Source organism: Anoplolepis gracilipes, chromosome 1 (genome assembly GCF_047496725.1).
Source record: "Anoplolepis gracilipes chromosome 1, ASM4749672v1, whole genome shotgun sequence".
Lineage (NCBI taxonomy): Eukaryota > Metazoa > Arthropoda > Insecta > Hymenoptera > Formicidae > Anoplolepis > Anoplolepis gracilipes.
In genome coordinates this window covers 17,300,655-17,361,602 of record NC_132970.1, presented here as the reverse complement: position 1 = coordinate 17,361,602, position 60,948 = coordinate 17,300,655, and the positions used below count along the sequence as shown (strand labels likewise).

The window sequence follows — 60,948 nt, the reverse complement described above, 5'->3', positions numbered from 1 at the left end:
TTCAGAGTCTGAGAGGATTAACGTTCGATAACCCGGAGATAATACCGATCTTCCGCGGATACTATATTTCTCCAGACGTCCCAACGTCCTCCTTTGTTTGTCTCTTGAACTTGACGTCGACGGACTTACGCGAATACGTTTGCTAAAATTGTCTCGCGATTAGGAGGGTTAAATTGACTTATAGATGTATGAACATCGGGAATAATATTGACAATCTGAGCGGAAAGATGGCGATTTTTCATTTTAATATATTTTTATTATTTCTTTAATTACATCTTTTATAAAGATTACGTTCAACATGTTAAGTAGATGATATTAAAACACAAAATTATTACAACCAATTGTAATAAAATATAAAATGCTACTTATCATCGACATTTATATTTAATACTTGTTTTCTGACATTATCGTAAAAGTATCCGAAGTAACTATACGAGCAGACGCAAGTGGCATTTTGCTCTCAAACTTCTGTCGAAGGCACATTTGTTGATTGATTATATCCTTTCCATTTGGCTTGAAATTTCCATTCGATGCGGTTAAAGTACCCGTGTTCTCCGATTTCGTAATTGCCTTTGTACTTTCCGGCTGGTTTATCGTTATACGTGCGTTCGACTATAATAATAGTTAAAATTATATAAAAGTGGAAGGAAGAACAATGAAAAAAACAAATATTAAATTGTAATTTATAAAATGGAGTAAAAAATAATAAAAACGATAATTAAAACAAACATAAAAAATATACATATAACATACTGTTTCTAATCCACTGGCGCTTGATCGTGATGTTAAACTCGCTAGTGACTTGGAAGTTGAGCTCGTCAAAAGTTGACGATCCTCAATGTCAGCGTAACTTTGATACGACGGTCTTGTTCGTCTCGGAGTAACAGGTAAAACTCTTCTTCTTTGTTTCGGTAGCTTGCCACGTGCCTGAAAATTTACATTTAATTTCTTTTGCAACATTTCCGTCTGACATCTGGAAATCAAACTCAATAACTGTGATTTACATGTGAGATTTAAAATAATTTGCAAAGAAATTGATAAACGAGGCTTGTTACAGCGCGAGCACCTGTGTATGCGAATAGAACATGGAAAAGTTGCTGACAATGACCGGAACTGGAAGAGCGATAGTAAGGACACCCGCGAGGGCGCACAATCCGCCGATGAACATTCCGGGGAAAGTTTTCGGCGTCATATCACCGTAGCCTACGGTGGTCATGGTGACTAAGGCCCACCACAAGCCTCGAGGTATGCTGGCAAAATCGTTGTTGGGATTTTCCTGAAAAGCGTTAGAATCTGAAATGAAAAATCGCGGCAGGATTGAAATCTTGGGAATTTTTTTATCTTCTATATATAAATTATTAAACTCGACTTCTCTCTCTGATTTTCCCAGATCCTGTTTTCAAAACATCAGTCTGGTGGAATCACAGATTTCTTTAAACTCCATTTAATATTTCTCTGCAGCCAATGCATGTTTACACGCTATCCGCATAAAAAGTCGATACTAAATCGGGTTGCGCAATATATTTTTAACCGAGAATTACACTTTCAGGAGATTCTATCGTAAAAGCTTTCCAGATCTTAGCCAGAACCGCGCTCAAAACTGTGCTCATATAAAACATTTACTTTTCCAACCCTCGTGAAACTAGAAGCTACGAATAAACCTGCAGACGTTCGGCATAGAAGATGAGACTGGCAAAGAGCACGATTCCCAACACAAGAAAGAAGACTAACAAAGCCAGCTCTCTGGCGGATGCTTTAAAGGTGTGGATAAGTATTCTAAGTCCTGGGGAATGCCTCGTCAACTTGAATAGTCGTAGAACCCGTGCTATCGACAGGAGCTCCAGGTAAAGGTTCGGCTCAGCCAGGAACTCGGTGTAGAAGCTCATCGTCGCCACTAGATCGATCGCATTGACCGGCGAGACGGCAAAACGCCTCAGGCTCGGGCTTACCTGCAATTAAGTTACAGTAACATCATCCTAGTGTGTCCGCTACGTTGCCTATCATCGTGGACGGAGATAACTTCGGTTTATCGAGTAGGAAATCAACACTGAGGCGGAATATCGACACACGATTCGGGTGAAATAAAAGTGGAACGTTTAGCAAGATGTATCTATAATAACAGCGATTTTGAAGAAAATATATAAAAGATCATACGAGGCAGCGGAGTGCTATTTCTATGGTGAACCAAGCGTTGCAAGCGTGTTCCAGATAAAAAAAAAACACTTGATGGGGATCAGCGATTAGGTTGTTCCAATGATCGTCCAGTAATTCTTCGTGCCTGTTCTTCGGTGCGTGACTCTTCAAGCAGAAACATAGAACCGACAGACAGATGAAGACTACGGACGCGCAGGCTACGCACTTGGCTATCGATGACGAGCACGGTTCGTCAAAAAGAAGCCAAACTCGAAATCGTAATCTCTGCCACTTCGTTAAGGTGCCCTCGTGAAACTTTTCCTCGAAACCGAAAGCTCGTGCGATTTCTTCGTCGTCGAGCTTCTCGCCCTCGATATCGAGCTTATCGAGGATTGCCAAGGTGGCTTGCGTGTCCCGGTGAATGCTATACGTGCTCCAACAGCAGGGTTCTACCTACAAAAAGTCAACTTAATTAAGGAACTATTAAATTACTTCGCGAGAGCGATGTAATCGATTTATGCGAATCAGTTATACCAAAGTCGTAGGTCACATAAAGCACGAGCTTAAAAACATGATTAAATAAGATGTACAAAAAGTATTTTGTTTCAACAATTTCTATATAATTTGATATTTATAACAGCAAATGAATCTGATAAGAAACAATGGCGTTTCCTTACCAACTTATTTAATTTATCAAATCTTTTAAGTTTATATATACAAAAGAGACATACAAGTTTCATTTAAAAGTTTTATTAAAGAAATATCAACAGAGTACATTCTTTATTATTTTACCTTCGTTAAACTTTTTTTGTTTAACTCTTTTGAGAAACTGATGCTAATTACTTGTTATTTAAAAAAAGGAAGGAAAAAAATTTTAATTAATTTGTTGCTTGCATTGCGTGAAATATTCTTGGCTCTTAATGAATATATTCTGCATTTTTATTATTATCCTGTGCATTCCGCTTCAACACGTTCATGTGTCTAGATAACAAACAATGTACCAACCTGGTTCGAGTCGAGACCCCAAAACTGTAATTCCTCCTCGAAGAGCGGACCACATACGTCCGTAGGATAATGAAGCTTTCCCGTGCGATAATAATTGAGCACCTGCGCGAAAACGTCCGGATGTCTGTCGTAAAAGTATTCATTCAGTACCGGGTCATAATTCACTAACGCCTCCGTCAATCGTGACAATCTGGTTGCCGGGATTTTCTTCAACGTCGCTTTATACGTCTCGTGTCGAACGCCACCCACATTCAATGTCACCCGATCGTTCCATTTACCGTCCTTCATTCTTCTCGCCCTTTCTTTTCTCGTAAAAATATGCGAAAGAGAATATATTTGTTACATAAGAAAAATTTCAAGCGACTGTTGGACGTTCGCATATCGTGGGATATTGACTTTCTCTCTCATATTTTCTGGTAATAAATAGAGAAATAATTAATAACAAAAATAATATTCATATAGATAAATTTTATTTTTACTCACTTTATCCGTGAATATTTTTGTAAAATAATTTTGACGAAAGAGAAAATCTCACGCAGTCATGCGTCAACCAAGCTCGCTCGATGACTATTCGACAGCGCGCGAAATCAAGGTTTTGGTAAAAAGGAATAACCTACGCCGCACATACTGGCTTTCCCGTTCTATAAATTCGCTCGTGTTTATTTGCGTGGCACGCCACACACATTCGAAACGCCATTTGTTCAGTTAGAGTACAAAGTCACGCGATAGACGGTTTATTACTTCGTCGAAATTCTGTTAAAGCAATAAAAAAAAAAAAAAAAACAAATGATGCGGGTCTCGTCTATTTCTTTGCGCGATTAAAAAACAGTTAATATTTCGTTAAGCGCATGATGACAGTTTTTTATAGCTGTTGACGAGACACATATTTCTAGGCTGAACGTCAATTAGAACGCGTTTGTATTATATATATTTATAATTCATCATATATGCGTGTCGAACCATGCTTTTATATCAATATAATTCATATAGAAAAAGGGGACACCGGATGTTTCTGAAACATTTAAACATTTTTTTAGAAATTTTTCCAGTTGGTACTGAATTACAGCTCATATATGATTTGCGAAAATATAATATCGTAACATTATTTACGTTTCTGAAACATTTCTGACCGATATTACGAGCAATGATATCATCGACCATTTCAACACTGTTATATGTATCTTATATGACTAATGTAACTGAATATTACAGAATACCACAAATACATTATCGGTAAAATCAGATTCTTATAATTTCTTACTCGTTAATGTAAAATGTCATGTGTCGTATCATTGTTACATCGAAGATATATATATTCCTTATGGAATTCGTTCTATATTCCATATAAAATTAGTTTATATAGAATTGATCATAAAATTGGTAATTAAATAAATAAAATAAATTATATGTATTTGATTGATAAAATTCGAGATTTATACAGATTTAATTTATATAGAAGTTTTGACTTTTTCAAATAAAGTTCCAATTTCAAATAATCTGTTTAATATTCTGAATTTCTTATTAGGATTATCAGAAATTACATGTTTTTAGATCTTATGTTTTAATACTCGTCCTTTGTAGAGGATTTATATCTATTTCATTCTAACTTGAATACAAGTTAGTTAAATCTGGTTTCATCGCAAAGCAGCAAGTAAAAGAACACGTGTATAACAATATTATATTGCAATAATATTTTGTTACATTACTTTGAAATGGTGCAAAATAATACGTATAATATATTACAAATTTTACATCCTGTAGGTAACTTGCATTATGATTTATTATTTCCACGTTATATTATTGCAACGAATAATGTTTATTGGGTACATGATTCAAAAAACGATATGCGTAATCTTTTTGGAACTGATAATCTGAAGCAAATTTATTTTTTTTTTTTTTTTTTGTTATAATAATGATGATCGAAAATTGTAGTAACATGTTTTGATCTTGTAATAATAACAGTTCAAGGAAATAGATTTTTTTAATTTTGGCATGTGTGTACAATTGTATAATTATAAATCACGTCAATAATTGTAATTATAATTTTTGTTAATTTTTTATGCAATTGCCAAATCATTTTTCTAATCTTATATTCATCCAGGCAAAATGCAATTTGTAAATAACATATATTTATTTTTTACAATTTTAAATTAATAATTTGACTTTTATAAACTAACTTTTATTTTAATAAGTAATACGTAAACATGGAATCAAAAAGTATATTAATAATTAATATCCCATCATGATAGGAATTTGTCGATATCTATGAGATCTGTATCGACATTATATTCCGAGAGATACACATTTGTCATTCATGCGACCTCTCTGCATTAACTGATGAACTACGTATACAGGATACTTCAAAAAGATTTATGTAATCAATTTATAGATATAAATGTAAAATGTATGATAAAATAAAATATCAAAATGGAATAATACATAAAAATAATGATACAACAAACTTTAACGAAATTTAATACACTTTCGAGTAACATGAAACTAATATCGAAAACAGTACCATTTTAATTAGATAGATACTCGTATAAGATTTATCAATTAAGGGAATAATGTTTCATTAAAATTAATATAATGTTCAGATATAAAAGCATATTGTAGAAAATAAAAAGAAACTACAAATTTTACTTTAATTTAACAAAGAAAAATTTCAAAAGTATTAGCTCGACCAAAGACAAGATTATGAGACTGAAACTCAAACTATTTGATTAAAACCTCTGTCGACAAAAATACTTTAGCTTCTCGCGCGTAGTTTGAACGTTACAGGGTAGTTCGGTTCCCGCAACAAAGAGGGTGACGACGAAACGGCACGCAGGAGCTCCATCTGGCTCGACATGGCTGCACGCTTTTGCACTCTCTCTCTCTCTCTCTCTCTCTCTCTCTCTCTCTCTCTCTCTCTCTCTCTCTCTCTCTCCCTTTCTCTCTTTCTCCCTCTCTCCCTTTCTATCTCTCTTTACGCTCCCGTAGGCGTAATTCTGCGCGCATGCACATTTACCGCGAAACGTGGGCGTCGCAGCTTTAAGGACGGCACCCGTCTATGACGTCATATTTGTTTCATTTTACGCCGTGCCAACATGCGTCCGGCTTGTCTTTTCAATATTGCAACTGTGTCATCTCGTTTATCTCTCTCCCTCTACCCTTACCGAGCCGCCAGCTTTTCTCTCCCCCCCCTTCTCCTTCTCCACCTCATTCTCTCAAGCGCTGCGACGTGCCAGTTATACCAGTATGTTTAACATGTTTTTTATCTTCCTTCTCAGCTAATGCCATTGTCCCGTATACGCACACGTGCTCGCAGCGGAACAATTCTCCCGTTCATTTCCTGATTTATCTTTGATTCGCGACAATCTTATTACAGACCGATCCGGCTGTAATTATTTATCGCTAGAACGTTTTAACATTAAGAGATTTTTTTCAACGAGTATAGATGACTCAGGCAATTAGGGAGTATAAATATTGGATAGCATAAAATAAATAAATGAAAAAAAGAATAAACATGATTGATCGAACCGGTTCCTGTCAAGCAGAACCATCTCTGTTCTAACGCATGGGGAGAAAATGCTTCTCCCCCCTTTGAAACAATCCATCAGTTATTAAGGGAGAGGAATCAAGAGATGAGTTCCTCTGAAATTTTTCTATAGAAACGGCGATCGCGCGTGTCGGCAATTAGTCCAGGTCAGAGTTCACCGCGCGATTCGAAAATAATCGCGCGGAGAGAAAGGATTTACGACGCGTGTTCTCACCCTGACGGCATTATAAAACGCGAATAAATATCACGGTATTAATACACGCCGGAGAGACAACGGGGAGGATCTGCCGCGCTTATAAAGCAAAGCGTTACACGCGCTTAGGAACGTTACAAATACTCCCACCAGTCGCTATCTTGTCGTCATTGTCATCATCATCATCATCATCATCATCAACATCATCGTCATCCCTCTTTTCCCTCCCACGCAACACATCCGCCACACGATTTCCGCCCCCTCTCTCTCCTTTACCCCTCGTCACAATTTCTCCCACACTTCCACTCCCTCCATTCATCCCCCTCTATCCCGCCGCCGTTTCCTCCACACCCTATCTCTCCCATATCCACCCATCCCTGTTCCCACTATCCGTCTCGCTCACGCACCCTCCCTCGGTCGCTTCTCTCCGAGACTCGACGAGAGAAGGGCTCGTCATCCCTCGCGAGGACCACCGAGACGCGTCGCTCCGGTCGCGTTCGCGTCTGCCAACGTCGCGTCGCGGTAGACCGTCGTCATCGTCGCCGTCGTGCTCGCCGTCGTCGTATCAAACGTCAAGGGTCCGCGAGGACGACTGATTATCGCGGACAGAACCGTGTCTCGCGTCGCGAGTGTCGCGCGAGAAGGACACCATCCGGTGGCGAGAAGAAGACCACCATGAACGTCCCTAGGGCGCGGGACTCGCCGACGAGGTAGTCTACGAGGAGACTGGCTGGCTGGCTCGCGGTTCACCCTCTCGGTTCATCCCCGAAGAGCTGGGAGACACTTCTCTCGCTCGAGAGGGATAAAGCGGGATAGATCGATAGGCCAGCTGGTGCGCAGCGTGTTGGCAGCGTTCTCGCGACCGGTCGGTCGTTGTCGGGGGTGCGGCCCAGGATGGTGAAGGCACCGAGTGTGGGACCCGCCGGTGCCCCGGCGGGCATCAGGCGGATCCATCCCGGCCCGGAGATTGCCATGAATCCGAGAAATCTCCCCACGGCGTCCGCGAGCATGCCGCCCGTTATGCGAGGGGATGCCAACGCCGTCGACAGAACGACGCCCGTTTATCACCCCCAGGTACAGTCTTCTCGATGATGGACGTGTTTACGTTGGGAGCAAAAGAGCGAGAGAAAGAGAAAGATGTATGTCCGATCGCTGGAAACGGTTGAGTTATGTATGCTTGACTTTTGAAACACTTTTCTTCGCGGTTTTTTTTTTTTTTTTTTTTTTTTTTTAACATGAAATACAATAACGGAGAATAAAAGGAAAATAAATGAACCGATTAATATGAGTTAATCGATTAATATCAATATCATTATTACAGAGATTACACCGATGTTATTTATATTTAATTCATGTCGATTTATGAGATTATGATGCTGCAAAGATTATTAAAATTTTATTCGTTGTAACATGCAAAAATTTTATAATATAACTTAATTATGCTGATTTAAAAGTGTATAGCGTTATATTACGTAGCAGATAATACTTTAATACCGGTATCACCGGTATATCATATCATATTAACCGTGAAATAATGTAAAGACCTCACTTTACACATGCACTTTTCACATATTACAAACACTTTTATATCTTAAAAGTTTTAAATGTTAAAGTTTATTAATCACATCTGCACGCGTCGCTATCGGATCTTATTACCGATAATTAAATTTGATTCAATCGCGTTGTTTAAAGTACCTACATCTCATTAATGGATAAGTATATTTAACTTTATTTAACTTCATCAAGTATATCTATCTTTATTTAACTTCATTCATTATATCTAGCTTTTAATTTTCCGTATATTAATATAATCTGATTTTTAAAGGAATAAAATAATTTTTAAAGAAAATATTTTTATTTTATTTTATATATATGTTTGTATTATTTTACATTAATTTTATATCCGTTTTTCTTTCTCTATCTTTTATTATTCATTCCTGTATGTATGTCTTTAACATTATAATATATTTATTCACGTGCATGTGTAAAAAACAAGAAGGGTTTATAATTTTGTTTGCGAAACGATTTTAATTAAAGAAATATTAACATTGCAAACATCGAGACGACGAGCTTCCTTTTCGGTGAAAAAGGTAATATTATTCCGATCATCCTCTCATCCTTTGAAAACGAGGACGTTGCTCGCGTTTGAAAATCCGTTTCCTGCGATCGAATGTAGGTCAGTCTCCTAGAGAGAAATGCTGTTCTCCCTCGGAGGAGGCTACGCGTTTATTTTCCCTGCCCGTGTCTCGTCGTCGATCTCGCTGCTCAACAACGACGAACAATCTAAACGAATCTTATTACCGGAAACTGATAATACGATAACCATTAGACGACTACAATGGTAACTTTATGGGGCGCGGGTGGAAGATAGCGGAACTCCATGTTTAGCAAGGAATAATGCAAGAACGGTAATGAAGTCCGGGAAATTACAGAAGTTTAATGCAGCGTCTATTACGATTTCCGATAACGATGGCTCGGCACAATGAATCACGTATAGCGATGAAACTTCGATGAATGAAGCAGTTTACTGTACTTGATCAAAGAGCGATACGGTTTTTAAATGCCCCGGGGAAAACAATGACTTCTACACATAGTAAGAATTGTGCACGTGTTTGCCTTTTTTTTCTTTTTCTTTTCTTGTAAGAAAGAGTGTAGCTATAAAATTTCTATTACCCATAAGTCTAAAATATTTTTAAAGAAACACTTCAAATTTTTCGTGTTACATTTTTCCAGACAGTTTGCCGCAAACTTGATATCGAGAAGAAATATCCTTTAGATGAGAATTTTCTAATATCGAGAATAATATCAATAATTAATATCTTACAGGCAATCTCAAACTTTATTTAATCTTTGCATTTTTCCAATAGGAAAAGAAGTAAAAACAAGTTTTATTATACATATATAAATATAATATAATTATAATTATACATACATGTATAATAATATATGTATATTTATAATTATATTATAAATTATAATTATAAATTATAATTATAATTATAATTTATAATATAATTATAATTATATAATTTATAATATAATTACAAGTATATATATTTAAAAATATTAAATAAATATAGAGCAAAACAGAGCGTTTTCACAATAATTTTACTGTACTTAGAATCTCTTAACGGCTAGTTCTTAATAATTCTTTTTTGCAATTTTGTTAACATAAACAGGTTAGCTTTTTATCGCGGTACTTGAGTCGAGATTCTTCCGCTACTTTCTATTTCAGTTTTTAATTTAACATATAATGTTTCAATTAGATTATTTTTTTTTTGAAGAAAGAATCTAATCTTTAGCTTTGTCAAAAGCTCTTCTTTAAACTTCTAAGTAGAAAATTGTACCTTTATCATTTATTTCAAGTGAGAACTCGATTTCTATATAAATTATAATAAACTACGGAAATCTTTGAGCAGGTTCTATAAACGAGAAAATAAATGAGAAAATTGAGATTGAAAATAATAGCAAAATTTTGACTCGCGACAAAACGATACAATTTTTTTTTTTGCCTCAGTTTTCAACGCAAGATTATTCGATTCTTGTGCAGAGTACAATCGTCAAAATATCGTTGATCGGTAAATTATACATGAATCTTGCATAGCAATCCGTTCTAAGAGAACATCCATTTCTCACATCTCATAAATCATTTCGCATATCAATCAACGTGTCAGTCCCGGACGAAATCCAGTTTCCTCAGCGCGTTTTCGTGAATACATTTAGTACATATAATCCCATTGGTTTGCGACAGGTGGACGTCTCCACGCAGGTGGACCTCCACGGTAGCTATGGCGTGCCGGGCAACCTGGACTCGTGGGACCGTCGGGCGACACCGTTGTACTCGCGCGAGGACATCAAAGAGCAATATTGCATCACCAGCCGACAGCTGGACGCCGTCGAAAAGTCCGGCGGCGGTTTCTTCGGATGCTTGTCGACGAGGGGTCCGTCGCCGTGCAGCTCCACCAGGAACTCCATCCTGTCGGCGTGCGTGCGTAGCGTACCCAGCGACGAGAACCTCTGCGACGCGCCCTATCCCCGTAGGCCCCTTCAGATCATGTACCGTCAGCCTTATCCGACCTATTCCCGCGGTCTGTCTCGCTACGATTTCGAGGACGAGTCGGACTGGATCGAGAGTTCCTACTTTAGGCGAAGGCCGAGATCGTTCTGCACCGTTCCCGATCCAAAGAGGTAAATATAAGATCGGTTTTGTAAATAGGCTAAACTCGGGTAAGATGGCCATTGTTTTTTAAAATGCAAAAAACATACTTTTATTTTTCTTATTTTTTAATAGCGTTTGACATATTATCTTCACTCAAGCTTAAATTACGTAATATTATGGAAATTAAAAAGGAAAATATTTAATAGAAATTTTATATTATCAAAATAGTACGGCATAAGCATTTGTCATCCAACTTTTACCCAACTTTTAAGGAAAAGATGACCATAATATTTATAAAAAAATAGTGAAAACGAAAATAAAAATTATAAGTCATATAACAATTTACATATCTTTATGTCTAACGTCGATTACGATAGCTCGGTTGTAATTTATTGGTCGTTATAACAGTTTTTAGTAAACAAATGAAAAACTTTGCATGTAGTAAAAAATAAAAATATGATATCAGATTCACAATATCGTTATTTCGAACAATGTATGCACATAAACTACTGTTGTAAATATCGATTATCTTTGATAATGACTAAAAAAGCGCACTAGCGATTATTGAAAAAATTACAGCCTATGACCATCTTTCCGTATGGCCATCATACCCTAATTTACCCTATAATTCTAAAGTAGTCAACCAATAACGAGATTAAAACTCAAGAAAGTTAGCTGTCAATATTACAGACGTACCGCAGTATCTATATAATTCTCTGATGTATAAAAGTATGTTTCTTGCATGTACGTGAATTGGCAATTACATTCTGTTTAATATTTTTCGTAGAACGTAGCTTGATCGTTTTGTTAAGAATGGCAGTCAACTGCTAATAGGCCCAGTATAATTGCGCATATAAATCGACACGTGCAAAAGGTAATATTTGACTCTTCGTCTATGTGGAGGAGTCGAGTTCCTCGGATATTTGGGGCAAATTACTCCGGTGGGACGCGTTTAGAATGTATGTATCTACTGATCGATTTATTGGTAAGGACTTTGGTAACGTAATTGATGGAAAGGCGTGTCGCGTCGTAACGGCAAGCGTGCAAACGGAAAGGCAATGAAATTGAAATTTAAGAAGACCTTCATACACGGTCATATCATTCTTTTGTTTTCTAAACGAAATTAAACAAAAAAATTTTGGAAATATAAATACAGTTAAAGAAATACGTTGTGCATTTGAAGAGTGATACAATTTTCGTTGAAAAAAGAACGATAGATTTTTGGCAACAAATCTGTAGCAAAAATGCACAATTTTTACGTAGTTCATAGAAATTGTTTCGGAAATCTACCTTTGTATTTACATTGAGGAAAAGAGAGAAAGGATATCCTATGGTTTTAGATAAACCTTATATAAAAACGATATTTATATAGCACACGATGCTCCATCGACTGTTACGTGTAAAGCCTTCCGTGGTCTCCCCAGTGTATAGCATGTGCACCTAAGGGGTTGGGTTTATTTCTGATTAGCATGAGTGCCGCAACGCTCCTTTATCAGCTTTTTAAGGTCAACGGAAAGCGGTCAATTAAAAAATTATGGTTGCGCGCAAAATCACCGTGTGTATGCAGAATATACAGAAGAAGGAGGCAATAAAATAGATTTTAGTACGACGATATAAATATAGTACCTTTTGTGTGCACCAACGATGTTATTTTAAATTTATTATTTTCTTTATTAGTTTATTCGTTCATTTTTCGTAATTGTTTTGCGATAAAAATAAACCTTGCAAATTGTACAATACAATATAGCATCTAAAATATTCTGACAATTAATGCAACATGTACAATATACATGTATGCGCGTTTGAGGGTCATCTATTTCTCGATGGAATGACATAATGTCATTCTGTTTCCCGCGATAGTATCCGTAACACGTATAATCGAGTTGTACTTGCAACAGTATCGATATATATGACCATTATCTTTTGACAATATACCTCCTATATAATTCATTTTATTTTTATTATTAACTATAGAATATAATCAATAAATTTTATATATATATATATATATATATATATATATATATATATATATATAATTGATTAAAATAAAATCTGCAATCTTAATTTTTTTTTATACACGAATTAAATTTACTTAATCATTTTAATATAGATAGTTTTAATAATATATTTTTGTAACAGTTTATAAAATTATTTTTATCAATATTAATTGGTACGTCAAATCAATCATAAGACTAACAATAAGTTTAATAGTGTACTGTAATTTGACGAAACACGTGATCCTCTCTCACGAAGATACACTTGGGTGCCGGAAGATGAAGAATCCATGAGGCTGGAAGGTCCGCGACCGGTGCTACCACCAGTGATACCCTCTCCTCCTGCTGCCATGACGACAATGCAAGGACCGCAGGTTCCAAAAACGAAGCACGTGAGCTTCGCGAGATCGCACACGCTCACGTCGTTCGAAGTCCCGAGAACCAGAAGCCCACCGAGGCCACATAATGCGGAACGTCTTATAGACTCGCAGCCGACAATGCAGAATACTATACTGCCTTCGTCCTTGCCCTTAACGCATCCTTACCCTGGCATTGAGCCACGTGTCCTCGTACTTGGTAAGTTTTGTATGCATTTCTTACAATCATATCGTGTAATATGATCGCAGAGTTTCTCGCATACACACACACACACGCCCACACAAACACATACGTGTACAAATACAATACATACAAACATACGAAATATAAATACGACAATCTAAAACGCTTGGATTAATTTTATTGGAATTTAATACGAAAGGTATTTCAAATCGCGCAGTGACCCTGTACGAACTGTTTTGATCCCAAGCCAAGTATCACAGATTAAAGCCGGACGAATAGTTGAGGCTATTTATCCGTGGTCGGCAAAGTTCGTTATAAGCTAAATTAACACTCGGGGAACTATGACCTGGGGAGAAGAGACGAAATGAGACGGAATATAAGTATATTAAAAGATGACGAAATAAAGTTTAAAATTATGCGCCGATTTGTTGAAATAGGATAGCCAATTCTCGCTGAATTTTATATTTTATTTTTAACAAACTTGAAGAGTCAACTTTACAATCGCAAAATTTCAAAAAAGACATTTATACAGATTCTTTATATTCTTATAAATTGATATTAAAAAATAGTATGTTATTTTTTTTTTTTTCGGAACCGTCGATTCAAAAGACAGTTTGATCTCGATTTGTAGCTATCTACTTGTTTCAGAGAAACAACCTAAACGCGGTGCCATGAAGACTCAGGCGACACAAACCGAGATTCCGGCAATGTTTCGCGGTCGCGTGCTGCCGGTGACCTTGAGTCCCAGAACCATTCATCGTGTCAAGATGGTTTCTCAGGGTGCTCAGACAAACGGTATTTTTAATGGTAGAAAATTGACGAAAAGCTACTCGGAAGCTGGACAACTAGGGACGCCGCTCGGCGGTGGTCAGGTAGGCGCACCGACGAAAGAAGAAAGCGAGCACGAACCGCTCCACAGGACACAAAGCGAGGAACCACCGAGATCGCCCTTTCTCGTTTCAATGACACCACCACCGCTTCCCTCCTCCGCCACCGTCGTTATTGAAGAATCCTTACGAAATGGAGACATTGTTCCCGCTGGAACTGTAAGTATCTAACGTTTACGACACTTTTTTACGTTAAGGGAAGACAAAAAATATGAATTTTTTGTTGTTAAAAACGTACCGCTTAAATAAATAACTTTCTAAAGGAATTTTTAATTTCTAGAAAAAGATATAATATCTGGAGAAAGTGTGAAGACAGAATGATACAAAATATATTTTAGATACATTAAAATATAAGCAGTCTTATTTTTTATTTATTTAGGTAAAAGATTATGAATTATCATTTTATCCAGATAGCTCCTTTTATCTAAATAAAGGAATTTTTAATTTCTAGGAAAAGATATAATATCTGGAGAAAGTGTGAAGACAGAATGATACAAAATATATCTAAATATATTTTAGATACATAAAAATATAAGCAGTCTTATTTTTTATTTATTTAGGTAAAAGATTATGAATTATCATTTTATCCAGATAGCTCCTTTTATCTAAATAAAGGAATTTTTAATTTCTAGGAAAAGATATAATATCTGGAGAAAGTGTAAAGATAGAATGATATATCTAAATATATTTTAGATACATCTAAATATAAGCAGTCTTATTTTTTATTTATTTAAAAAAGGTAAAAGATTAAGAATTATCATTTTATCAAGATGACTTCTTTTATCTAAAATAAAGATAAACATATACCTTCACGGAGAAAATTTTATATTAAAAATTACTATATGGTATGTAGTAACTGTAGAATCGTTCTAAGTTAAAATGCTATTACGTCAATTTTTTCAGTTTTACATAACAGTTTAATTTAGAATGATCCTAATGGTCCACAGTTACTACATACCATAGTAATTTTTAATATAAAATTTTCTCCACGTTAATAAAGACACTTAAAGAAAATAAAATGAAGCAATTACTTCATTTAAATGATTATTTATTTTTACTCACAGATAAGAGAAAAAACTTTGGCTATCGAGCAAAAATTCTTACGACATGAGACAACTGAAAAACTGTAATTTATCCATAATTCTGTATCCGTTTCAGGCTCGAGAGCATCGTAAGTCTCTCGATATAGACGATCAGGAGATCTTTATAAATTTCAAACCGGCACCGGTGTCGCCGGATGCGCGGGCGCTCCTCAGTCGAATCTCCGAGCCTACGCGTAGATTTCTACCCCTCCAGAAGACCTTCTCCGACGGCGAGATTCGTATCGAGAGACGCGAGCTGATCGGCGAAAGTAGCGAGCCGAGTTATCCTCACACCTGCAGAAGGAATCAGCAAGACTCTTGGGGCAGAGCTGTCAGAACGCCCGTCCAATTTTCCTCGACGCCCGAGGATCTGTCCTTGTTGCGAAGCCTCTCGCCCCACGAGGATCATCATGAAGAGGTACCTAAAAAAAAAAATTAAATTTCTACTTTATGCGAAAATTTATTTAACCATCTTTTGTAAAATTAAAAAATGGATTATAAAAAAACAATCCGCATTTTTTCAGGAATTCCACGAAAATCTAATACGTCGGGGTCTCTTCCGAAAGAGAAGCGTATCCCTCGAGGATGGCGTGCAAGGTCTGTCGTCGGACGACTTTATGCTTCCTAGATCACTTCCTACTTCACCCACATCGCCAACCGCAGCAGCAAGTGCGTCATACAATATCTTTTATTCTATTAGTCTCCATTATTATAAACGAGCTATATAAAATTGAAATATTTTGTAATTGTTTATATAAAATAGAAGACTGTCGGTGAAAACGTTGAAACACTCTTTAAATTCAATTACGAGACCAAATGTCAAATGATAAAATTTATCTCTCAATAACAGTATTTATAAGAAGATTATTAACTTCAATTAACTGACAAATTGGACAATAACAATTAAGTAATAAATGAATATCCAATAAACATCCATCGACAATTTCCTTTTCAGCGCCACGTAGGATCTCGCAGACCCCGAAGGACGATTCGATGCCAAACTACGCCTTATTGCAGGCGGTCTGTCCGGCTGCCTTCGGCACCGGGATCGGCATCGCCGGTACCGGCATCATCGGCCAGGCAGCCTCGCCGTTCGCGTCGAGCGATTCGCTGACCAACGACGTCACCAGGGACCACAGCGACGGAATATGGAACGAATCGCAGGCGACGGTTCTCCAAGCCGACTCGTTGGCTTTATTAACGCCGTCCTCGAGGAGACGGCATCTTTTACTGCTGCAACATCAGCAACGTTCCTCGATGGATACCGAGGCTCTCGATGTCGAGGACGAAGTGGAGCCTTGTCCGCCGAGTCCACGAATACGCCTGGAGCCGGCCACTCCGGTGCAACCCCTCACACCAAGGTAGGCTACGCCAAGTTCATCTGTTTTGAGAGAGTCTTATGATTGAGAGGATTAAAATCATGACGTGTGCGAAGAAATATTTCCAGAATTTCGATTGAAAAATATTAAATGAGAGATTTTCGGCGCTCTGTCTTGTATATTACTTTATTTATAGAAGACACTTTTTGCAGACGCCATTACAGAACAATACAAGATCTGTTACCGGTACAGTTTCAACAAATTTACTACAATGATGTATCCGCAACAGCACATTTTTATGCCTACGATATGTAAGATTATAATGTATTTTGATCCGATCTTGTAGTAGTACCCCAAATTTTGAGTAACTTTTGATAAATCATGTTTGAAACATTTCTTGTCTCTAGATGTCTTGGGAAAAAAAAACAATCAAAATTCTGTCAATTATATCGAAAATCTAAAAATAGGCTGGAGATAATACATCCATATCTGTTTTTATTTCTACTATTCCTAAAAAATCGATATAATTGATAGAATTTAATAAATAGTTTGATAGATAGAAGTGTGGCTTTATCCTAAAGAAATTTAGAATTCCTAATACGTTTCACAAAACTAAATTTCAATAATCAATAATCAAAGTGTTAAAAACAAAAAAGAAAAAATTATGCCGATTTTTTAAATTCTTCTTTAAAAGATTGATTTCTTTCTCTTACAAATTTATGTGGATTAAAACTTTTTCGCATTTACTATAGTATTTTTTCACTATTATAGTATTTTATTGGAAATTATAAATAACATTTAAAGAATTTTATCAAAAAGTATTTTGACTTATATATTAATTTTGATTAAAGTAAAATTACATTTAAAATTGGCATTTTTTTGGACTTTTTATTTTTACACTTGGAGCTTGTACTTTGATTAAACTTCAATTAACCTAATCAACGATTAATTCAACTGGGGTGGATCTACTGAAGAATTTTTCAAGAATTTTTAACTACGTAATCCATGTTATTTTTAACCTAATTTTCTTTCTACGTATCAGATAATAATTTTATCATAATAATATTAATAAGATATAAATATTATTTAATGGATTATCGATAATCGCTCCGATTAAGTTAATTAATGTTTTATCAAAGGTTCTTAAACACTACATCTCGTTTCGAGACGTATCAGAAATCGATATTTTTTCATGTTCCTCCATGTATATAAATATTAAGATGAGACCATCTTGGAATATTCCATGAGATATTTTATATATTTTATGTCAAGATAAAAAATGGTAACGTAAAGTATTTGCTTCTTTACAATTTGACGTAAATATAATTTTATGTAAAATAATTTTTAAAAAATTGATTTATACAAGAAATATGATTCCGCTTAAATAAAAGTGAACGGAGACTTGCATCCTTCGTAAAAAACTTGGCAGCGAGATACTTTGCTTGTTTTATAAAAAACAACAACAAATGTTAAAATTTCAAAGAGAAAAGTTATTTGCCATATTATTTAATATAGTTTCTGAGAAAAATATCGCTTGTAACATTTTACGTGGATATAATACTCCCTGTATATACGCCCACCCATATACATCCGTGTTTGCTGCAATTTATACATATATATGGTACATAGTTCATATAATTTCATCGCTAATCTTTTATTATTTCGCATTAAAACATAGTTATAAAATCCGTCTCATAATAATCTTCTTAACATCGTACACAATACTGAATACCATGATTAAAAAAGCCTTTTTATTAACGAAAAATGAGGTCAATCTTTTCTTTTCTTCTCTAAGTATTTATTAATTATCATTATTAATACACATAATTTCTTCTTCAGTAATGTGATTCATCATCATTATATATAACATCTCTCCCTATATATATTTAAGTTGAAATATTGCTTTTCTCTCTGGGCATCCCTCTTTCGTCCGTGCGATATCTGTAGTAAAGACCTCTACGTTCTTTCTCCAGTCTCGAATCGTCTATTTCCGCGAGCAACGGTCGGCCGAGGAGTGGACTACGTCGCGCGAGTCCAGGTCCACCGTTGTCTCAGCCCCAGTCGCAGTCGTCGAGCGAGTTCGGTTTAAGCCTGGCGAGAACCGACTCGGGCGGCCGCACCGATCTCTCTGAGACCTCCGAGGATTACGTCACTGCCAATACTTCTACGGAAACCGGGACCACCACTGGCACATCCGCCACGACCAGCTCCTGGTCGAGACCGCCGCAGACGTCCAGCGCCGCGGCGTCGGCGGCGTCGGCACCGGCTTCGACCACTGCGACCGCCGCGGAAGGCAGCTCCTTCGAAAGCGCCAGCTCGATCTACAGCCTGGCGAGGAGCGAGGTAAGCTTGCTCCGTCATCTTCCGCACGATACCCGAATCTGTCTTTAGATATTAAACAATTTTCGGATGAATTACAATATAAATGTCATTGTCATCACTTGCGATTCTCTTCGATTTCCTTAGCAAATTTTTTTTTTTTTTTTTTTTTTTTTTTTTAGAAATTGTACAGACGATCGATTTAAGATTTTTGCAATCTTCAGTTTATCTAGGGTAAACTAGAGTATGATGGTCATACGGAAAAGATGGCCATAGGCTGTAATTCTTTCAATAATCGCTACATAGTGCGCTTTTTTAGTCATTATCAAAGATAATCGATATTTACAGTAGTTTGTGTGCATACATTGTTCGAAATAACGATATTGTAAATCTTATATCATATTTTTATTTTAGACTACCTGCAAAGTCTTTCATTTGGCCACTAAAAGCTGTTATAACGTCGAATAAATTACAGTTAAGCTATCGTAATCGATGTTAGACATATTATAAAGATATGTAAATTGTTATATGACCTATAATTTTTATTTTTGTTTTCACTATTTTTTTATAAATATTATGGCCATCTTTTCGTCACTATGGTCATATCTTTTCCTTAAAAGTTGGATAAGATGGCCAATGCTTACGTCGTACTATTTTGATAATATAAAATTTCTATTAAATATTTTCCTTTTAATTTCGATAATATTAAGCTTCAGTTAAGATAATATGTCAAACATTATTAAAAAATAACAAAAATAAAAGTATGTTTTTGCATTTTAAAAAACTATGGCCATCTTACCCGAGTTTACCCTATAAATGTCATTGTCATCACTTGCGATTCTCTTCGATTTCCTTAGCAAATTAAAAATTTTTTTGTTAGAGAAATTGTACAGACGATCGATTTAAGATTCTTGCAATCTTCAATTTATCTAATTAAAAATTTTTTTTTATTCCGTCCAAGAATTTTTAACTATGTAATCCATATTACTTTTAATCTAATTTTCTTTTTGTGTATCAGACAATAAAAACATAATAATTCTATCTATAATAATATTAATAAGATATAAATATTATTTAATAGATTATCGATAATCGCCTCGATTAAGTTAATTAATGTTTCATCAAAAATTCTTAATCGCTACATCCAATCCTCCTCTCCCTTAAAATTTATTTAAAATTAATGTCGTGACAGCTGATCGTATCTGTGAAAGAAATTTTAATTGATACGTTATATTTATTTTTAATAGGCTGTCGTCGAGGAACCATGTAGTCCGCCACCAATTTTAGAAGAAGCGGAAATTGCATTTGGATTAGAATTACCTCCACCGTCGATGAGGTCTAGCAGCAGCAGTAGCTCGGGTAGCTACGATCTAAAGGACGCGATGACAGATCCGAATAATGATCTCGAGCAGGTCGCTCCACCCAGCGGGCATACCTCAGAGACTGAATTAGATCGAGATGTAAGTACACGAGATCATATTGCGAAGAATTACAACCATCTTTTTTCAAATTTATGAAAAGTTTAAATGCCAAATAATAAGTGGGAAAAAAAATAAAAACCGTAGTAAATTATTTTCGAGATTTAGAGCTGATGAAATAGACTTAAAAAATTATTATTTAAGAAGAAAGCTTCCCTATAAAAAACTTAATAAAAAAAAAATAATTCATCGTATCAATAGGAGGGTCATCGATCGTCGTCCGGAGGTTACGCCGAGTCGCCGCCTGACATTCGCATGTGGAGCGAAGAGGAGCGTCGTCGGAAAAAGAAGACCTTCAGTCTGGACTTCCTCGGAACTGCGTCCTCGAACAACGTCGAGCTGGAGCACAGCGCGGAGCCGACGTATCCGGAGAACGTCGAGGTCAGTCCGACGCCGAGCCACCGTCACCGATCACGAACCAAACCGACGTCGGCTCGAAGTCCCCATCGAAATAATAGAAAGCGAGACGCGATGCAACAGTCGGCGCAGCTGCAACAGCAGCAGCAGCAGCAGCAGCAGCAACAGCAACAGCAGCAACAACAACAGGCGCTCAGCAGAAGTCCTCAGAAAGAAGAATGGAGGGTCGAACAAGTCGAGGACGGTCCTCATGCACCGACGTCTGACGATTCTAGCTGCAGTCATCATTATCACATGCATCACCATCATCATCATCACATGCATCGGGAAGGTGCGGAGAGTGGAAGACATCGTCGGACCAGAGAAAGCCCGAGGAGAAAGACCAGCGGTTACCTTTCAACCAGAAGACGTAGTAATGAGGTAAAGATTATATTCATTTTTATTATTGAGAAAAAGAGGAGAAAGAAAATTGTGTATTTGTGTTCTATATTTATACAATTCATTTATATCTCTTTATTTGATCTCTTGCTCACTTGTACAATGAATCAAAGACTAAAAAAGATAAATAATAATGTAAATGTATCTCTTTGACATTTCACATTATTTTATTAAAAGATTGTAACAGTCTGGCAAATAAAAAAAATAGAATATTCTTTAACATTTTATAAAATTTTTAAATAAATTAATAAGGTACTTTTAGGCAATTTTTAATAAACTTTTAATTAATAACTTAATCTAATAATATTTAATTAAATAATTTTAAACAAAAATTAAATTTAAAATTAAACACTTATATTTATTTTATTTAATTACTGTTTTAAATTTAATTTGTTTAATTTAAATATTGTTTTAAATTTAATTTGTTTAATTTAAATATTGTTTTAAATTTTATTTGTTTATTTTAATTTATTTAATTTAATTATTGTTTTAAATTTAATTTGTCTATCAAAAATATATATTTTTTAAATAAAATAGTATTTGAATCAAAATGTTACATGACATTAAAAATATCTTATTTTCGATTTGCTGGACTGTCATAACTCCTTAATAAATTATTAATTACTAGTATAAATTACTTATTTATCGCGAACGAAATTATCCGTTTTGCAGGACAAGAACGCGGCGTTAACGGGTAGTTTGCCGCGAAGAAAATCCCGCCTCGCGGACGACATAGTTTGCGCAAGTCGTCTGAGTCCCGGCCGTTATCAGCGGAGTCCGGGACACAACGGTCAGCGAGCGATCGTCATAGAGACCCAGAGCCCGGAGGCGAGACTGAAGGCAGTGTCCGCGGAATCGTTGAGGTCCGTCAGCCCCGGCAGCGACAGCGTCTTTTACAGCGAGAGCGCCGATCAACCCTGCATCTCGGCCGTCGCCGCTTTGGACGCCGCGCACTGTCATCATTGCGGCAGAGAGGTGATATATTATTTATCATTGTATTTATTCTCGTTCGTCTCTCCCGCACACATTAACCCTTTTTGCTCTCAGAGTAATCTCTCTGTTTGCGTGATTGTTTTTTTTTATTCGCGAGTCCAAAAATTAAAAGAAAAAAAAGAGAAATACGCAGAAAAAAAGTAAGTGTCAAATCAAAACTTATATATACTCACATGAACGCAATAATTTATAATCTTCTTGGAAGAATTAAAAAAATCTTAAATTTCAACAATATTATAATCTTATTTCAATACTACAATTATCATTTCAAAAATAAAATAATTATTTTAACTCTAAGAAAATTATAAACTTCGATTTGAACATGTGTTGTTTCCTATTCAACATTTTTTCCTCTCCATTCAAGAAAATTATTCTTAAATAACAAGAATATATTTTTCTCGGTTGAACCGTATAAAATGTCTTCATCCAAGCAAATTTTCTTTTTTTAACGCAATATAATCTCATTTCAAAATTTACATTTTGAAACTAAAGATATTGTCAAGGTAAGAATATTCTTTTTTTCTGTGTATACGTTCGATTTCATACAACTTATTATTGCGCTTTTGATCGACAGACGCGATATTAATAATGCATTACGAGAATAATATTGAATTAGCTGGCGGCTTGAAAAGAGATTCTGAGTGTAAAGGGTTAATAGGATTTAATAATATTTCTATCATATCCATCTATGATCTTATTCATTATTCTACAAAAAACTTTCTAGTGATTCTTTTGTTTAAAAACTAGAAGAATAGACGTAGAATGCATCTAATTTTTCTACAGCTTTATTGTAGTTTTAAATTAAATTTCATTGTGAATTATATTTATTACTAACTTAAACTGCAACTTTCTAAAAATTAACGCAATTAAATAATTACTATTATTATTTTATTATTATTTTTTTAGAGAAAGCCGTAGAGTAAATCCTTCGAATAAATACCGTTTTATCCTCTTTTATTTTAAAAACAGCATTCACTTCTTGTAGTTTGCTTTTCACTAGCATCAATTAGACAAACAACTTGCTCTTCTTTTTGCTTGATAAATCAACATGCGTTATATGGATGCGTATATAGATTTATATTCTTTAGCGAAAACTAAATTTCCTTATTTATCGAATATATCTTTTCTAAAAGTTTTTATTCATTAAAAAAAAGAAAAAATTATATTATAGATGAAATATTGAAACTAAAATTATTTTTAAAACATACATCTGTAATATACTTTTTAACAATAGAAAAAATTTTTGCCTTTCAGTTATAAAAATATCAATTCATACAAAATATACTATTTTCTTTCCCGTTTCATGTTTAATCCAATTAAACAAATAGTAACGATTTTAACATTGAAATGATTAAAAATATAAAAAAAGATGCAGATATTATTGGGAGTTGTAATTACATAGTAGTCGCATTGATTTTTTTATTGAATAAATGCCACGAATGAATAACACGATATGTAATAGGAATGCAAAGTAGATTCTTCTTTCGATCTATTTCGATCTGTCCATCTGTCTGCCTTCTTTCTCTATCGTGTGTGCCCTCCTGTTGCTTCATCCCTGAGGTGTCGGAAGAGATCGTTCGACCACCGGCAGGTTTTGCGGACTCCCCGGAAGGACACAGAACATCTTCCAAGCACGTTACAGGGCACCGGCTGTACAAGAAGTTTGACAAGAGGTACAGATCGGAAGACCGAGGGGACCGTAGACATCGCCGTGGCAGTGCCGGTAGATCGGACATTCGAGCCAAATCGGAGGAGAGGGCCACCTCTCGATCAGGAAGCAGAGGTTCGATCGACGACACTGGTAGGAGAAGGCTGCAAGCTCGAAGTACCGATGTCAGTATGGAAATTCTCACGGGTAAATTTAATTTTTGCAAATAATAAATTTATAATGGTATTAAATTAATTACAAAAAATATAGATATAATACATAAATAATAGAAATTTTTTCTATGATTTTTTCCTGTTGGGAAATTATAAGGAAAATCGTTATTTGGGGTGAAAATAGAGATGACAAGAATCTGTAATATATATATAGTAAATAATTAATCTGCATAAAAACACAGATCGATAGATCAATAATCAGTCGTTATATTCGCATAATCTAATAAAAAATCAGAACTTGAGAAATTTATTGCATTCCGCGCGAATACGTCTTACTTCGGTCTCGAATTTTTTCTGAATTAAATAATCCACGCGGACTCGATCGTTAATAAATAATCATATAGTTCTTCGGTTCGTGAATAGAAAACTCAGATCTCGTTTAATCGTTTTACTCGTGAAACATCTCGTATCTTATTGACGTTTCAAACTTTCTTTTCGCATTTTTCTTACGTTCTCTCTTATCTCTAATTCCTAAAAAGATACACTCGAGTGAGCACAGCTTTGCTATCTCGGTACACACATAAAAACTAACACAAAAAATGTATCAATACTTTTTTCACAACTTTTAGCCATTTAAATATCGCACATTACCGAAATAACGTGTTTATTTATATATCTACCTGTCATCGACCCTCTTTTCGCGTTTTACATGCAAGTTATATCTCAATTTAGTTATATAAATTTATTTCATACATTTTAGCTACTCACACTCGCGATTATAATGTAATTTCGAACGTTCCTGACAGTCAGTTTATTAAAGGCGTACTTAATATTATATACATAATTCAATCAACTAGAAAAATAGCAAAAATATACTTTTATATTGAATAATATATTATATGTATATTATATTCATTAACTAGCCGATGAGCAGAATATCTGGCTAAATTTTGTAAAGTTTATGTCCAAAAATTAGTCAATTATTGTCTAGAATATAGCTAAAATTATTATCCAGTAATTCTCGAACTAAGCGTCGACTAAACTGGCGAGAATTTGTTTAAGTTTATTAGTGAAATACTGGCTAGTAACTAGAATTTGTAGGCATTAAATGGCATTACATTTTTTATTTTTTGTTTCAAGATAATATCTCTGTGAATTAGAATTTCAATTTTCCTTTATATACGTATATATGTATATAAGAAATAGTAATGAAAAAGTCAGTTAAAATTAAAACACATCACTTTGCGTTCAATTATTTTGGATAGTAACATTAAAATCAAGATATTTTTCTTTCATTCTCTCTTCCTCTTTTTTTTTTTTTTTTTTTTTTTACAAGAGACATAAAAATAGCGCCGTTACAGAAACAAATATTTAATAAAAATAATATATTGATTAGTTTCCCTCTTAATGACAGGACGAGAAGACGAAGATACTTATGTGGAACCGTACACGAGCAGCGAATGGATTTATATCGGAGATCTCGAAGAGAGTCACGTGTGGAAAAGACCCGACAGTAGAGACGATGAGGACGATATCATGGACAGTATCCATAAGGACAGACGGGACTCTCAAGAATCTACGGAAAGCGAGAAGAATTTTAAGAAGAGATATCAAGCAGCCACGCATAGGATGGTGCATCGAAAGAGTAGCGTTGAGATGTACAAGAGGATACAAACAAAATGTTTTGGTGAGTCAAGCCGCGTTATTTTTATCTGACAAAATCAGTATGTCTCACAAAAAAATTTAGTCGCTTTAAAATTTGACGTCATTATGAAATTTTCACGATCTTTATACCTTTCTCTTCAGTTTTGCTCTTGATTATTATTTGAAATATACAAAAGTACAAAATTTATTTTGCAGAGGCAAGATAAAAAAATGTTATAAAAAATGATTTAAAAATAAAATTTTTACCTTTAGAAATATTTTCGAAAAATAATTATATAAGACAAAGATATTATTCGTGCATTGATATGTACATAAAAAGAGTTTTAATTAAAAAAATGAATTGTCAAATTCTAGTTTAGCTTAAAATCCTATATAAACTGCTTTTCTGATTTTAATCTATCTCTTATAATCCATTAGCGCCTAATAGGGTTATCGCGATCGTGATCATAGGTTTCACCAATACACCTATTCTATTATATAAATGCTCATGTTTATGTACGAGTTTAAACCACATTCCAAAATTTCATTTCTCGACGTTATAAAATCATTCGGCATAAACGTCCGGCGTGGCACAAACGGGTCGCTTTAATGTCGATTTGCGCATTGCCAAAGAATGTTCTTAAATCGTCTCGCAAAAGCATCCTGCGTTAAATCTGCCGACAAGGGGAAGAGTTGAGTTCGCGTATAAATGAGGGCGAGAAAAGATAGAAAGAGAGAAGAAGCCAAGGCAAAAGATAGTGTCTGGAATGTCGTGAAACAGTGCGAAGAAAGATAGATAAACAAATAGATCAGAGCCAAAGTGTTAAAATGAATAAGATTTATTCCGAGAAATTTTTCCTAAAAAAAATCGAAGAATTACATACAGAATAACACGCTTGAATAAAATTATCTTTACAAAAATAAAAATTATGCTAATATTATAAACTTATGAATTTTTGTGTAAAAAAGCTAACAGTACTCTGTCATGAATATTTAAGAATATTTAAATTACGAAGAGAGGAAGAGAAGGATTAAGAGGGCGGAAAAAAAGGGAATCAGGTCACGATGCAAACGAGGAAAAAATGCGGGTAAAGAGAGAGAGAGAGAGAGAGAGAGAGAGGGAGAAAGAGGATGTTTCTTTCCGATTCTTTAAATAAGCACCGTGTAATACTCAATCTAAATATAAACCACCCGACGAGAGCAGAGGCCGACGTCGAGGCGAGACGTCAAGTCCGACTTCGTACGAAAGCGGAGGAAGAGCAGAGTCTCGGGAAGAGCGATATCCGCGCGCGGGTTAAAGCCGACGACGGAAAGAGGCGTCGGGGATGGGGGGGATGGGGGGATCCCATCGACGGGCCGATGCGTGACTCGAAGAAGGAGCTTTTGGCAGCCCAGTCAGTGGGTCAGGGCGCCGAGGTGCATTCCACGCGACTCGGCAGGCGTCGTCGACTTCGCGAATCCACCGTTTTCGTCGCGTGAGTTCATCCTCCTCGACCGAGCGCGCGGTTCATTTTCCGTTATACTGGCACGCGATATCGAAGAGGAGAAAGTGACAGATTAACAAATCTGTTTCTTCGAAGTTTTCTTTATTTCTTTTTTTTTTTTTTTTCTTCCTTTTTTCATCTAACGATCGACGTGATGGTGTGTAATTCCGCGAGTTCCGAATGCGCGATGAAAGTAGACAGAGACGTGACGTTGAAGCAAGCTCTCGAAGAGCTGCTGAAATGCATGCTCAGGGTTTGGTGCAGAGAAAGTCAAGCTCTGGCGAGATTTGGCGCGTCAACGACAGGTAACGGAATTGTTAATATTTCTACTTTCATTGATTGAAATTAAAATGTTTCGAAAAAGGAAGTAAAAGTGAGACGATTGCATCAGTGATCGATATTATAGTGAATGAATGGCATTTAATATCAATAAAAGCTTCAAGTTTATGAGGTTGAAATCTCATAAAAATTATATTTAGATTTATTAGATGATACTTGCATGTTATTATTAAAATAACTGATGTGTTATTAATTAAATAAACTTATATATTATCATTATTTAAATAATCTATAAGATATTTTGTTTATTCCGAAAGGTTTTTATATAAAATACTTTTTATATATGTAAATTTGTGCGTAAAGATACATTTTTATATTATTTTCAAAGTTAATTTTTTAATTTCGCGATCCTTAATTGCAATATCGCGAGACTCACTCTAGAGACAGTTATTATCGCTTATACAAGTTATGTATGGTGATAATGTCATTCTGTATTCATGGTTTGATTTCTATTCATGAAACATTGCACGGCGCCAAATTAACGACGACATAAATAACCGTAGCGAAGATACGAGTCTCTATCTTGACACAAAGATATTGGAAGGTACACACTTGACGACAATCGAATGTCGGCCAAGAATCTTTAAGATGTAGCCTGAATGTCTTAATGAGAGTATACACCTGCCGTCATTAAACACGCTCATCTACGTCTCACGTAATTGCAGCGGAATATATATATATATATATATATATATAGATATATAAGAGGACCTATATTTCATTAATGAAACGTGACGTTATTGATATTTATGACATTATTGGTACAGCGATGTATTTTTTTTTTTTTTTTCATCGTGTTTAAATGGATCAAAGAACCCACGGATGATAGACGTACGGTGAACCTGAATTATACAGGATATATAGGCTCTCGGATCTGTATCTAGCACCTATGTATATCCACAGAACTGACAATGCTTATGACACTGTATAATAATACTGTATATGTGATGAACTTCGCGCGCACGATAAAGTCGCGCTCTTTTTCCAGCATCTTTCACGTTCATGATCAAAGCGAGGGCTAAAACGGACGCTCCGGTGGTGGCGCAAAAATAAAAAGCGGCCGGTGGTGACGGGGAGTAGTCACTTGTGTGTAACGAAGGGAAAGGTCTGGGCTCGAAATATGCTCGATTACGTTTGTAGCGCAAACGCAGCCGCACCTTTTTGCGTATGGAACGTCGCGCGCGTGCCATCGTCGATCCATTTTTTCTTCTTCTTCTTCTGCTTCTGCTTCCGCCTCGGCCGATTTAGAGCGGCCCGCTTGCGCTCGCGTGGCACATAATCATGCCGCAACTATTCTCGTGTGGTGGTCGCTCGATACCACACGTGGCCTGGCCGTAAAGCGCGCGAGGCTTAACAATTTACCACCCTGCACATACAATTCTCTTTTTGCTCGTGTATCAAATGCTCCTCGTCTAAATATAATCTATCCGGCGGGACGGATTTGCATATTAAGCGCTCGTAAGGGAAATTACAAAGCGCATCAAATACTTTTTACTCAACGTAGACAATTGTGAAAATATTTTTCTTGTAAGCGTGTCATATTTATAAATAATATATACTTATATATGTATGTAAAATATTACATTTTAATAATTTTAAAAAATATTTTATTTAATATTAAAGATTTTTAATTATTCAGCATAATAAATATATATATATATATATATATATATATATATATATATATATATATATATGTATTTAAAGCAATACTCTAAAAAAATGCGTAAATAAATTAAAAATTTTAAAGGTTAAAAGCTACACAATAATTAACATATACTGTTTAAATTTCTAGATAAATTAAACCTATCTTATATATTCATCTTACAATATGCTCATATATTATAGAGAGCGACAAGAGGGTTATCGTGAAACGCGAGGCTGGGGGCGAATTCGGATTTCGCATACACGGGTCGAAACCAGTGGTGGTTTCCGCGATCGAGCCGGATACGCCCGCGGAGAGTTCCGGTCTCGAGGTTGGCGACATCATCATGTCGGTGAACGGCAGAAGCGTCATGGACGCCACTCACTCGGAGGTCGTAAGGCTCGCGCACTCCGGCACGGACGTCCTGGAGCTGGAAGTGGCGAGGACCTGCAACGTGTTGGCGCCGCGTATCACGCGCGCAGGAGCGAAAGAAGGCGCCGAAGAGGCTCCCCTCTGCTCGGGATACCTGTGGAGGAAGTCCACGTCGTCGAGCACGGAGAAGTGGGTTCGCAGATGGTTCGCTCTTCGTCGTGATAACTGCCTGTATTGCTACAAGACTGATTCGGTGAGTAGCTGCACTTAACAAGGCTATGGCTGCAATAACAAGATTATAAAAAAAGAAGGAATCTGAGTCTCTTTTTCTTCCTCCTTTGTAAAAAAAAGAAAATATTTTTCTCTTTCATTATAAAAAGAGAATTCAAAATATATGTATTTTTTAGATTTAGAAAAATAAAATGCAAAAAGCAAATTAATGTGAAGTAGAAATTCAGGATTGTCTGTGTGCGCGAGTCACTTGAGATACATATATATCTATCACGACACATAGGATTCGCAACCGGTGGGCGCGGTGATGCTCCTCAAGTACGACGTGGAGCAGACGCCTGAATTGAGAGTGCACAGTTTTGCGATAAAGAAACAAGGCGCCCCGACGTTACGACTAGCAGCCGATACCGAAGAGGCGGCAGCTCGATGGACCATAGTTATACGCGAAGCAGTCGAGAGGAACAATCAGGTAGGCAAAGTGAATTGCCCTTCGCAAGATGCGTAGATGAACCCATTTGAATATTTTTTTTCTATACAGTTAGTCGTTACGTTAAGTGGTTATTTTCTTAAATTTTCTCTTCTCGAAAAATCCTGATTGTTTATGCAAAATATCACGGCCAAATAATTTCCCCCAAGATCGACACCTGGCTGGACTCCTCGCTAAGAATGAGAGAGATGGCCGCGTGCGCTATCGCGAGGCCGGACTGTTTCGGCTATCTGAGCAAGCAGCAGGAACACGCGCGAAAAACGTCCTCGCCCACCGGCTGGTCCAGACGGTATTGCGTGTTGAAGGACGCCGCGTTGTACTTCTACGATGACGCCAACGCCGAGAAAGCGTTCGGCGTGGCGTGTCTGCACGGTTTCAGAGTACACAGCAGCGCGCCCAGCTCCGGCGGCCGGAAGCACGCTTTCGAGCTGCAGCCACCGGATCCCACGCAGAGAAGTTACATCTTCGCCACCGAATCGGAAATGGATAAGAAACGGTAAACATTATTATTGCTAATGATTTTTGCATCTTTATTAAAAATGTCTCCAAATGTTATCCAGAGTATTTGCTCTCCTGTAAAAAAGTTTTTTTTTTCTTACCTGAAATTCTCCGGAAAGTCGATAAATATTTTTAAGAAGTATATTTGCAAGACGTTTTAAAGCTTTCTATTATTTCTATTTATTTCTGTTTATTTCATATTGCTATTTTTGAAAGCAATTTCGCACACACATACATATCTGCTTTGGGGAAAAAACACGTTTACAACCTATTTTGAGGGCCACGATTAGTAATCAAATTATTTGGATGGCTCATAACTAAATTTTGCAATTAGCTATTCTATTTATTTCAAAGATTTTTAAATTATATTAGTCAGTTTTTCTCTCAATTAGTTCCGTCGACATCCAGTTATGCAAAGATAATTTTTACTTAAAGGGCACTAATCAAAATGCTAAGTTGCTTAAATACCAAAAAAATGGTCAAAATTTGTCCCAAAGTAATTGCAATTTTTAGTTACGCAGAGTTAAAGGTAAATTATTTACGTAAAATTAGGATTATGAGCAATCCAAATAATTTGATTACTAATCGTATAGGCCTCAAAGTGAGTTGTAACTGTGTTATAAAATAGTTATTATAACTAACAATATATTAAAAAATTCAGAATTATACATACTTTTTAATTCTTAAGAGACCCCACATATAATGAGCACAATTTTTATTCAGACTCAAATATCTTTTAACAAAGTATATGTTGCTGTTTTTTTTTCTCTCATTTATAATATAAGACGCATTTTTTTAATATTTAAAGAATTAAAAAAAATGAATTATCAAGGAATTTTTTTAACAAAATTTTAGATAACCTGTTATCTTTTCTCATATGCAAAATATACGTAATTCTTTTTCTTTTGATATTTTGTAATATTATTTTCTTTCCTATCTTTACTATAAATAATATTTCTGTTATTTCAGATGGTTGGCTGCCCTTGAGTATTCGATTGATCGATGGATAAAGATAGGTTGAAGCGAAACAATCCGCCCTACGACGAATCCAACGAGTCGCAGTAGCGAACATCGTCCAAGGAAATCCTCATCCGTATCCGTTTCCGGTTCCTAACACGTCGCGAATCAGCCGCGACGATCGCCGTTGGTTACCTCGACGATCATTACATACATATATATACATACACAGATACACATACACACAACACACGAACACGACACAGTATACACGTACACGTACGCTTGGATGTTTCGCCAACATTTTCATTTCAACGACGTTATTGAATCTCATCGTGTCATCATCATTGTAACTGCTGATTAACAGTGACGTTTACGTGAAGTTGTTCGAATAAAAATCAATGCTGAAAACAACTCGGCAACCTGTGTTCCATTTTCTGTGCGATCAGCCTCGTCGCTGTCGTCGTTGCTTGTCATCGGAATTGTTTATCAGCAGTAATGCAATTCCATCGAGAGCAGAGAGACTAAAATCGATGACTATAATCCTGCGGAGAGCTTGATTTTCGATCCTACAGAGATAGAAAGACGTAGGTAGAGAGTGATTGCGTTTTCTTTATCGCGAATAAATGTAAATAGATACATCTGCATCGGAATTCAAGCTCGTCGAAAAGTTCTATTCCATTTCAATTTCAGGATTAGAGTTTTTTTTTTTTCAGAGCTCATCACTGCTATGCGTCCAACTTGCCCATTTAATCCCATATCCTGTCCACATTGTACATCTCATCACTGGAGTATGGCGCTTTGTTGAATTTGGGTCAAAACGTGTGGTTGTAACAAGAAAGAAAAATAACGGGTACTATAAAAAGCCAAATTTCTCCAAAGTTTTATAATAATAACGAGACCCATTCGTGACGGTCCCGTCTGAAATATGTCTGCGAAAACGGGGACCTATCAAGGTTGTGTTTGTGTCGCTGAAACTCTATACGCACATAAAAGTAATTCTATAGCCGAGGAGGGAGGATAAAAAAAAAAAATCTTTTTAAGAACAAAACGAAACGCAAATCTCGAACATATAATTGTATAACGACGCGATAATCGGTAGGGAAAAGTAGTACGCTTCGCAAGCCCCGACGCGCGTACGCACATGCGTAGCGATATAGTTATGCGTACGCGGTATACGTGCATGTTATGGAATTGCTATTAATTATAATAAGTATCGTTATTCTTACCAACAACGCCAATACTTGTCAACGGTCGAAGAAAAAAAAAAAAAAAAAAACACTCCGCGGGGGGTGAGGGGGAGGGGGGGGAGGAAGACCCAATCTAATGAAAATTGGAGAGAAACGAAATAATAATACGTGTATGCGGACGTGTCTAGAAATATTATTGCGTGTGAATTCGTGCATATTTATTCTTGTGCGATGGAAATAAAAATCGAACATGTTGCGCATCGCTGTCAGAAAGTCGCGCGTAGGGAGGAAGCGCGAGAGGAGATCAGCGTATATACATTTTAACAAGAAGATAACTATACTGGCACATCAGGTTCAGATCCTGTCCGCTTCTACCGGTGTATAAAGGGTGTCCCAGAATTGCCGGTACATTACATTTTGCAGACGGTGAAAAATTTTCAACAAGAAACACATGATAAATCCGATAATATGCCTTATAACAATATATGTATATGTATATACACATATTTTTTAAAGCGAAGCTTTTTACTCTTTTGAGTTTTATTTGAAATTTATTTTAAATTTACTTTGACAAAAATTTTATTTAATGGTTTAGACGGCAAAGTTTTAATGCCAATTTTATTTCACGTTGTAAAAATTCAAAAGTATGGAATAACAGTGTCACACTTTTAAAAAAAAAAAAGTCAAGCCACAAGTAATCCAAGCAAGCGTTAAAATATGTACCGATAGTTCAGAGAGATACTATCTGCAACATTAAAAAAAATTTTTTTATTTAAAAACTTTCCTCAGATTATATACATATGCGTATATAATAATATATAAAATTATGAAATTTATTTCCTCTTTTAAGCAGGTTATATTAGTCTTATGTTGCGTTTTATTCATGTCGATAAAAAGAAAACTATCGAGAACGAGTCAACGTAAAGTGACAGCGGTATGACGATGCAGGATTCTCAAAGTATCAAAATCCTATATTCTACGAAAAGAGAATAATAGATAAAGAGTTAAAGATCGAGACGAGACGTGACATTATCGTCGCGACAGCATGGCGCTGAATTTAATAGCATTCCTTCGATGAACGCGACCGTCGCAAACACGAAGAGAGGAAAACGGGAAGAAGATTCAGGCGCGAAGAACAAGATAGATACCGACGATATCGTCGCTACAAAGTGCATATATTGTTTCATAATTGATGCGTCGTCTAAGATTTGTCGGAGAACCATACGTTTGAAAAAAAAAGCTTGTGTAAATCGAAAGGAGCCTGGACAACCGCTCAAAATTTCAAATAATAAAACAAAAAGTTTAATATAATTTTCTGCTATAAAATGTATATGTCATTTACCCATTGTTTTAAAACTCACATTGAGAAAGAGAGAGAGAGAGAGAGAGAGAGAGAGATTTTGATTTGATTTTCCTAGAGCGTATCAATCGACTAAATGTCATATAATAATATTACAAATTATAGTTTTGATATTTTATATTAATTAGGTATTATTTTTCAATTATACTTCTTATTAAATCAGGAATATCTTATTATTATTAATCATGACAACAAATATACTTTAATTGCAATACTCGCATCACATATACAGTATCTATAACATAATGAATTAGCTGTAATTTTATTTTACAACTTTAATCACATTTCTCAAAAGTGTGACTTAACGGAGCACTTTGGAATCATATTCGGCATCAAAAGAGCTGTAAGAAATGATTATTCTTTCTGTTTTTTTAATCGTTCAGCTGCATTATTAATCAAAGTGTGGCAGACAAGATCAAAACGGAGAGCGCTTGGTTTCTGTTTTCATATCGACTTCTCCGCGGCAAGAATCATCGCGGGGAATGGATGATTAAGACTCGACGTGGCGGCAATCGAAGGGCACGATCGATCGCGATGCACGATCCACCGTACGGCGTTAACCGAACGAATAGCTGAAAAGCCACAGGAAGATCTCAATTACGATGATCGCAATGAAATATCGCGAGAAAGAAAGAAAGAAAGAGAGAGAGAGAGAGAGAGAGAGATTTTTTCAGAGCGGAGCGGGGCGCGCAAGATAAATTTGGGGGAGCCCCTCGCTCCGGGGCGGGCGCGTTGCTCGCTTCGTCCGCGACTGCGGGTATCCGTTTGATAGCAGATAGCAGGCCGAACGATGCTGGTATGTTCTCATTACGCGTCGTGTAGGTATGCGGTCCGGTCCGTGTTCCTCTCCTCTCGTAGTATACCCACTTCGAGGCCTGCGCGCCGTTGCATCTCTCCCGCATCCGTTGCGCTTACTCTTCCTGCGCCCCTCCCCCCTCCTTCCGTCTCTCTCTATCTCTCTCCTCTTCCTTTTCCCTTCAGCTTTCTCCTCTCTTCGTCGGCCCGAGCCGCGTCTCTCTAAGGTGGAATTTCCACGAGGTTTCTTCCGCGACAAACGCTAATAATGCAATAAGGAGAGAGAAATCACGCGAGGGGTACAACCCGGATAATTACCCCGGGAATACTTTGTATATTATATCGGAGAGAGCTAGCGCCACGCACCATACCTTTCATCGCTCGAAATTCCATGGTGATTCGACAGATTCGGTGGAATCCTCACTTAAACGTTCGCCGTCTTTTTCTCTGTCTATCTCTCTCTCTCTCTCTCTCTCTCTCTCTTTCTCTCGGTATCGCTTCTACTCTCTCGTTCTGTCTCCCAGCGCGATGGTGATCTCCATGACGTTGCTGTGGGCATCGCGCTGTCGTTGACGACGTAGTGGTGGTAGCGGCGATGGTGATGGTGGTGGCGGCGGTAAGATTGTGAGTCTGGTAGTGATGTGGAATGAATCGGCGAGGTAAGAGGAGAGGGAACTAGTTCAGTGAACAAAACGACGTGAGAGGCGGTTGCACGCCGTAACAACGCTTCGGCGTTGCACTCGCGCCAGGGGAACTCGCGTAAGCGCGGATGAGAGAGAAGAGAGCTGTAACCCTGATATTCCATACCCGCGACATACGTATATATAAAGAGCTCTTTTAATTTTATATTAGGCTGCCGGATAACCTTCTCTTTCGCTCTCTTTTTCTCTCTCTCTTTCTCTTCCCCTTCCCCCCCTTCTTTCTCTCTCTCTCTCTCTCTCTTTCTCTGTCTTAACGAAGACGAAGTTTAACGGGTTGCGGTGAAGGAACTCTCGCGACACGCATCGGACATCGCGATCATCAGCTTCGACTTTACGCTCGCAATCATGTTACAAACGTTGGAGACTACGTCTACTGTACTGCGTATTATGTTTTTGTATGATGTAGCGCATTACATTTTCTCTTCGAGTTACATATAATTTAGAGGGAATAAATAATGGCATTTAATGTAATGTCGTAGAAACGATCATCTTTTGATTTATAAAAGCGCTAATTTTTTTACTATTGATAATCTTATGAATTTATACAAATTATAGTTATATTTATACGTATTTAAATACGTTAGAGTCTATTTATATTAAAATAAAAAAATATAAATTTTTTTTCTATTCTATTATAAAGCAAAAAAGATAGCTTTTTATAATACATTATTAAATTATTATAATAATGTCATATTACTTGTATGTTAGGTATTGTAGTCATTATTAGGTATTATTGAAAAATTAATTAAAAGCTTAGATTTACAGTTACAAGTTTATCTTTTTTATGCGACTCGTTTAAAAATTACCAATAGCCTTTATATGTAGATGTAACTAACATTTGACAAATCTACAATATAAATGACATTTCACATATGTAAAGTATTCTATACAATACAAATAACATTTTGCATATAAAATATCATAGAATAAGAATTTGAATTAACATAATTACGTAAATTCTAAACAAATTAGTGATTTTAAATCTAAATATTTTAAATAAGGAAATAAAATTTTTAAGCAACTAAAAAAACTTTGAAATCAAGATTTAGACTGAAAATTAGATTGAGACAAGTAGTATAATCTGATTCGCAGGTTTGATCTGCGTAAATTCCAGCCATTGAGACTTCTGGAATTTAATGCTCGATAAACAACACTTTTGTTTCACGCCGATATCTTAACTGGTTGACTACAATTCACAATTAGCATACGTGGTCGCTAATAAAGCCGTAAAAGAGAAAGAAAGATAAAACTATCAATCGGAGTACAAAACAATGACGAGATGCCATTCACACGTTGCATTCCGCTACAAAAGGCTAATGCTATGTAAATATAGATTCTCGCCCATTCAAGCGTGATTTTTTCTCACGAGAGGATAGTCAAGGTGGCCTTGTACTTGGCATCTCGACCTTTTAGGAAAAGAGATGATGTACGTCATCGCGTACCGTTACGCGCGATGCCAACCGATTCGTCAACGTACCACGGTCTCTTTGTCCCCTTTCAAGTACGCTCTACCGGTGCAAAACAAGTCGCGAAATGAATTCACAAAATGAAGATCGTTTGAAGATTGTCCGACGAGAAAGAGAGAGAGAGAGAGAGAGAGAGAAGGCCGGCTTTTTAGCATCAACTATGTCTCAAGTCTCGCGAGAAGAAAGCAGCTAAATCGGCTTTGAATAGCCGATATACCTACCGGCATATATACAGAGAAATACATGCTTTATCAATTTCCATACGCGCTCGTTTACGAGAGGTTACGACGTCGCTGAATTTTACGACGTTGCGCCATGGTAGCTTAAATCCAGTCCCCCCCACCCCCTCCTCCACCCCTTAAATAGCTTCTGTCAAGTAGACATGTAAACTGCATTTTGAGAGACACACGCGTTATAGTGTACTATAAAGCGTAGCATATTTTTTAAATGTATATTTTCTTAATATCCTTATATAGGTAAAAAATGCGAATATTTTAATAATAAAAGACGAATAAAAAAAATCAAAGAAACTCTGACGCCGTTTACCGGTCTTTACGTGACATGGAAATCACGCTTGCAAAATTCTTATGAGGAAAAAAAAACGATATGTAATTATGGAGACATGTTCGAGCATTCCTGCTGGGTAATACTTTCGTTCGCTGAGGCCTTTTATCCCTGACGTTGTTGCACACGTGTTTAGACTTGCGGTATGCGACTTTGCGTTCGCCAATGGAGATTTTTATACGATTTCGATATAATGTATGGAAGAATTTCAAAGCAATATATAATTGCTATAGTTATCGAAATGGAAGAAAAAAGAACAAGCCTTGTGTACTATACTATTTTATATTATTATTTCAATAGCATTTTTTTCGACTTTAAAGATACATGTAATTTTCGCTTATAAATATAATGCTGAAAAGTAGAGAGTTATGATTTATTTTTGCTTTCTTCTTTATCAATAAATAAAGTATAACAGTACTGTATTATCTCTTATTGTAGGCGTTATTATGAAATATTACTGTATCATCAATACATCTAAAAGAATAAAAGGCTGCAAGGAAACATTTTTAATCAATCACTTGTCAATCAGGAAATATTATTCGAGAAATTCAATCTGATATCCATGCCACGATGGATCAATCGATAGATCAAAATTCGTCTTTTTGATATTAAAGTTTTATTTCTCGTATAAAATTAGTTTTCAGAATCTAAAATCTGTGTTGGAAATATTTGGAAAAAATTTTTGCTTGATTCATCTTTAAAATTCATCTAAATTTATTATCATCACAGGTGAAAGTTGCAAGCAAGCACACATACTTTAATTTTTTTTTAGTAGATATTTATATATACCTATTAAATAAAAAAAATATGTGCGTTTAGCTTGGCTGCAAGGAGTCTTTATGGCAACGAGTATTTAGAGCAGCCTGTTTTGTTATCTGGCAAAAACAAAATGATAGCCACGCTGAACTAAATCGAAAGCCAATCGCTGTAAGTGGCCGCCGCGTTTCTCCCTCCTTCTCTTTCTCTCGGTATCTAAACTCTATTACTCAATGTACATAAAAATCGCCGTTTAAATGGCGGTAAAGAGCCATTCAGCTGGCATATCGGCAACTCATCCAGGATGAACAATCGCGCCGCTTATTCTATCCAACTGGAGCAAATTCCGGAATCCGTGAACTAGAACCGCGCTCGCTCCGGCGAGACGTACGTAAGGTTGAATCGATTTGCCGGTGTAAAACCGGCTGGGCGTCGGCGGCTGCTGCCAGGAGAAAGAGAGAAAGAGAGAGAGAGAGAGAGAGAGAGAGAGAGAGAGAAAGAGACGGAAAGGGAGAAAAAAAAAATAAACGCGCCGAAGGACAGCGGGAACGGGACGAGAAGCGGGAGACGAACAGTGGACCGAGGGTATAGCGGGGATATCGAAGGGACAAAGAAGGTAGAAGCGGGATGGAACGCGACCGAGAGGAAGAGATGGAGAAAGACAGGGAAAGAGTAGAGAGAGAGAAAGAGAGAGAGAGAGAGAGAGAGAGAGAGAGAGAGAGAGAGAGAGAGAGAGAGAGAGAGAGAGAGAGACGAGAACCGAGACTCGATCTCTCCGACTGCCTCTGGCTGGCGGCGAAGTGGACGGACCGCGCTCTCCCCTTTTCGCCTACCAACGACCGATCTCCTTCGTCAGTGCCGGCGTGGCGCGGGTTTCCTACAGGTGCGTTTACAACCTGCCTCACAGTTTTTTTTTCATCCGTCTACCTGACAGATACGGTGACGGAAGCGCGTCCCGCCGTTGTGTTGATTCTTTCGTGCAAAATCTGCTACCTGATGATCGGGAAACGAATTCGAGCTGACAATTAGCTTCGGAGCATTATAAGCGTGAAACACAAATGTGTTTACTGGACGTAGGAAGTGTTCGCCGATGCAACGCATTCTCCTGCGCTTCCTTCAACTACCGGAACTATCGTATCTCGAACGCGAATCTACATCGTCAGGCACGGGCGAGTATTGAATACGCAAGGTGAGGGAAATTCCTTACGGTAGCGGCAGCACCAGACCAGATCGGTAAGACGAAAGAGAAAGAAACAGAAAGACGAAAGACGAAAGAGAAAGAGAAAGAAAGAAAGAGAAGAGGAAGGAGAAGGAGGGTGCTCGGATTCACATTTACGCACCTGCTCCTCATACCACGTCCCTACTCTAAACCTCCTGCGTTCAACCTGCCTGCCTGCCTGCCTGCCTGCCTGCCTGCCTGCCTGCCTGCCTGCCTGCCTGCCTGCCTCGCTTCATAGTCTCACTGGGTAGATAGGAATACCGACGAACCTCCGCGCGCGCCCTCAGTCCGCCCTCGCCGCTCGCACTCACAGACCTGACGGTTGTCCCGCTCTAACAGCTGTGTGCCGGTCAGAATCCATCTCTGTCGCACCAAAGGCAGAGAGCTCTAAGAGCGAGACAGTCTCGTAGCCGCAGCATCCAGCGGCTACTAGCGCTACTAGCGGCAGCCAAACGGAAAGACTCCCAGGCGAGTCTCGCCCTGGCGCGTATATGTGCACATGTGAGTCGTGCGTGAGTCTCACCTGCGTGGGTGTGCGAAGCCGCGGCGAAGCCTACCTGGCGGCGTCCGACGTCCGACACGCAGTAACCGCGCGCTCCTTCGCGTTCTCCTGCGGGAAAGAGCGTCGTGCGCCAGGGATTCTTGCTTCTGGTTACGCGATTAGCTAATTTTGAAGAACCGATCTTGGCCGAGGTGAGAATCGCGTTGTCCACACGAGTGAAGTCCTGTAATTGGAGCCTAAGATCGAAAGAAGTGCGGCAAGGGAATATACGCTACTCGGTCTGTGCATGTGTGTTTACGCGAGAAAGATAAATAGTGGATACGCGAGGAGATCGCTCCAAATTCTTCTCGGAGTCTCGGAGATACGGATGCTTCCACAGATCATCGAACCGTCGGCCAACAAGGGATTTCAGACGGAGGAGATGCGTCGGTGGTTTGCCGGAGGAAATTAAAAGGGAGACCTAAACGGCTACCCCAACCACATCCTCCAGGTGAGAAGCGAGAGAGAAAGGGAGACAGAATGACGGAATCTCTACTCGAGCAATTTCCGGAGGAAGCGAGCGGAACGATCCGAGTCTCGTTGCGTCCCTACATTCGCGATTCCAACATGGCTGCTGGGACTAGCCGTGACCGCTGGGTCCGCGGAAGCCATGTTGGCAGGTGTGCTCGGCTCGAGATAACCAGTTCACGTTCGTAAAACGTAGCCGATACGCGGCACCGTCGACTCTTACGACTCGAAAAACAGCGCGTTACCATTCAATTATTTAAATTTCCCTCCCCCATCATCATCGAGCGCAAACCTGGAAAAATAATACGCGCGTGATTCCACGAGCGGATACACACAATGTGATTGATAGAAAACCTCCTTGTGCGTGCATTGTCCGTACATATTTCTTACACGATTGCGAAAGTTTGCGGTAAACGAGCTGCTACGCAGTGGTTCTCTGTCTATTAAATGTTTCGCAAAATCAACGAGTATAAAATGCTTTTTAATTACTTACACGAGATTTTTTGTTTTTTTTTCTTTTTTTTTTCTAAATAACTTGTAAGAGAGAAAAGTCTTGCGTTGAGAGAATTATTTATTTACTTCAAAAATTTGTTTAAATAACAAGTTTTTTTTCCAAAAATAGGTACTTAATAATTGCCGTATTGAGTCCGTTTTTGTAATTTTGATTGTCAAATTCATGACACCAACAAAATCTGTAATTACTAAACTATATGCGATTCAAAAGTTCGGAAAAATTTTTCTTCGAATATAAAGTAAAATATTACATTTCATCAGTATTTTATCTTGCTAAAAGTTACATATCAAATATATATACATTATTTCCTAAAACAAGGATTTTATAATTTTACAAAAAACCTGCAAACTTTGAAAAGTTAATAACATTTCTAAAAATAAATGCATTTTTCGATTTACTGATTGTACACAATATAATTTTTAAATGCTTAATCTTTATCTTTTTATACAAATTGAATCTCAGGATGGATGAGTATGTTACTACATTATGTGTATTGGTGTGCATGTAAGATTTATGTGAAGAATACATACAATAGCTCGAGACAGTTGTCAAAACAGAGGATTTAAAATTTGAAAAATATTTTCCATATATTATGTATGTACATTCTCGATTTTTATTTTTGTATTTTATACTAAAGATAGTATTATGTTACAAGTAAAAATTAAAAACTTATGTTTTTTTTTTAAATTTTCTTAATTTTTTTATTAAACCATAAATAAATTATATTTATTTTTGTATTTATTCTTGTATTTTTAAATAATTATCTCTTTCAAACGCAACTTTTTAAATATATATTAAATCAATTTTTAAAAAAGTGTTAATTACAATATAAATAATTATTCTCGCTGATTTATTTAGTATTTTTAATATATATTAATTTAATTAAATATACTCCTAAATTGATTAAAATTTAATATTTGTTGCGCAAAAAAGATAATTAATTCTATCAATCTTGTTTTTATTTCTCCAATCAGATTAACGCGTATTCGTCTTTCAGCAATCGATATGCCGACCGACATCGTAGTTACGTCGGCTTCGGCCACGGTTTCGGAGGAGACGAGCAGAAGCCGGGACTTGGGCCTTGGACCTTCTCCAAGGTCAGGTCCCTCTTCCGCGGCCACGTCGTCCTCCAGTTCCAGTGCGGCATCGTCCTCGAGAGCGTTCGATCCTGGCACACTCGCCGCCTATCATCATCATCGTCATAGCTTGAGTATAGGTCATACTCACCGGGAGTCGTCAGCCTTCGTGCCTGTGGTGCCTTCAAGATTACACCTGACACCGTATCCAGGTGAAATGCATCCCCACCTACCCGGTCCGCCGCCTGCGTCCTCGTCGTCGACGAATTCGGAGCACGAAGTCGGTCCCGAGTCGTCGGTGGCTAGGAAAAGTTCCTCAAGCTACGAGATCATGGCCATGATGGCTGATAAGAGGAAGGAGTTGGCAGCTAGAGCTCTTCTATTACCACCGCCTCCTCTTCTGGAACATCCTCCCGGTTATCCGGTCTTTGCCGGTCCTTTTCCTGGCAGTTCTGCTTTATATCCTCCGGGTGGTCCATTGGCACATCAGCATCTCGACCGAAGACTACTTAGAGCGCCCGGTAGAGCGTCCAGACCGAAGAAACAATTTATTTGTAAATTCTGTAATCGACAGTTTACGAAATCGTACAATCTTCTCATTCACGAGAGAACTCATACCGACGAGAGGCCATATTCCTGCGACATTTGTGGCAAAGCATTTAGGAGGCAGGATCATCTTAGGGATCACAGGTATATAACGCACGTTTATTTCTTTTTATTAAATTTAAAGACGATTTATTATTGTGCAAACTAAAGTGTGGGAAATTATATGTAAATTTTTTATTGTATATTTATTATAATTTTTTATTTCATTAAGAGTATTTGTGATTAAGGATTAGAAGAATACAAAAATAGCAAGGCTATAAAATCTATTATCTGTATAAATTTTTAAAATATCAACTTTTTTATAAAACTCTATCATCTCCTCGTCTCTTTTACCTTAGGTATATCCATAGTAAGGAGAAACCTTTCAAATGCAACGAATGTGGCAAGGGCTTCTGCCAGAGTCGCACTCTAGCAGTTCACAAAATCCTACATATGGAGGAATCTCCGCATAAATGTCCTGTCTGCGCGCGCAGCTTCAATCAGCGTAGCAACCTCAAGACGCACCTTTTAACGCACACAGATCACAAGCCTTACGAGTGTACGTCGTGCGGCAAAGTGTTTCGCAGAAATTGCGACCTTCGGAGACACGCATTGACGCACGCCGTGGGTGACGTACCACCTGAGGCATTGGAGGAAGCATTGAGGGACGACGACAGCCCCGAGGAGGATTGTCCCGAGCCAGGACCTTCGACCTCCTCTTCCTCTTCGTCGACGCCGTCCGCGTCATCCGCGACGTCCTCCAGCTCGTCCGGATATCCCTCTCAAGGATCTGCGGCGCCGTCAAACACCCCGGCAGCGGCATCAGCAGCCGCGCCGCCTCTACCGCAGAGACCTCAGCTTCAGATCAGAAGAGACCTCCTACCCACAGCGAAGCCGTCGACGGTGACCAGCAGCGCGTCCGCCGCGCATTCCGTCACCCAAAATCCACCGCCCGCTCTGCCGCCGCCACCGCCGCTCGTCCTGACTTCTTACCGACGAAGGATCAGCTCTCCGGGTCCTTCCAGGGTACTGCTGGAGCTTCAGGAGCGCGAGCGCGAGAGAGAACGCGAGATGGAGCAGAGCAGGGAGAGGGAACGTAACAGAGAACGCGACAAGGAAGTGGCCAGGCCGCCTAGAGCACCAACACCGCAGCCACCGCAGCCACCGCCAAGACCTGCACCGGCTCGCCAAGGCTTCACTATCGCGGATATAATGGGTCGATAGAGAATGCGTTTGTTGTCGCAGGTAGTTTTCTTTTTGTTATTGTATCGTTCGCAGATCGGCATTTTCAGGATTATGTGCGAGAGGACTAAGAGATTTTTGCGAAGAATGAGATCTCCCTGTGGACATTCTGCGAATCACGATTCGAGCCTTGAAGAAAAAGTACGATACAGGTACTTGTGGAAACTGTCGCAAAGTATACGCGTTGTTCTCGTATTTTACTGTCGTATATTTTTTTTTTCCATGCGTATAGAAATAACGAGAAAACTTAAATATGCGAGAATAGCGGGACAACGCTTCAAAAGTATCTTTATAATTTTCTTTTTTTTTCCAAAAAATAAGCGCAAATTCTAAAAGATCTAATAAATTTGAAAATGCTTGATCTTCTCTCATTCCAAGTATAGTCACGTGGCTACATATTATATATTAGACATTTTTTATGTCGAATATATATATATATATATATATGTATATACATATATATTATACTAGAGAGAATATATATGTATATATAATATCGAAAAATAGTTTCCAAGGAATGAGACAATTAAGCAACCGCATACCAAAAAATGTGCCTTAATCAAGATTACCAACGGATGGAAGATTTCAGAGAGATGGTCTTCTTAAAAACAACAAAAAAAAAAATAAATAAAGAAAAAGAGAGAGAGAGAGAAAACAAATAAGCGTGAATACAGGGACCAGTACGAAAATGAACAACACTTCTAAACTCTATAAGCGCGCGCGCGCACAGGTATACGAGAAAGGAAAAAAAAAAATCAACGAATAAATGGTGCCTTAGAGCGGTCCAGAGATTTTCTCCTTCGTTCGGGGAGATGACGGACCAAAACCGGAAAGGTGGCATCCCTCTGGTCTTAATACAAGTTCGCTTCACGAACGAAGCTCGAGTTTGTCTTCTCGCGATCGCGTCGCAATAGGAAACGAGGAGTTCACAGGGATAATATTATGGAATTCTCTCCGCGGGGTGAAAGGGGAGGGGAGGGGAGGCATTCTTTTGTCCTGCATTCGGTTAAGTCCGAGCGAGAGGAGGAGGAGGAGAAGGGGGGGGGGGGAAATAATGCAAATTTTGTGGTCGGGAGTAACAACCGGTACGCCACCGTGGCAGGTGCAATACGGCGCTTTGTATACCTGCCTGCTTCTCCGCGCGGATCCGCGCGCGCGAAATACCTGCTCCCGCTACTGCTGCCGCTTTTCCCTTCTAAAAATATTCCGCCGACCCTAGACTGGCGCGAATGGCATCAATATTTTTTTTTCCCCCCTCCATCTCGTTCCCCTTTGCCCTCACCCTCCCTCTGTCCCGCCCCCGCGGCGAGAAGGAAGCATTAATGGTCCTTTTGTCGGGACTAAAGTGTACACCGTCCGACCACAGAGAGACGATCCTTTTAGCTTATGCGCCGACACAAAGGTATATACTTTCCTTTTAGGTTCGAGATTCTTTTGAATTTCGAAGAAACCACGTGTAAAAGCGACCGTTAATCGAAAAAAAGAGAGAAAGAGAGAATGCATTACAAGATAGCTTATCGTTTTTGAAACGGCCACATTGTGATTAAATTAAATTTTGACGTGCTCGAATATTCGAATAATTCGTCTGATTATGTATTAATATGCGTTGCGGGTAGGGGTGCAACGAAAATAGCTATAAAATAGATATAAAAATAGCTACAAATGGATATATTCTGTTTGCTTGAAATTGGCTATACCTATGTAGACTTTTGTAAGTGAAAAAATATCAGTATTTTGTCTTTCATTATACAATATTTAACAAAAACTAAAAAAAATTATAAAACGGCAGAGTTTATATAAAAATATAAGCAGCTATTTTTTTATATAATATTTTATTTTGGGCGAAATTATTAGAAATAAATTAAGAAATAACTGAAATAATTCTTTATATTCTGTTTTATGAATTATTATAAAACAAAATATAATTTCATTTATTTAAGTTTAATTTGTTCTTTCTTAAATGTGTTGCAAATTTATCTCCAAGTTTTATTTTGTAATTTAACGAAACGTTGTGATAAGAATCTCACAATTTTTATAAATATTAGATATGTAATACTAAAGTACTTACATTTTCAAAGAAGCTCGAAATTCAATGATAGATGAATCGTCTGATAAGCAATAAATCCGGTCTAATAAATTCGATTTTTTATTCGTATATAGATTGAAGGATAAACAAAATTCGAAACATATAAAGATCTATTGTGGTAAGAAGAAAAGAAATGAGAATGAAGAACGAATCTCAATATAAATAAACAGCGGAAAGTTACAAAGAAACATTAAAATAATAATCAAAGTAACTTTATAATCTGGCCGATGTCACTACTACTATTATTATTATTACTTTGCATGTGAATCAATTGCAATAAGATATTGAAATTAAAAAAAAATTATTTGCGATCAAATTGTATGAACATTGAGTATTATATTACTGTTGCGTACGTGTTTGGCATGATATAAGGTTTTTTATACATCTGATTCTGATTAGCTGTTATGTTTATTTGATTATTCGTGAACTTATTTCTATATTTTTAAAAATGTTTAATTTTATATAGATTATATTATATAAAATTATATAAAATGTGTTTGTTCTTTGTTTGTTGTTCTAATCAGAAAGAGAGACGAAAATCCTCAAACTTTTCGCTAATTGATAACTATACAAGGATCAGCAGAATCCTCTCGATACACGAAAGTAAAAATTTTCGAAAATATAGTTTTATTCTAGCAGAAAGATTATACATATATCTCATCGAATCCAAAGATTGTGTATCATCGAATTTTTCTGCTAAATCAATATTTTAAAATACTCGTTTGAATTAATCAAATAATACATTACAGCATGAGATAAGAAAAAGCGATAATGCCAAATTCTTCTTTAATTCATTTTCATTATAATTATGGTGAAAATATTGAAAATTTTGTCTATTGATTTAAATGCACAATGAAAGCTGTATTCGAAAACTATTACTACCAGATATCGGTTTGCACAAAACAAGATATATTTTTTATATAAAATAACTATTATGTTGTTAAGAAGACGTTTCATTTAAATACTAAAAAGAAAAATGTGTTATTTTATAAAGAATGTATTTTTTATATGTAATAATTACAACGACCTGATATGTAATACCTGATGTGTAATATTTACAACGTATTCGAATAATCGAGTACATGAAACTACTACTTGCGTAATGTTTTATTTGTGTAATATTATGTAATTATTATTATTTTAAGTATACATTATGAAAATTGTCAAAATATGTGGAATTCGGACATACAATAATTATTAGAATTGCGAATCATAAAATAATAATTAACAACAAATTATATCAACATGTTCAATTTAAGATACGTTATGTCTACGTACAAAAACTATTATATATGTATAAAAGTTCAGAAGTTATATATGTACGTTTTTTAAAGTCTATTCAGATTGTTTAGAATGTGGTAACATTAGCAACTTACGTTAGACAGGAATGTAATTTTTTGTGTATGTGTATGCGAGAAAGAAAGAGAAAGAGAGAAAGAGAGAGAAAATGAAATTTTGTATGTGCGATAGAAATAGAAAGAGAAGAAGAAAAAATAGCGAAAAATAAGTAAGAGATAAAAAAATAATGACACGAAAAAAAATATTGTGAAGACACAAAACGCAAGAGGATGGAAGAAGAAACACTTGAGTCGCATTTTGCAGATACTCAAAGTATAGCGATATATACAATGTACAATATATTATGTACAACGAAAACCACCTGCACCGTAAGCTGCAAATGTGTGCGAACAATCAATCTCCTGTTACTTTCCACTTGATTAGTTTATTCCTTGTGTATAAGTGCCTATATATTTTTAGATTTATATACGAGAGTTAAGCAACTTTGTAAATTATATATTAAGAAAGATGAAATAAAAAAAAACGTTTCTCTTGAAAACGCAATGTGTTAGTAGATGTATGTGTAATATATTCATACTAAGGATGTTTTAAAATTATATTAAAAACATGACAGCTATAACTGCACGACTATATTCATACAAAAAAAAAACAGTATTTATATTATATTATATAAACAAATGTGTTATTATAATGAATTGCCACAGAGAAATCTCTTTTTAGCTCGAGTAATTTTTTCATGTAATAAATTACAATACATAAAACTTTTCTGATTATTTAAAATTTGTCAGATAAAAATTAACTGCAATTTTAATACTAGTTTGTAACAAACTTGAGATTTATATACTTAATTTATAATAATAATTCACGCACAAACTACAGCGCGTAAAAAAATTTGAATATCGATTGACGCAAGGATTCCTTTCTTTTCTGAAGAGATGCTACTAGAGATATGTAACCGACAGTGGCTAACTTATCTTCTCCCAGTCAGTAATTTGAAATTACAAATGTTTTCAAAATAATCAATAATTTTATAAACAGACGTTAATTGTAATTTGCATTATAAAATAAAAAAAAATGGTTTATATTTTAAATTTATATAAATAATTATGTATTTATCAGCTGCTAATTTTTTTCATTCTGTCTTCTCAGACTCCTGTCAGATAGCGCGGATAGCTTCTATAGGCACGCGGTACGAATATAAAAATGAGGAAAAAGAGCGAAGAAATGGTCTTGTACAATTTATGTTGGGTCATAAAAAAGTCGAAGGAAAAGAAACGCGCGCATGAACTTTAGAATATATAAATATTCATAGTTCCAAAGAAACACGTAAACGTCCGGAGGTGCAAACTTTAAGCGTGTCTTTAAGCAACTTAAAGCATATTGACAATGTCCACTACGTTATCTTAATCCTTTGTGAAAGAAAAAAAAAATTCTGTTTGACGGGAACTATCCGTGCACTATGGTTCAAACAGTATGTAAGTGAATAAACAAAGATAAGATAATTCTGCGATATGTCTTTCAACTTTGCACACTGCGTTTTTTCCTTTTCTCTTCGCACGAGAATAAGAGCTTTGAATATTTCACGTAGCAAATAAAAATATTATTAAGGGATCACTCGCAGTTGCGAGTCGGAAAAAGAAGCTTTTTTGGGGAATTTTTTCTGTCGAAACTATTGTGTCACTTATTTTAAAATTTCTACACGGTATCAAACAACATTAAAACTATATTTCAGAATTTTTTCGTGGAAGAATGTCTCATAGCGTCCAAGTAACGAGCAATCTCCGAAAGGTACTTCTAAAAAAAAGTTCGTTTGCGGTGATCACTCCAATTCTGAATAAGGTTATTTGAAATGAACAAACCAAAGAACTTTAGTTAGTAATATTAGTTTATCTAGTGTTTAATCAAAGCTTTTTTAAATATTCAAAAAACTCTCTATTTTATAGACATTGATAGAACGATTTTTTTGGGGTCAAAAAAATAATCGTTCGAATTTTGACTTTGAACCTCCGCCATTTTGTGAAAAATATGATTTTTCAAAAAAGCTTCGATTAAGCACTAGATAAACTAATATACTAACTAAATTTCTTTGATTTGTTTATATTAGAAAGTGTAAAAGTTTTTAAAACAAGTGACACAATAGTTTTTCAAACAGAAAAAATTCAGAAAAAAAAGTTTTTTTCCGACCCGCAACTGCAAGTGCCTCCTTAACAACAGATTGGAAAATATATTTCGCTATTTACATTGCCTAATTATTGAGAGGTGATAGTTATGTAGGTAGATAAATATTATATAAATATTTATTACATCTCTGCATCCTCTTTTAATTTTTTTTTCTCATTGTCAGTCAAAGTGAGAAAGAGAGAAAGTAAGACATATAAAATATGTTTGTAAAAAAATCTTTTGTGTACAGTATATATTAGACTTGTTATTTTCAACTTAACTGGCAGTTCAGAGTTTATCTTTTTCTTTTTGTATTCTTTCTGGAAAGAGAAAGTTAAACTTTGAACTAGTGCAACTAATTCAATTTAAAAAAACAGCCCCATATATATTCTTTAAGTTTCTCTTTTTATTTCCTTTTTTTGGTTTTGAAGATTGAAAGTTAACCTTGAATTCTTATTCAGATCTATTTCAACTAAAGAGAAATAATAAATTGGTAAATAAATAGAAGCTGCAAAAGATGAATATGTCAGTTCTGAACCTTGGTTACAAGAACAAGCAACTATAAAATTTATATGTATTATATGTATACATCTCTCCACAATCTTTTAATTCTTTCTTCTCATTCAGAGAGAGAGAGAGAGAGAGAGAGAGAGAGAGAGAGAAAAAGTAAGACATAAGTTGTATATATATAAACTTTAATTGCTTGTTTGTACAACCAAAGTTTACGACTAACTGTTTTTATTCATCCAATTATTGTCCTTTAGTTGAAATAGATCCGAATGAGAAGGAATGATCTTTGATCGTCTAAATAAAAAAAGAGAAATTTTTGATAGATTTTTATATAATAAACTACATATCATCCCATCAATAATTATATATATAAAAGAATATATTGAAAGAATTTAATTAATTTTTGTATTTTTAAACATATGTTTAAAAAATATTTAAAAAAAAAATTTATAAAATGTTACAAAACATCAATAATCCATTAAAGTAACATATAGATTTGTTTTTTTTTTTAATCTTAGCAAAGTTCTTGAGACAATGTAGTCTTCGATTAAAGCAACTCAAGATATATCATCATATATTCTATCTATCTTTATATTGCGTTATTACATTACGTCATTATATATTTTATATTGTGTTATTATAATATAATAATTCTATTATTACAAAACTATACATGTTATAAAATTTATTAAGAATTTGGTTTAAATAAAAATCTTTTTATTTATCTCGATTTTCAGAGCAAGAATAAAAATTTTCAGTTTAAGAAGTATGGTGAAAAATTTCACAGAAATAATGAAATATTTTTTTTATCGCGCTATAAAAGTCAGAACATTATTTTACAATATTATCTACAATATATAATGCAAATATGCATATTAATCAAAACAAAACATGATCAAAAGCCAAAATCAAGAGCCAAACAATCGATTTTAAGGCGAGTATATATTCAAAATATTACAAATATAAATATTACAATTACATATCTGTAATTACAATGTTAGACGTTTCGATTTCCTTCGTTTTAGGATCATCCTCAATAGTGTGAATATTAAAACGTAAATATTAAAACGTAAACATAACAACTATTATGTCAGTCGCGAGTCAACAAAACTAAAGATCAAGGAATATAAAATTAAAGACGTGAATAACAAATGACAGACAATTTCAAAATAAAAAATAACGGTTATCTTAAAGACGCGTAAAAAAGTTTAAAAATTTTTGTGCTATTCATATTAAGTTACTCCATTTGTGCAAACCGAGAGATTTCCAATTTCGATGGAAAATAGAGCCGATCGTCGAAGCAATTATTCAAGGGACAGAAATCTCTATCAAATCAAAGATGAAAAAACAAAAAAATTAAAATAAATTAATAAAAAAAGGCTCATAAAATTAAAGATAGTAAAGGTGCGGCAAAAATTTTTATTAATTTATTATTTTAACGCTAGGCTGAAATATACGCATGTCTATCAGTTTCTTTACATTCATTAAAATTTACCTTTGGCCATAAATCCGTTAAATTACTAAAAGTTTGGATACCTTTGACCACCTTTGCGTTAATTTTATTATACAATAATTGATTATTTGCACGTCGAATTTTTTGCGCCGAAGAGGGCTTGGAAAATCAAGCCGAAACGTTCGCTATGTTTTTATTATTTTTGATTTTATTTTACGACCATATTCACATTATATTATTGTACTCTTTTCTGACTCTGTATTAAAAAAACTCTAATATAATTTCAAATTATACATATTTGGCTCATTCACGCCTCGGTATACCGCAGCTTTACAAAAAAATAATTTTTCACACGACATCGACAAGCCTCGAATAAGAATATCTCAAGTTTCTGAGCGAGACTTCTGTTTTTATCGGAAGTGAGCGCGATTATTGAGCGAATTACCTGCGAGACAGTTTGTTTGCACATAAAGCACGCCAAGTGTGCCGCTGGCAGCTCGGCTTGTACATTTTACGAGCCGTGCTCCGCCGCTCGCAGACGGCTTTATGACAGGGAACGGAGGTGAGTAAAAATCGACAAATAATCTATTCCGTCCGTACATGTCGGGCGCGGCTCGTCGTCGTTACACGAATGATAAGTCTTATACGAACACATCATCGCACCGTGTCTCTTCCACTTCCTCGGCCGTCCTCCCGCACGTCGGTCGGTCTCTCTGACGGCGGCGAGTCTCTGTGAAAATTTCGGCGTAACTCAAAAGCTAAGTCAAACATGGGCGTGTTTCACGAGGTGTCTCGGTAAATCCGGTAAAGCCGCGAAGGCAAATTCCTGCGCGAGTGACACACGTCACGCTTTGCTTTACGCACGTGCATGTATACATATACGCCATACAAACGGATGCGTCAACGGGTTACTTGGCTGCTTCGCATGTTCGCAAGATCGGAAATGTAATAAAGTTGCCCGAAAGAATCCAGGATCTCAGAAGCTACTCTCTTTGCCTGAATAACATTATATTTATTTGACAAAATATAAATGCAGCAGGGAATATATATTTATTCTTAAGTTTCGGAACCTCGCGTGTAAGCTTACAGCTTTATCATACAGTTAAAATTTTTTAACAATTTTATAAACGCGCAGTAATTTATGGAAACCATGACACTTGTTTTTTGTTTCAAATTTTCAATTCTGTATATACATAGTTTTATCGAAGAAGATCTAAATAATTTTAACGAAACTGTCTTGTTAATCGTGACATTTCTAATATAATCATCAGGCTATTTAATTATACATTAAAATACAGGATTCATAGATAGGGAGATTTTTTGAATCTTAGCTGCCATATTTCAGTCAGAATACGATTACTCTTACGTATCGGAAGTAACATGACTACGCATGTATCTATATAAGACTATATGTATACGATGCCGTTGTGGAAGAGGTCGAATTTGCGCGTCCGGCATTATGGTGGTCGCAATAACCTTACGTCGCCCGTACATTTGCGGGCGTAGTATTATAACGTGTGCATGTTGCATACTTACGTGGCCAGCAGAAGGTGCGGCTTCAGTCCATGATTCTTCTTGGGTTCGTCCTATGCCCATTATGCGAGCGAACTCTTCGTTCCGGTGCCTCTTTGGACCTTAGGATAAAGTCTCGCTCACAGCAGCGTTATCATTTAGCGGAATTTCACACTACACTAATTTTTCGAATCTGCTTTGTAATAGTATAGATTTATTACAGTTTTATTGTAAAGACATATTTTCAAAACAATCTCCCTGTTAAAACAATAAACATGTCCAACTACAAGTTAATTTCTATAACTGACGTTTAACAACAGGTTTTGGAATTTTTTTTAGAAAAAATAAAAAGTAAATTCTATGACAATTTGTTAAAACACAGTTAAAGTTGCTTGTTTTATTTGCTAGCAAATCTGACAAATAAAAAATAGAAAGATCGAAGAAGAGAGGCATTAGTTGTTATAATTGTGTTATAATATTTGTGCATTATTTTGTGTGTTTATTAAAATTAATTTTCGTTTATTTAATTTATTTATTTATGTAAATTAATCTAAATAATATTCTGTAACTTTAGCTTATAACATTGTTTAAAATTTAAATACAAATCAACACCTCTTTTATAAATATCAACGCTTTTTTAGATTAGAGAAAGAGGGAGGAGTATACCTAAAATTATATAAAAGTAAAATAATTTTCTAAAAATATAAGTCAGCGATGATATGCGGGATTCGAATAAACTGAAAATACCTAGTTAATCCTTCTAGTAATAGTGTTAATAGCTTTTCCTCGCAAAAACAAGTGCGCAGATGATAACGTGTAATAAAAGCAGCAAATCCAGAGTTCTAAAACAAGTAACACATGTATATTACGTTCGTAAATGTAAAATATGATATCATCATAGTTGCTGTAATTAGATAATCATTGTCGAATATTATAAATTGCAAATATGTAGCTACGTAAAGAAGAGAAGAAAAATTCTTAGAAAAGAATTTCAATTTATAACAGAAAATTCTCTTTCTCTCTCTCTTTCTCCCCTCTATCAGATAACGGTTGCTATTTCAAGTAAAAAAAAGTTTAAATTTTATATAATTAATGTTATAAATATACAAAAAAGATAGATTATAAAGTTAAATTGTTGTCAAATATATATTATGTATTATAATGAAAATGTAATAGATTCTCTTAAAATAATTTTTCAAATGTCTGTGCATATTTTTTGCTCGTTTATTATCCAGATTTATGAAGAAAGCCTCTGAATTAGTTCAAACTCACGCTGCCTATCTTTATTGAAACGATGGTAAAGCTGTTACAGCGTCTCTTGGCTAACGTTCTTAATGCCACTTTTAGAACGCAAAATTCGTACGCTTACAAAACGATTGTGAAACGACCATTAAGAGATACGAAATATTGTCGTGTGTACACACACACCTTTCCATTAGGCACATCCGCGTATCTACGAGCCGCGACTTCACGCCGACGAAGAACGCGAGTAAAGCTTTGATGTGACCGCCATTACTGGGGGGGCACACTTATCATCGTATATATATATAGTCGACAACTTAGAATCCACGACAAATTCTTACCGATGCTTTATACTTTGGTATAAACGCTTTGCGCACACGCATTTATTTCCGATTCATTAAAAGAATATTCACGTGTATGGTTTTCATATATCTCTCCTTTTTTTGTAAATATATACTATTACATGATTGTTTCATATTTATTATACAATGATTTTTATTAGAGACTAAACTGTTGCATCGCGCATAGTTTCTTTCTTCTAAGATAAATATCATAGGTAAAAAAATTATAGGAATAATTGTTGTTATTAATTGTGTTAATTAATACAAGATATTAATTTAAATCCGATATTAATATAATTTATTACTAATTAATTAATATATTTATTGTATTAGTTAATTTAGCTGATAGGATTTTGCGTGCATCTTCTTCCAAATTATAGAAAATATAGATTAATTATTTCTATATTTCGAGACATTATATAATACAATTTAAATATATACAGAGTGTCCGGTAATTGGTGAAAAACCTGTTAATGACAGATTCTTGAGATTATTTGGAGTCGATTTTTCCTCAGCGAAAATACCGAGAGACGTCATCATTTTTTGCAAGTTTCCAATTTTTATCATTGTATATCTTTGTAATTAAGCCTTAAATTAAAATTCTATTAGAGTAAACTCTATCTGAAATTAACTGAAGAATGTAGTCTTGGTAATTTCTTAACTTCAAAAAGTTTAGTTTGCGAAAAGCGCTTTTTTTTTCAATCGCCTATAATTTGGAAATTATTGATGCCTCGACATTTTCGCTGAAGAAAAATCGTCTCCAAATGATCTCAAAAATCTTCCTTTAGTAGGTTTTTTACCAATTATCGGACTCCCTGTATATTATGTATGTAACGCGGGATTTGTAATGCCGTATTCTTGATAATGATTATTTTACCTTTTTCTGTCCGTAACATTTACGTCGTTACATTTTTACATTACGGAAATTTTTAGGAATTTAACCGGTTGTATCTTTACTTTAGTTCTATCCTTATTCAATAGATATACTTTATTCCTGTTAAATAGATAGATCACGCGCATTAGATATTCTTGATCGAATTGAAATTTTAAATAGTGTATATGTAACATAAACTATAGATTTTAAGTAGCAGTGAATATTGGAATATTCTGTAACAACAACGATCCTGTAATAACGATAAAAAAGTAATGGTAACGCGTTACTTTTATGAAGTAACGTTTTCAACTGTGTATATACAGGTGTCCCGAAATGACCGGTAAATATTTTAATGACAGGTTCTGTAAAACATGTTAAGTTTAATACGAAAAGTTTAATAAAAAAATGTCCAGGCTAAAATAGTTTTCAAACTCGAAGCAATTATATAATATTTCACGAATGGTAGGGCTGAGATTCACGCGCTCAGGTACGACAAAAACAAGTGATAAAAGTGCTTCTATGAATTTATCTAATTTATCTAATTCTTTTATCATTTGTTATTTTTCCGTACCTGAGCGCACGAAATCTCAGCCCTACCATTCGTGAAATATAATCGTTTCCAGTTTGAACACTATTGTAGCCTCGACATTTTTGTATTAAACTTTTCGTCTTAAAATATTTTAAAGAACCTGCCATCAAAATATTTGCCGGTCATTTCCGGGCACTCTGTATATATTATTTTTATATATATATATATATATATATATATATATATATATACACACACACACACACACACACACACATTAGGAAGAAATAATATTAGGTATATGAAATATTAAAAGTAGAAATAAATTAGTCAGTATATTTTGATAGAAATAATCGATTTATGTCGTGTGGCTTGAAAGAGGATAAAATATGTCGGCTAAATTCGTCCGCACTACGGAGCGATTATCCGTGTTAAATCGCAAAAAGTCACGATACAATTCGTACTTTTTAAACTGTCGTTACGTCAGGTCGCGGTAGCTACCGCTACTTTGTCAAGTTCGTCGGAAGAAAAGTTCGGAAAGAAGAAATTTCACGCTGTCCGCTTGCATTCGCGACGCACGATCAGAAACGAAGAGGAGGCGTTTCTCACTTTTCGGAGTTCCATTCACAAATTTTCTTTTCGGATTACGTTATCTCTAAGATCGGCGCAAGCAGTTTTCTCACGCTTCGATCTACCTACCTACCTACCTACCTACCTACCTACCTACCTATCTACCTATCTACCTGCTAATTCGACACAAGATCTGTCTTGATCGGTTCTCGGTTATCTTTCGTGACGACGTCGTTTATACAGTATCGCGCCCGGGGCCCCCTAATCTATCGGTCGTCAGGGCCCCTCGAAGACGAGATGCGGTGTCGCTGTCGTTCCGTCTCTACCGCGGACGTGACAATATTTGTCGCGAGAAACCGACGAGGCGAGAGAGACGCGCGTTATTTGCCCTCGTAACGTTTCCCCTGTGAGAGATGCCGTCTGTTTGCCGAGGCTTTGTTTCCGTCAGTTTCCGTTTCCTGCGCCAACAGAGGTGGCGGCGTCTCTGTGATCCGCGCGATCACCGAATACGCACGACGTTTCCTTTTTTTTTTTTTTTCTTGAATATCTATCAAGATAACGCAACTTCTCGGTACACCCTTCGAACTTTTTTGATTAGACAGGCCAGACATCTTTGCGTGTATTTGTTGAGCACCGCTTCTAACTTAACGTAAAGTTGAGAAAAAAGTTAGGCGAACGTAGTTTAGGCGTTTTAGATGTGGCTGAAGTTTGGAGCGTTCTTCCAGCGAATTTTTGAAATAGCTATTTGAAAATTGATTAAGGTCCTCTCTAAGCTTGGAACTAAAATATGAAAGTATAGTGGCATGCCTCGGGATTATCTACGATTAGAAATAATCTGACTAGAAAGAGGAAGTCTTCCTAGCTATATACATACTTGTATGTACGCGTATACAACGGAAGGATGTTATGACCGGAAATCTTCCGGACTCTTTCTGGTCAGATTATTTTTTTCTAATCGTAGATGATCCCGAGGCATGCCACCATACTTTTATATTTTAGTTCTAAGCTCAGAAAGGACCGTAATCAATTTTCAAATAACTATTTCAAAAATTCGCTCCAAGAATCCTCCAAAATTCAGCTACATCGTTTTAGAGTTTTCACAAGAAACAAATCTACTATCTATTAATGTATATGGAAGAAGTTTGATTATTGTGGAAAAAATGACAAACGCCATATGATAATTCAGTAAAGAAATTATTTAAAATTGGAATAATTATCGAGTCGTAACGTGAATTGTTTTACATAAAAATTGATGATTATTATTTTTCGATATCGATCAAGTATTATATTGCATTATATATTTGTATGTACATTATATTGATTATTTTATCATTTCTAGATTTTATATATTATCAGTTTATTCAATTTGCAAATAACTATTTCAAAAATTCGCTCCAAGAACGCACACAAATAAAAATAATTTTAAGAAATAATATCATACGGAATTTTTCCATTAAGGCAGAAATGTAGCAAGATATAAGATTGCTTATAAAATTTTTTACGAATTATTATTGAGAGAAATAGCTAGAAAGGAAGAAGAGGGAGAGAAGCAGTTAACGTTATTAAACTTTCTCTTCTTTGTATAAATACCTTATTATATTATCTTCTAATAAAAATGTAAATATCGTTTACTCTAGTTTCTCGAAAATTTAAAACTTGTATTAAACACGCAAACGTTACGTGTTTACATAATTAATCTAGTATCTCTTATAATTTAATAAGAGATTTTCGAGATGCAACACATTACCATATAATGCAAAACTCAATTATCTCAACTTGAGCGCATAAAACTATGTTATAGAGCACGAAATGTTTTTTTTCTTTTGCAACGAAAAACTTAAAAACTTATTAGTTGCACTTAACATTGCATTACAATACAATCGAGTTAAATTTGACATATGCTTGACATTGCACGGAAACATACGAGAAAATCAACATAATTAGCAACATTGAATCTCTGGCTATCGACGTCTCAATTCGCTGCATCATTATTTTGTACTGAAGCAACTATACATTTACTTTTGACGTGTCAATACAATTATTTCTATAGTAATCAATATGTATTTCTACGCCGTGTATATTCAAAGGTATCTTCTGCCATTCAAGATCTCTCCATTAAGGGGAATATATATACCCTCAATTAATACTATTATCTCCAAACTCTCCTACATTGTCATTTCGATGCATCTCTCCATCTTTGGCGATGCATTTTCGCAAGTCGAATCGGTGGCCACGGTTCGCCGCATGCCAGGCTCGTCGGCGTTGCCTTTGTTACCAATCGTTCCCTCGCCCTCTTCCTTTTCATCGCCCTCTTTCTCTTCCTCTTCCCATCGTCGTCATCGCCGTCGTCGTCCGTCGTCATCGTCGTCCTCATCGTTCTCGTCGTCCTCGTCGTCGCCGTTCCCGTGGAATTTTTCCACCACTCGATCATTCCGGCGAGGGAGGCGATCGTCCCGTCCGAATGGGATTGTCCAATGAAGCGATACCGCAGGATCTCGATGGGCGGCGCCCGGAATCTTGGCGATGGCTCTCCGACTCTCCCGACGACTTCGTGGTGGGGCCCGGCGGGGCCCGAGCGAGTCGCCCATGGTGGGGGGATTGACATCGACTACTGTGCATTTCCCACGTGCCCTGGGAACCCCCGCGGCATCGTGTCAGCCCCCGCTCTTCGCTTTTGCACGCTCCTTCCACCTCCACCTTCTCCCACACTATCTGCTTCTCATCGTCAGCGGCGAGAGTCTCTCCTTCTGTGTCTACCTGTCTGTCTCGCTTTCTTTTTCTTTCTCTCTCTCTCTCTTTCTCTCTCTCTCTCTCTCTCTCTTTCTTTCTTTCCCTCGTCTTCTTTATATCTGCCTTTCTCCCGGTCTTACCTACCGTGGTAGAAATCGAGAAATGGCATTTTCGCGTCCGTGGATTTTCTCCACGAGAATCGATTGTCGTCTCGAATTTTGCGCGAAAGTAAATAAGATTAGCTCGTATATTCGGGAAAATATCAAGTGTTCTTTTCTGAAAACTATTGACGTTCCGACACGTTCTGACAGGTACGCACAGGTAGATAAATAAGCGAGTAGATGAAACGCTCGCCGGCAAGAGTCAGTGGCTCTAGCTTTTGGATATAAGCGCTACCTTCGTAGCCTTTACGGCCGGGGTTGGCTACCGCCCCCGCGGGGGGTATCCTTTTGGGAAAAGGCAAAGGCGGAAGGAAGCGGCGGTATTCGAATACTCGAAGAGAAGGGTATGAGAAACACTAGGCGAGATTATAAACCAGAAGGGGTTTCGACGTGGGTGAAGAGGGATGCTCTCATCTCACGGTTACGAGGGCGGACCCAGACGCCGGTCGTGGTGGTAGGGATGCCAAGTGGACCCGTGAAGCGTGGAAGAGAGGGAGCGATTCAACGCTAGGAGACACAGTCGTGGGGAAAGCGGGGAAGACGAACGGGTACCGAGCGGGAGCTCAGGAAGCCACATCGACGAAGGATTTGTGAATAACCGCGCTGCTATTCGGCGTTCGGGTGAGACAAGGACGCACACAGAGTCGAGACAAGACGCGCTACCACTTGTTCCCTTCTTCGTCGGACCTTCCTCTTCATCATCGTTCTCGCCGTTTCCTCTCTACCGACATCACCCGCCGTCACCCTCTTTCCTCATTTTCCTTCTTCTCTGCTCCTGTTCCACCTCCGCATCTTTCTCTCCACTACCACCTCCTCCTCCTCCTCCTCCTTCTTTACCTCTTTCTCCCTCTTCCTCCCTCGCCGCCCCTGCCGCCTCTTTTCTACCTCTACCACCGCAACGAGGTCGAGGAAGGAATATCCTGGACGTTCCCCGTGGAATCGAGGGAGGCTACCTTCACACGAACGACAACTGGTGGGTATCGGGGAGTCGGTTCGGTAGGGAGGTGTCTCCCGGTCCTCCAACCAGAAGAAGCGAAACGACGACGACGACGACGAAGAGACCT

The 60,948-nt window shown here is 36.5% G+C and overlaps 4 protein-coding genes across 9 annotated transcripts in view; 3 read left to right on the top strand and 1 right to left on the bottom strand.

The window, feature by feature from the left end:
• Positions 1-384: 384 nt before the first annotated feature.
• On the bottom strand, positions 385-4,004 carry LOC140666122 (potassium voltage-gated channel protein Shaw). 2 transcript variants are annotated; one of them, XM_072892958.1, is made up of 7 exons: positions 3,622-4,004; positions 3,139-3,551; positions 2,155-2,586; positions 1,662-1,949; positions 1,067-1,276; positions 754-927; positions 385-612 (listed from the first exon to the last, which is right to left on the bottom strand). In XM_072892958.1, exons 2-7 carry the CDS (start codon positions 3,424-3,426, stop codon positions 385-387), a joined length of 1,620 nt encoding a protein of 539 aa, XP_072749059.1. In that variant the 5' UTR covers positions 3,427-3,551; positions 3,622-4,004. The 2 variants fall into 2 exon arrangements, with proteins under 2 accessions (XP_072749059.1, XP_072749062.1); XM_072892961.1 differs by having other exon boundaries at positions 3,139-3,440.
• Positions 4,005-7,311: 3,307 nt separating this feature from the next.
• Positions 7,312-34,441, top strand: LOC140676037 (beta-1-syntrophin). Of its 3 annotated transcripts, XM_072910666.1 has the most exons (18): positions 7,312-7,946; positions 10,624-11,060; positions 13,288-13,604; positions 14,238-14,635; positions 15,635-15,976; positions 16,083-16,227; positions 16,514-16,919; positions 17,090-17,188; positions 18,851-19,220; positions 20,444-20,656; positions 20,876-21,451; positions 22,142-22,444; positions 24,023-24,317; positions 25,698-25,970; positions 29,599-30,020; positions 30,282-30,467; positions 30,635-30,981; positions 31,953-34,441. In XM_072910666.1, exons 1-18 carry the CDS (start codon positions 7,767-7,769, stop codon positions 32,002-32,004), a joined length of 5,361 nt encoding a protein of 1,786 aa, XP_072766767.1. In that variant the 5' UTR covers positions 7,312-7,766; the 3' UTR covers positions 32,005-34,441. The 3 variants fall into 3 exon arrangements, with proteins under 3 accessions (XP_072766767.1, XP_072766772.1, XP_072766780.1); XM_072910671.1 differs by lacking the exon at positions 17,090-17,188; XM_072910679.1 differs by lacking the exons at positions 7,312-7,946; positions 10,624-11,060; positions 13,288-13,604; ... (9 more) ...; positions 24,023-24,317; positions 25,698-25,970 and adding an exon at positions 27,105-27,716.
• A 5,135-nt stretch (positions 34,442-39,576) lies between these two features.
• LOC140663898 (uncharacterized) lies at positions 39,577-48,340 on the top strand. 3 transcript variants are annotated; one of them, XM_072888457.1, is made up of 3 exons: positions 39,577-40,983; positions 42,512-43,280; positions 43,535-48,340. In XM_072888457.1, exons 2-3 carry the CDS (start codon positions 42,520-42,522, stop codon positions 44,397-44,399), a joined length of 1,626 nt encoding a protein of 541 aa, XP_072744558.1. In that variant the 5' UTR covers positions 39,577-40,983; positions 42,512-42,519; the 3' UTR covers positions 44,400-48,340. The 3 variants fall into 3 exon arrangements, with proteins under 3 accessions (XP_072744558.1, XP_072744566.1, XP_072744574.1); XM_072888465.1 differs by lacking the exon at positions 39,577-40,983 and adding an exon at positions 41,037-41,360; XM_072888473.1 differs by lacking the exon at positions 39,577-40,983 and adding an exon at positions 41,390-41,409.
• A 12,473-nt stretch (positions 48,341-60,813) lies between these two features.
• Drm (odd-skipped family member drumstick) overlaps positions 60,814-60,948 on the top strand; it is a 13,318-nt gene continuing 13,183 nt past the window's right edge. Inside the window, exon 1 of the mRNA XM_072891860.1 lies at positions 60,814-60,948. This exon is cut by the window's right edge and continues 382 nt beyond it. The gene's annotated coding sequence lies outside the window, so the exon portion shown is untranslated.

Bases quoted from the DNA above. Each gene is read 5' to 3' on its own strand.
- LOC140666122 (XM_072892958.1), bottom strand. From the start codon at position 3,426: ATGAAGGACGGTAAATGGAACGATCGGGTGACATTGAATGTGGGTGGC. The intron at 2,587-3,138 runs GTTGGTACATTG...GACTTTTTGTAG, and splicing joins GGGGTCTCGACTCGAACCAG to GTAGAACCCTGCTGTTGGAG. The intron at 928-1,066 runs GTGCTCGCGCTG...GTAAATTTTCAG, and splicing joins TGTTCTATTCGCATACACAG to GCACGTGGCAAGCTACCGAA.
- LOC140676037 (XM_072910666.1), top strand. From the start codon at position 7,767: ATGGTGAAGGCACCGAGTGTGGGACCCGCCGGTGCCCCGGCGGGCATC. The intron at 7,947-10,623 runs GTACAGTCTTCT...GGTTTGCGACAG, and splicing joins CGCCCGTTTATCACCCCCAG to GTGGACGTCTCCACGCAGGT. The intron at 30,468-30,634 runs GTAGGCAAAGTG...ATTTCCCCCAAG, and splicing joins CAGTCGAGAGGAACAATCAG to ATCGACACCTGGCTGGACTC.
- LOC140663898 (XM_072888457.1), top strand. From the start codon at position 42,520: ATGCCGACCGACATCGTAGTTACGTCGGCTTCGGCCACGGTTTCGGAG. The intron at 43,281-43,534 runs GTATATAACGCA...CTTTTACCTTAG, and splicing joins GATCATCTTAGGGATCACAG to GTATATCCATAGTAAGGAGA.